At 37.8% G+C, this 72,089-nt stretch overlaps 2 protein-coding genes across 39 annotated transcripts; one reads left to right on the top strand and one right to left on the bottom strand.

Moving 5' to 3' along the window:
* Positions 1-31,512: 31,512 nt before the first annotated feature.
* Positions 31,513-63,686, top strand: LOC107820550 (ATP phosphoribosyltransferase 2, chloroplastic-like). 36 transcript variants are annotated; one of them, XR_012706780.1, is made up of 20 exons: positions 31,580-31,992; positions 32,829-32,896; positions 45,971-46,128; positions 48,651-48,927; positions 49,042-49,132; positions 50,452-50,576; positions 50,660-50,738; positions 51,669-51,798; positions 51,897-52,054; positions 52,176-52,299; positions 53,191-53,562; positions 54,276-54,365; positions 54,455-55,324; positions 56,541-56,637; positions 56,836-56,899; positions 57,574-57,763; positions 57,867-57,933; positions 59,339-59,452; positions 61,122-61,192; positions 63,257-63,686. XR_012706780.1 is itself a non-coding variant. In XM_075248310.1 (6 exons), the coding sequence occupies exons 2-6, from the start codon at positions 31,856-31,858 to the stop codon at positions 57,700-57,702; spliced, it is 495 nt and encodes a 164-aa protein (XP_075104411.1). In that variant the 5' UTR covers positions 31,527-31,573; positions 31,759-31,855; the 3' UTR covers positions 57,703-63,686. The 36 variants fall into 36 exon arrangements, 1 of the variants encoding a protein (XP_075104411.1); XR_012706772.1 differs by lacking the exons at positions 56,541-56,637; positions 56,836-56,899; positions 57,574-57,763; ... (2 more) ...; positions 61,122-61,192; positions 63,257-63,686 and adding an exon at positions 31,513-31,573 and having other exon boundaries at positions 31,759-31,992; positions 48,651-48,694; positions 48,795-48,927; positions 54,455-54,588; XR_012706774.1 differs by lacking the exons at positions 56,541-56,637; positions 56,836-56,899; positions 57,574-57,763; ... (2 more) ...; positions 61,122-61,192; positions 63,257-63,686 and adding an exon at positions 46,446-46,540 and having other exon boundaries at positions 48,651-48,694; positions 48,795-48,927; positions 54,455-54,588.
* On the bottom strand, positions 61,896-70,076 carry LOC107772664 (uncharacterized). Of its 3 annotated transcripts, none has more exons than XM_075248309.1 (7): positions 69,842-70,076; positions 69,541-69,734; positions 69,315-69,367; positions 66,052-66,198; positions 65,861-65,920; positions 65,081-65,280; positions 61,896-64,094 (listed from the first exon to the last, which is right to left on the bottom strand). In XM_075248309.1, the coding sequence occupies exons 2-6, from the start codon at positions 69,716-69,718 to the stop codon at positions 65,098-65,100; spliced, it is 621 nt and encodes a 206-aa protein (XP_075104410.1). In that variant the 5' UTR covers positions 69,719-69,734; positions 69,842-70,076; the 3' UTR covers positions 61,896-64,094; positions 65,081-65,097. The 3 variants fall into 3 exon arrangements, with proteins under 3 accessions (XP_075104410.1, XP_075104408.1, XP_075104409.1); XM_075248307.1 differs by having other exon boundaries at positions 69,315-69,454; positions 69,842-70,058; XM_075248308.1 differs by having other exon boundaries at positions 65,081-65,274; positions 69,315-69,454; positions 69,842-70,051.
* Between the last annotated feature and the right edge of the window lie 2,013 nt (positions 70,077-72,089).

Genomic DNA, 72,089 nt, shown 5'->3' with positions numbered 1-72,089 from the left:
ATAAATATTTTTATGTATAAAATATTTTAAAACTTGTATACATATAATGTCGGGTTAGTTTGATTTCGCTTTGAATATTTTTAGTTAAAACCAAACTAAACCAGTTATGGTTGGATTATTTTTTCCAACGTCAAACCAAACTATAGTCAAGTTTTTTTTTCGATTTAACTCAAATTATCGGTTTGATGGAATTTATCGATTTCTTATGTACACCCCTACTTCTCCCCAATCAACTACTTTCTTATTCTGCCTTTCTAATGAAACTAGGCTCTTGCTATCCGGAATAGAAAGGTCGTGGGTTCGAGTCACATTGGAGGAAAAGTATGAAAACACTATAAATTCTCCTAATGTGGAGGGGTTTAAAAAAGAAAAAGAAAAAAAAATCTTTGCAAGTATCCAGTAAGATTTGGTTTCAAACAATTTATTTACAATAATAATAAATATATTAAAGAAATTACAACAGATCATAATAAGAGGATAAATGTAAATAAAATATAACAATTGAGAAGCTTCATTTGTCATGCAATCTAAGCAACTAATTTTTTGTCATGCATCTTACTTATCAGTTTTCTTTTTTATCCCTGTATATATTATTACAAGCTTGATGTGCAACCAATAAGGGTTGTGAATTTGTAGTAGAGTGGTAAGTAAACATTTATCCTTAGTTAGAGGTCTTAGATTTGAATTTTGGATATGGAGTCATTTTTTGTCCGGAAAAGTTTTACCGCTAATATAAGACTTTTTGGTACGAAAATGAGTTTAGTTGTGTTTTAATGTATACCTAACACCGGTTAGTTTGGTATGCTAGTTTGGTATAATTTATTTGGAAAACATTTAGAAACTACCATAATTTAGTAGCTATTTGCCAAACACAACTAGTGTATTAATAATTATTACTATTCGTAGCAACAGTTATGTTGCTAGGCGCTTGTTTTAATTTTGCATATCACTTTTCGTTGCATCAAACACATACAGTCGAACTCAAATTTAGCTAGCTGCATTCGTTCGCGCATAATAGTTATATCAATTAATATGATTTTGATGAAAAGCTATATGAATTGTATTTATTCGCACTAATGATTGTATCAATGAATGCAGTTTTAATAATAAACGTTATATCAATTGTATTTGTTCACGTACACTTTGTATACACTCGAATTTTATTCTGAAATTTATCCAAAACTACATCAAATTTGCATCAAATCATCATAAATTTGAGATATAAGCTCCCCAAGATATTTTCGAACTTTTAGAACCACACCCGGTCCAAAAAATTTAACATAATGGTTGTATCAGTAAATACAGTTTTGATAGAAAAGTTGTATCAACTGTATTCCTTAACATACACTTTACATACATCAAATTTGCAGCAAATCCTCCTATATTTGAGATATAAGTTCCCCAAGATTTTCTCAAACTTTTGGAACCACATCCAGTCCGAAATTATTTTAATTTCTCAAATCCAAGTTCAACTTTGAACCTTCAAAACTTCATCAATGTGGAATTGGAGATTGAATTGATTCAAGAAAAAACAAAATTCAAGGCTGAGGAAGAGGACATGAGTTTGGATGAGTTGATGGAGGAGTGGTGGAGAAGATTGAAGGCTGAGGAGAAGGAGGCAAAGAAATTGAAGGCAGAGGAGAACACACTGGAATTGTGTTTCTACTATAAAATACAAAGATCTGCTATAAAATATAATTATTTTAAAGTGCGTATTTATAAGTTAGTTACACCATAGAAGTTTTTCAACTTTTTAGTGCAAATAGTATGAGCTGACCAGTTTTGTAGTTGAAAAATAACCTTGTGTTTGTAAAATTATTGAAAAGTAGGCACTAGTTAATGTGAAGATAAAATTTAGACAAAAATAGCCATTATTGACTATTTTTACAACTATGGTTAATTTTTATTTTACAGTTGTAGATCAGGCTATTTCTGATTTTTTCCTTTTTATTATAAATATTATAGAACTTATACAATGTAATTTTTATTTGATTATTAATAAACTTGTAACTTATAAATAAATAAAAATCTATAGAATAGATTACTAAACACTTAAAGTCTTAAATAAAAATTTAAATTTAAATTTTAAACATAAAAGAAAGTAAGAGCTATTAAGACAGATATCAGGGGGAAAAAAACTTCAAAAGCTTAAGAGCCTTAAATTTCATTAGATAGTACCTTAAACTTGAAGATTTTTAATACAGTTTGCAAGTTCTATTTTTAATTCTTAAAATTGTCAAATATAAAGTATACAACAACTAATAGCCTGTTTGGCCAAGCTGCAAAAATCGACTTATTTTGAGAAGTGTTTTTCTCAAAAATACTTTCGATGAAAAATAATTTGTGTTTGGCTAATTAATTTGAAAATCACTTCTGAACAACAATTAGTGTTTGGCCAAACTTTTAAAAACTGTTTCTAAGTGTATTTTTCTCAAAAGTGCTTTCAAAAAAGCGCCTTTGGAGGAGAAGCTACTTTTTTCTGCTTTTTCAAAACTGCTTCTACTTCTCCCCAAACGAACTTATTTTTCTTCCAAAAGCTTGGTCAAACACCTCAACTTTGAAAAAAAAATATTTTTTTGAAAAAAAGTACTTCTAGGATTGGAGAATGTTTACCCGAAAAAACGGATAGAGTTAAATTTGTACGTAGTTCTAAAGATATGTGGTATAGCTTAATATAAATCTTAGTGATAAATAGAAATATCAAATACGGATTGCAATGAATGCAAAGTAAACAAAGTTGGAAAGAAGATGATTTTTAGGACCAAGCAAGATGAATCAATGTATGAAACTTAGAGAAATAATTCTTCAATATAGGAGTGTATGATGTCTTTGTTACAGTGTGAGCATGAAAAACTTGACTCTACGAAAATGTAACCATGCCCTTTATAGTGGAAGATCCTACTCTAAATATAATTAAAAATACATAGTGGAGAACTCATGATAAATTAGCTTTTCCTTAATTTTCGCCCAAATTCTCTCTCTTAGTGCGTTTGTAACGGCTTTTGTCTGTAAGCTCGAGCCTGATCGGACTTGGTGTTGGTCGATGTTGTTTTTAAGAGCTCGATGTGGACTTAAGCTCGATACCAACTCGGGATCTGGTAATGACTCGAGCTCAGTATCGGTCGCCCTCTGCCCCTTAAACTCGATTCCATAACATCTAATCATAGTTCGATTCAGACCCGAGCTCGATAATGACTTCGAACTCGATGTTTGACCTATACCTACAATCTAAAGTTCATTCGTACCATCTTCGGAGCCCGTCTCGATATCGTATAAAGGCCGAAATCAATTTCGACCGTATACAGATAGTCCCCTCGTTTCTCGAGAAGGATGTGGTGAGAAACGATATGATTTTTCAATGGCTCGATTGGGCATGCATTGACGTTTGCATCGAGCTTGACCATGACGTACGTGATAGTTGTCCTGTCGGTTTAGCTTATCGAGGCATTTAATGCGTGTCAGGCGGTGGTCGGCCACCGCTGATATTGAACCACCATTGCTTTAACCGATAAATAGCCCCCTTTTTTTTACAAATTATCATTTTTCCATCTTCAATCCTCCAAATTTTTTAAGTTCCTTTCCGCTTCATCTGAGTTCATTCGCAGATTTGTGATTCTTTTCTGCAGTATCCTTCTTATAAACCACCAAATCTTCGTTACTTTCTTTAAATCCAACAATGGTGAAGACATCAAAAACCGTTCTTCAAAAAGAAAATTCTTCTTCTTCCCAATCTGTCGCCGATAAAATACTGGTGGATCCACGGCCTGAGGAGTGCGTTCCGGCGGCGTGTGTTCTTACCTCCGATTTCAAACTCGACAAAGGTTCGTCGGTTTCCGGCCGATTCGAGCAAGTATCAAGATATATTTGTTCGATGAGGTATATCGAGCAGATAAAAAGGATTGTAACTGGGGAAACAAAGAAGTGGTAGTACCGTCTCTCGAAGAGGATATTACCACTCACGTGAAAGGATATTTAAGTGTGTGCACTTACCCTTTTCACGTTAGGTCCCCTCGATCGTGTTATCATAGATTTTTGTTGTAAATACCTAATAACCCTAGGTCAGATCCACCCTTCTATTTGGCGGATCATTATTTTGATCCGATACTTTATAAACAAAATCGAGGGGATGTTTTTTACCCTCGATCATCTCATCCGATTGTACCGTCCTCGCCTTTTTCGAGGAGGTTTAATAAAGCTTCAGCGTCGAGCTACCAAGGCTTTGTTCTCGAGCATAGACGTGGACAGGGATCGAGGTTGGATGGGCAGATTCGTTCGAGTAAGGACTTCGGACCTGATTCCGTCCGAGAAGATGCATTTCCCCGAGGAGTGGAACATGAAGCGTAAGTGTAATTCTGATGTTATCTCTTATTATTTTGCCTTTTCGTTTCTTTTCTTACAGATATCCCCCCTTTTGTGATGCAGCGGTTCCCTGGATGCCCGACACAATTCCCGATCTCAAAAGCTGGGTACGAGATCTAGTTTCGACCTCCACATAGGCCGAGCACTCATGGTGTGACTTGTCGAAGGGCCGATGGGAGGCAAAAAATCACGGTAAGCCCCTTCCTCGTATTTTTTGGTAGTTCGAACATATACTTTAATAAATTTTCTCGTATGTAGGTGTGGCAAGGATGCGATTTTGAGATCCCCGTCCGTCGAGGAAGAGGCCTCTGTTCCAAAGCAGATGAAGGAGCATAAGAGAAAAAGGGCCTTCGTTCCTGAAGATCCAAAACCAAAGAAGAGGACGGCTCATAAGCCGCAGAATACCATTCCTTTGACTATAAAATCAGTTCTGCGACAAAAGGGAGAAGACGGCGAAGAAGAGGAAGAAAACGACGGGTCTGCGCTGGTGGCCCGAATGAAGAGAAGCGATGGTGTCCCGAAGATGGCTGAATCGATGATGATTCATAAGGCTCTGTCTCGGACTGAGGATAGATCGGATGGAGGTTCAGGCAAAGTCCCCTAGTCATTAGAGGTCGAGGGTGCTTCCTACCGAAGTCAACAAACGGTGGGTACCTCGGAAGGGGCCGGTCCTGAAGCTCTCCGAACCGAGGAAAACGCCCCGAGCGAGTCGCCTGGGCAATAGTAACCGGAGATTCACCCACTCTCCCTGCCTTTTCCGAAGGGGCTATTCGGGAAGCCCAAGCTTTGGGGGCCCTCGAGATGATCCGGTCTCATGAAGGGGAGGATCATTTTCGTGATCTATTTACGGGGGTCGAGGACGTTGTTGGCCCTAGTGATGTGTCAGGCTTTCTCTGTGAAGTGCAGCTAGCTCTGAATCGGGTAAGCTTTTGACTCTCTTTGTTTATATTACTTATGTTTTGCAATTCTTTCCTAACTTCGATTTCTTTCTTCGCAGACCATGACGGTTCATCGAGAGGTAAGTTCTGGGTCTCGAGCTGAGCTGCATCGGTTCGAGACCGATCTTCAACGAGTCACGGAGGAGAGGAACTCTCTTAAACTCCTCTTAGGGCAAAGGGGAGAGGAAATCAAAGATCTTCAAGCTAAGTTGGCCAAAGCTCACCGAGATCAAACCGATCTGTCTCAGCAGGTAATGACACTTTTAAAAGCCTATGGGCTTGATATCGGAACAACGACTAATATTTCGGTATCTCAGTTGCAGCAAAAATTAAAATGATCGGAAAACTCCGTGAGGAGGTTGATGTGATACAAGCGGAGTCCTTGAAGTGGATAGAAGGTATGGATCGCTTCGTTGCAGAGAAAGAGACTGCTCGAGCTCAATTATCATCCCCTGAGAGCCAGCTTCAAAGTATGAAGGAAAAAGGCTATGTTCAAGTAAGAATAATAGAGGAGCTCGAGGCTCGGTTGGCCTCTGAACTTGCCAAGGCTGAATCTGACGGCGAAAAGGCGAAGGCCGATACAGATGCAATTGTGGCCGTTTATTGGGCTGATGCTGAAGCTACCCAGATACAGACAAGAGAGGTAGCCGAGACCGCCGATACTCGAGCACACTAGGTTGCTGATATTGCCAAGTATCGATCTCGGAGGGAGACCCTCGAGGAGATCCATGCCCGAGGTATTGACCTCACTGAAAAGATAAAAAGGGCTAAAGAGCTCAAAGTCGATGTTGAAGCTTTGGCTTCCGATGATGACGATGATGATAATGGGAGCAAGAGCGGGTCCGAGAGCAGGGAGGAGCCTGATGGAGAAGAGACCGCCCCCGGGGATAACCAAAAAACTTAGTCCCTTAGTGATAGAATATAAGGGTCCACCAAACTCTATAGAGAACCAGGTTCTCTATCAGTTCCACTAGAACACACGCACACAATAGTAAGTAGATGACAAGAGGATTTTACGTGAAAAATTCCCATCTCAATGGGATTAAAAATCACGACCTACCCTTGTAGGATTTCAACTTCACTACTGAGCAACTTTAGATTACAACCTATTGTAACCTAGGAATTAACCTTTTAATCCCTCACTAACTTGTAACACTCTATTACAAGCCAATTTATAATAACTCTATTATGAAGACTTTACAACTCGACTAACTCTAGCCAAGACACAAACACAAGGGTTTATGATTTACAAAGATTTCCTACACAATGCTTCTAACTAAGCTAAGTAGGAATTACAAGTAGAGTGTTTTAACAAAGGTACAACATAACTAAGGACATGTAATAACTTTAATACATGGAACTGGTCCTTGGTTATGTTGTTCTTCGTTCTTGATGCTTTTGAGGGTCACTTGCAGGATAGACACAAACTTGAGAGAATGCTTGATGAGTTCTTGAATGTGCAAGTGATTTGTTTTTCCTTTGCTTGATGTTAATATTTCATTTGTGACATCACTTGGATGATACAAGCAAGCTAGGTAAAGGGAATTCCCTATAAAGTTGACTGCTGCATTGTTTCTGTACTGTAGCGTGTGCATGCAGCAACTTTACAACTGTGAAGTTGACTTTGTACACTCACCTCGGGAGCTGGTAGCTACCTGTTCCCTCTGCTGTTCCTTTGACTCTTAAGAGTTGAATAGTGTTCCTAACTGGAGAATTGTTGATCTTGAGTTCTTGAGGATGTGTAACCGGTTCCTTATCTGGTTCTTAATAGTAAGTTTGTTAGATCATCAAAACATAATAGGGATACACATATAACCTATCAATTCTCCCCTTTTTGATGATGACAAACTTATAATTCAAGTTCCCCTTGAGAACCAGAATGACATTCGCATTTCCTGTATTCACCCTGAATCTGTTCCCCATCTTGTTCCCCCTCAATTATTTTCCCCTTTTTGGCATCATAAAAAGATTAGTAACAAGCATTAAGCAAAACGAAGTCCAGCTTGGTTAACTCATGCCACATGTGTACATACAAACATGACTAAAAATAGAACATAAGAGCAATGCATACACAACAAAATGAGGCGACTCTCATTAATATTTGGATTTTTAAGCAAGGAGCAGGTCCATTATTTCCAAACACATCCACAAAATAAAAACAGCACAAACAAAAGTACCAGTCATAAAACATCATCAGAACTAGAAGACAGACACTAGGAACTTGACACTTAGGAAAGAGACACTGTTTAGGGAGCACTGGAAAGGAAAGGCCCAGATGAGGAAGCAAGGGTTCGAAGAAGGATGTCTATTCAAGCATTGGCTGACACCTGCTCGTTGAGCAGTCTATCCTTCAGGTTCTTTTATGATTTGACAAAACATGGTTCTCCCTGAGGTCGGCATTTTCTCTTGTCAGACGGGCAACCTTTGTGCTTTGAGAGTTGCTGGAACCAGGTGCCTCCTGAACCGGACTGAGTTGACCTTTGAGAATTCCATTCCTTGCCTCTAGCTTCCTTATGTACGTCCCCACAGTAACTTTTGGTTTTTCAATTTTTCCCTGCCAGCGTCCTTGGAATCACCAACCTTGGTCTTTTTAGAGGAACCAGGTTCCTCACTGGCATCAGCCTTCCTTTTTACTGATTTTCTTACACTCTTGCCTTTCTCTGCAGATTTCCTAGAGATCTTCTCAGCAGACTCCTCAACCACTTTTTCACAGGACTCCTCAACCATTTTCTCATCCTCTTTCTCACCAGATTTTTCACCCTCAACCTTCCTCAACTCTTTTTCACTCACAGATGACTCTCTCTTGGACTTTGGAACAGTAAGTTTCTTTTAGGACTTACGAACCAAGAGACCATGTTCCTCTTCGACCTCGTCATCCACATTCACAACTAGTGCAGGAGCCACTACCTTCTCATTCACAGCCTTTCCATCTTTCACCAATCTCCTCTCTTTCTTTTTTACTTTTCTTTAAGACGGACTCAAGATCTTCCTTCTTTTGCAACCTCGTGATGGGTCTCTTAGACGTTGATCCCTGGAGAGGTGCCTTTATACTCCTAGCACTAATAAAGCTCGCCAGAGTCACATTATCATAATCTTCTTCTTCACTATCCTCCTTCTCCTCCTCAGACAAAGATCGCATCTCAGGAACCACAATTGTTAATGGCTCAGCATAGAAATAAGGAGAGGGAGCAGGATCAGTACTGGCCTGGGTTCTTGTGGAGAACCAAGGGTTTTATCCCAAGTGGAATCATAGGGATCCTCTTGGGTGGAGGGATCATGTCCCTCAATTGGTTCCCCAGTAGTACTGTCAGGTGCCAAAGTTTTGACAGGCACCAATTCCCTACCCTCGACCTCTGCACCATTTTCTTCCCCCTGAGAGTCATACACAGCCTCATAACCTCTAACCAGAGTTCCCTTAGCAGCTATTGACAGCATATGTTCTTTAGCTACATGTTCTTGTAACTCCAAACTAACTTCAGAAGGCATACGAGAAGCTTTACCTGTAAAAACAAGGCATGGGGTTGTCATTGTTGATTCATCACTGGTATGAACCACACCCTGTCCTTTCTCAGATCCTTCTCTACTGGTTGGCTAGAAACTTCTTGATTTTCTACTTTTTCCACTGTAACTTCTTCGAGCATTGTTTTTTCGGCGAGGCAGAAGGAGAGGTCGCAACCACAAATTTCTTGGGAGTCGAAGTTTTACGACTTCGGTGAGAAATTGTACTCGACTGAGTTGGAGAGGAAGCAAAGGGTGGTTGTGACTTTGGGTTAGGGTTTGGACTAGTCAAAGTGGGGAGTGTGGGCTCTATCATTGGTGTTTCAATAGATGAAGACACAGTGGGGATGGCGCTTGGAGTATTCTGGGTTTCTTGATAGTCAGACATGTTAGAAGAGGAGAGTGTTTGGTTAGAAGAATGAAAAGAGGAATTTTGGATTTTTTGATGTGAACAGTTATGAGAGTGACTGTGAGAGGAGTTATTTAATAGGGATGAGGGACCGGTTAGGAATGGGTATCAATTTTGGGTAGTCGGGTCGCTTCAGGTGAGACGTTTGGGTTGAAAATCGGGAAAGAGAGAAACTGACAATTTAATGGCGTGGCACCGTTTCAGCCATTTAAAAATTGTGCATGAGAGTACAAAGGAACTACTAACCTGTGTCAAGGGAACCAGGTTCCCTGACAGATTTTGCAAATGTAAGCCTCATCCTTTGACCAATGTGCAATACATTAACTACTTGTTTGCTCTATAATCGTCATGTGTGTCTACCTGTAACGGTATAGAGATGAGTTAGACTTTGCCAGAAAACACTTTTTAGCTATTTTACCTATACATTTCTTCCGTAGCCAATCATCGGGGGACCAGGTCCTCAACTTGATTTCATCAACCCTAGTGCCAAGCGATTCTTTTCAAAATGCTCTCTGCTCAGTGCTTTGGTGAAGATATATGCAATTTCATCTTTTGTGCTGCAGAACTTCATGCATATGTGCCCTCTCTCAACATTGCCTCTGAGAAAGTGATGTCGCACATCAATATGCTTTGTTCTCTTGTGTTGAGCCAGAAAATGTGTCATGCCAGAAGTGCTTTTCCTAACCACCAGATACCCAGCATAGGCAACATCATCATATCCTATTAAGTCAAGGTTATCTCCTGAGGAAAGTAGAGAACCAGGTCCTACATCCCTTTGAGATAGCTTAGGATTCTCTTGGCAGCTTGATGATGAGATTCCTTTGGATTGGATTGAATCCCGACACAAAGACCCACACTAAAAACAATATCTGGTCTGCTACAGAAGTGACCCTATGATACCTTTATACATGGTCTGATTTACAGGGTAACCAGGTCATCCATGTCTAGACGAGTAGCTGTGGCGATGGGAGTGTCAATGATTTTTGATGTCTCCATGTTAAATCTCTTCAGCAGCTTCTTGATGTACTTCTGTTGACTTATCATTGTCCCCTTGGGAGTTTTCTTCACTTGTAAATCTAAGAAGAAATTTAGTTCCCCCATCATACTCATTTCTAACTCACTTCCCATGAGTTTTGCAAATTCTTTATATTGAGAGTCAATTGTTGCTCCAAAGATGATGTCATCAACATAGATCTGCACAATGAGCAGGTTCCTTCCTCGTTTCTTCAAAAAAAGAGCGTTGTCGATTTTCCCTCTTGTAAAGCCATTTTCTAGAAGGAATTTTGACAACCTTTCATACCAAGCATGGGGAGCCTGCTTTAACCCAAACAAATCCTTATCGAGTTTAAAAAAACATGCTTCCATACTCATCAAGTTTGTTTCTGAATACCTACCTGGTTCCTATAACAGTTCTGTCAGCAGGTCGTGGAACCAGGTTCCACACATAGTTCCTCTCAAACTGATGGAGCTCTTCTTGCATAGATGCAATCCAGTCTGCATCTTTCAATGCTTCCTTGATATTCTTGGGCTCTATTTGAGAGAGATAGGCTGAGAAGGCAAGTGAGTTTCTTGTCTTTGAACTGGTTTGAATTTCTGAATCAAGATAAGTGATTATGTTTTGAAGAGGGTGTGAGCTCTTGTGCTTTCAGTTAGACACCTGAATCTTATTAAGAGAGGATCCAATTCTTTTGGATTTGATCCATGTGTCATGTTCCTCACCTCAGCAGCTGGAGTTCCATGTACAACATCCACAACTCTATTTTCTGTTTCAGTTATTGTGATTGAGGGACCAGGTTCTTCTATGTCGGCTGGAGTCTAATATTTAGTTTTACTTTTTGAGCTTGAAAGAGGATCTGACTTACTTTCCCTTTACACATGCATCACACACCCTGTGATCCTTGAAGCTTGACTTGGGCAGACCACGAACCAGGTCCTTCCTGACCAATTTGTTCAGCAACGTGAAACTTGCATGACCCATCCTTTTGTGCCATAGTTCAGCATCATCATCAACAGCACTCAGACAACTTGTTGCCTTTGTCGCAGATCCAAGAGACACTCAACAAGCTGTACTTCAATCCATTCACGTAAAACACATTCTCGATTGAGTGAGTGAGAGACTTTCCAATTCTTCCTACTCCCAGAATGTATCCCTTTTTGTCATTTCCAAAGGATACACTCCCTCCCTGCAGGGCCTTCAGTGAAAGGAAATCATTTGTACATCCAGTCATGTGCTTCGAGCAGCCGCTATCCATGTATCACTGTTGACTGCTCCCTTTCACTGTTTCCTGCACAAGGAAATCAAGGGTTAGACTTAGGAACCCAAACAAGTTTGGTTCCCTTTTAATGAGGAAAAGGGTGAATGAGGGTTATTTTGGTCCAAACAGGCATTATACGTTTTTATGTGAAGGACCAGGTTCCCTAGCAGAAGTTACTTTTTCAGCAAAAACCTTGTTTTTCTGTTGAGACCGAATTATGGCCTTACAGTTTTCTTTAAAGTGCCCAGTGTTGCCACAGTGAGTGCAAAGCCAATTGTCAGGTACAGTAACGTACTTGCTATGAGGGTTGTAGGGAGTCTTTTCCCTTTGGAACCCGATTCCCTGCATGTTTCCCTCATTATTTATGTACAATGCAGTGATAGCATCAGAGGACCAGATCCACTTAAGTAATTTTTCAAGATCACTCTTCCTAGTTCTACCTGAAGTTGTTTGTTTTTCTCAAGCTCGGCACACAAACTAGATTTCATTGATCTTAACTCATTTTCAAGCTTAAGGTGTGCCTCACTTGCAACTTCCTTTCCCTTTTTGGTGTTCACATGCCTATTTTCCCTTCTTAGTTCCTCAATTGTTTCCTTTAGCTCTACAACTACTACCAATAGGTCATCTCTCTCGTGCTCTATGTTTGCAATTCTCTCAGTCAAGGTATATTTTTACCTTTTTAAACTCCCAATGGTCTCTCTTAGATCACCTGCAACCACCACTAGATCATCTCTCTCGTGTTCTATTTCTCCTAGTTCCGTGGTTAGCGCATTTCTATCATTAATTAGACTGTGATAAGCATCGATTAAAATATTTGCCAAAGATATAAGCTTCTTTTGAGAATAGGATTTCAAATTTCTTTGAACATCGAGAAGGTTTACCTCATCATCATCGTGGTCATCTCCATCATCATCAGACTGCACCATCAGGGAAAAAATAGAGTCATACTCAGCTGCTTCACTTTCCACTGCCATCATAGAGTTGTCACCTTGCCCATCATCTTCTCCGAATTCGCTGGAAGAGTCCCCCCATGCAGCAAGAGCCTGTTTCACAATATTGTCAGCATCGTCTTTTCTTTTGAATCTTTTGTCAGGAACCTGGTTCCCCTTGGCTGCTTTGTTAGTGTTGTGTTTGTATTGATATTGCTTGAGAAGAGGGAAATCCTTGATGAAGTGTCCTGTCTTGCTGCACTTATGACATAGGTCATAACCTTTTGGCTTGCTGGAGCTGCCCCCTTTTGGAATGCCTCCATTTCTGCGAACCATTTTTTGAAACCTTTTTGTCAGGTAGGCCATATCAGCATCCTCACCACCTGAGTCATTGTTATCCGTCTTGGGAACCAGGTTCTTCTCCCTTTTCGGCTCTCTTCTCTCATTGTCCTTCTTCTTCTTCATTTCATAAGTCTTCAGATTTCCAACAAGTTCGTCCATGGTCAGCTTCTGCAGATCTTTTGCTTTTATGATAGCATTTACCTTACTTTCCCAAGAGTTGGGCAGCACGCTGAGGATATTTCTCACAAGCTTGTTTCTGGGAATGATTTCACCAAGAGAGTGCATCTCATTGATAATGGAAGTGAATCGAGTATGCATATCTTGAATGGATTCATCGTCCTTCATTATGAAAAGCCTATATTCAGTGGTGAGCATGTCAATCTTGGATTGCTTCACTTGAGTGGTTCCCTCATGAGCAGTCTGTAGAGCTTCCTATATTTCTTTTGCAGATTGACAGGCAGATATCCTATTGTATTCATCAGGACCTATTCCACAAACCAGAAGTTTCTTAGCACGAAATTTTTTCTCAATGGCTTTTCGATCAGCATCATTGACCTCCTTTCTTGTCTTTGGAACTTCCACAGCTCGATCTCCAACCTTCTTTGTAGGTACAAAGGGACCGTCACAGATAACGTCCCACAGCTCGGAGTCTTCAGCCATGATGAAGTCGTGCATCCTTGTCTTCCACCACCCATAATATTGACCATTGAACCTAGGTGGCCTGTAAGTAAACTGACCGTCTTCGAAGTTTTGTGGAGCAGCCATGAGGATCCTTTCTAGGTGTTAGCCTGATAGAAAGAACCTACTCTGATACCAATTGATAGAATATAAGGGTCCACAAAACTCTATAGAGAACCAGGTTCTCTATCAGTTCCACTAGAACACACGCACACAACAGTAAGTAGATGACAAGAGGAATTTTATGTGAAAAATTCCTGGCTCAATGGGATTAAAAACCACGACCTACCCTTGTAGGATTTCAACTTCACTACTAAGCAATTTTAGATTACAACTTATTGTAACCTAGGAATTAACCTCTTAATCCCTCACTAACTTGTAACAATCTATTACAAGCCACTTTGTAATAACTCTATTACAAAGACTTTACAACTAGACTAACTCTAGCCAAGACACAAACACATGGGTTTATGATTTACAAAGATTTCCTACACAATACTTCTAACTAAGCTAAGTAGGAATTACAAGTAAAGTGGTACAACACAACTAAGGACATGTAATAACTTCAATACATGGAATTGGTCCTTGGTTATGTTGTTTTCCTTCTTGATGCCCTTAAGGATCACTTGCAGGATTGACACAGACTTGAGAGAATGCTTGATGAGTTCTTGAATGTGCAAGTGATTTGTTTTTCCTTTGCTTGATGTTAATATTTCATTTGTGATATCACTTGGATGATTCAAGCAAGTTAGGTAAAGGGCATTCCCTATAAAGTTGATTGTTGCACTGTTTTAGTACTGTAGCGTGTGCAGGCAGCAACTTTACATCTGTGAAGTTGACTTTGTACAGTCACCTCGGGAGCTGGTAGCGACCTGTTCCCTCTATTGTTCCTTTGACTCTCAAGAGTTGAATAGTGTTCCCAACTGGAGACTTGTTGATCTTGAGTTTTTGAGGATGTGTAATAGGTTCCTTATCTGGTTCTTAACAGTAAGTTTGTTAGATCATCAAAACATAACAGGGATACACATATAACCTATCACTTAGTTTCTATTTCGGATGTTGCCAACAATCTTGTAAATATATACAAATATCTTTTCTTTTCCTATCTTGCCTCTATTTTATTCTCTGTCTTGTGAAGATTTCGTTTTATTTATGCCTTAAGAATGTTTTCATAAGGTTTTTAGGAAATTTGAGCGAATTCGGCCTTTGTAGCCTTTATGTTTGAGTGAGCATTTTTGAACTTGAAGTAATGTAGCCCGTAGGCTTAACAGTCGAGTGAGTGATTTCGAACTCGAAGTGATGTAGCCCATAGGCTTAATAGTCGAGTAAGTGATTTTGAACTCAAAGTAATGTAGCCTGTAGGCTTAATAGTCGAGTGGGTGATTTCGAACTCGAAGTAATGTAGCCCGTAGACTTAATAGTCAAGTGAGTGATTTCGAACTCGAATAAATGTATCCCGTAGGCTTAATAGTTGAGTGAGTGCTTTCGAACTCGAATTAATGTAGCCCGTAGGCTTAATAGTCGAGTGAGTGATTTCGAACTCGAATTAATGTAGCCCGTAGGCTTAATAGTCGAGTGAGTGATTTCAAACTCGAATTAATGTGGTTCGTAGGCTTAATAGTTGAGTGAGTGATTTCAAACTCGAATTAATGTGGCTCGTAGGCTTAATATTCGAGTGAGTGATTGCTCAGACTCGTTGATTTACCTTAATCCTGTTTGCATAATAAATCTCGCGATAGAGGAATGTTTCTTAGATATAAGATATTTAGTAAAGAAGAAAACTTTCTTTGCAGGTCATTATACATGTGTTCATGTTTTGTGTCAGGGCTCGGGCTGACTATATGAGCATGAATCATTTTGACTATTTGGCTCTTACAATTCTTCCTATCGAAATTGTGTTGCTATGAAGTAACTTTCTTGCAATCAGAACGGCCCGGGCCGACTATATGAGCATGGATCGTTTTGACCATTTAGCTCTTACAATTCTTCCTATCGAAACTGTGTTGTTATGAAGTAACTTTCTTGCAATCAGAACTTGATATTTGAGAGCTAATGTCCCCCCAGTATTCGAGGTCAATTGTAAAGGGGCCTCGGATACTGCCGAACTGTTTCCATGTTGTCACGACCCAAAATCCATTAAAGGTCGTGATGGCGCCGAACACCGCTGTCAGGCAAGCCAACAATACATACTTAGCTTAATTACCCATTTTAATGGATTCAAAATCAAAATTTCTTCAATGAAATAATAAAAATAAAACTCATAGAGTAAATGATAAATATTTTTAGCAACTAAATTTCTAAACAACTCACAACCATTCTCAAAACCCGGTGTCACAAGTGCATGAGCATTTACTAGGGAATTAAAATTTAAAATACAGCATCTGTCCAGAATATAAATTAGACAGAAAAATATAATATCTCTGAAGGAAACTCTATTGGCTGCGGATTGTAATATAGAATGCACCTCACCTAAGTCCCCACATTTGTAACCACACCTCTGCGCCCACAAGGTCGTTAGACATATATGTACTTGCACAATAAATATGCAGCAAGTGCAGCATGAGTGCGAAAAATAACGTGTACCTAGTAAGTATCAAGCCTAATCTCGAATAGGTAGAGACGAGATGGCCGACTCTGACACTCACTAAGAGTCAATAATAATAAATGAAATAAAAATAGCAATATCTAGATCAACATGATTTATAGAATTTACAATGATTTTCTTTAACCAGCAAAAATAATTAAATTCCTTCAATTCCAATAAATTTCTAATTTATCAATTATCCTCATTTACAGAAATAACAATAATTTCCTTAACAAATAGAGATAAATAAATTCTTTAAATTTCAATTATTTCCAAATTTCAATTAGCTTCACAAGCTAAAATAAACTATCAAAGTATTGTGTAATTATTATTATTATGCACGATTTCTGCCGAGGTCGTTCGACCCGATCCAGAGTGTTGTGTACACTGCCGAGGGACGTGCGTCATGATCCATAGATGCATCTATCCTGCCGAGGCGTTCGGCCCGCTCCATAAGAAAGGAGGACATTTTCTTATGTACCTCCGGAATGAGAGTATATTTATTATAAGATAAATTCAGGAGGAAGAATAATTTCTCTTAACAATTAATTAATTTAAACATAAATTCAAGCATATGAGATTTTCATCCTTTAATATCTTTATCTAATAATTCACAACATATATATAAATATATCAAATAATTTTATTAAGTAAATACTACCATTTACACAAGTAATTCATGCTTTTGAGTCCTAAACTACCCGAACTTTAGCATTAATAGTAGCTACGCACGGACTCTCATCACCTCGTGCGTACGTAGCCCCCACAATTAGTAATAATTATTTAATTTAATTACCTATGGGGTAATTTCCCTCTCACAAGATTAGACAAGCGACCTACCTCGTCTTGCTCCAATTTAATCCATTAGTAAGACTTTTCCTCGATTATCCAACTTCAATTGGCTCGAATCTAACCAAAATAATTCGATGCAATCACTAAATTTATAGGAATCAATTCTATAAGGAAATACTACATTTTCAATAAAAATCCCGAAATTAATTAAAATTTTGTTAGTGGGGCCCACATCTCGGAATCCGGCAAAAGTTATGAAATCCGACAACCCATTCAATTACGAGTCCAACCATACCAGTTTCACTCAAATCCGACTCTGAATCGATACTGAAATCTCAAAAATTCGTTTCTATGAGATTTCTAAAATTTTCCCAAATTTAAACCTCAAAACACTAATTTATGGTGAAAACAATAATATACTTGTATATGCAGACCAAATACGAGTTAGAATCACTTACCCCAATATTTTTCCTTTGAAAATCTGTCAAAAGTCGCCTCTGCTCAAGCTCAAGTTCGTCAAAAATGGCAAATGAAACGAATGTCCTCTTTTATAAACTGCCCAGGTAGCCTTCGGAATTGGGCCTCGATCGTGGCCCTCGAGCATGGGACTCGGTCATGGTCTCGAGCTTGGGACTCGGTCATGGCCTTGATCATGGCATCGAGCTTGGGACTTCGATCGTGACCCTCGATCTTGGGTCTTGATCTTGGCCCTCGAGCCTTGCCTTCGATCATGGCCCTAGAGCTGGACCTTCAATCGTGGCTTCGATACTGAGCCTTGTCCCTGGCTTCGACTCAGGCCGTCAACCCTGGGCTCGATATCTGGGCTCGATCACAGCCTAGAATATCCAGCAGAAGAAACATTGCAGCAGCTTTTTAAGTCCAACTTTTGATCCGTTAACCATCCGAAACTCACCTGAGGCCCTCGGGACCTCAACCAAATATGCCAACAAGTCCTAAAACATCATACGAACTTATTTGAAACCTCAAATCACCTAAAACGATGCTAAAACCACGAATTATGCTCCAATTCAAGCTTAATGAAACTTAGAATTTTCAACTTCTACCTTCGATGTCGAAACCTATCAAATCAACTCTGATTGACCTTAAATTTTGCAAACAAGTCATAAATGATATAACGGAGCTATGAAAATTTTCATAACTGGATTCCGACTCCGATATCAAAAAGTCAACTCCCCGGTCAAACTTCCAAATTTAAATTCCTATTTTAGCCATTTCAAGCCTAATTTAACTACGGACTTCCAAATAAAATTTCGAACACGCTTCTAAGTCAAAATTCACCATACGAAGTTGTTGGAATCGTCGGATTTCTATTTCGGGATTGTTTTCTCAAAATATTGACCGAAGTCAAACTTGGCCTTTTAAAGCCAACTTAAGGAACCAAGTGTTCCTATTTGAGCCCAAACACTTCCAAATCCCGAACCAACCATCCTCGTAAGTCATAATTTCTTATAAGCACATTTAGGGAGTTTTATTTAGGGGAACAGGGTTATAAAAGTTAAAATGACTGGTTGGGTCGTTACACATGTTAGCACGATCAATGGTTGCCTCATTAAAAACCTTGCCGAAAAACCCATTTGGGATAAGATCGGTCTAAGGGAAAAATAGTGCAACACGTGCTTTCAAATATGGGGCTTCGTGTTCGAAGGATCCATCATTGCTCCTGATCGGGCTCCTTCCAGGGTTAGTTTCAAAATATAAATAAATATGGGAGGGTCGTACCTTGGCAGTAGTATCGGTTTAGGTGTAACACATTCCAATTGTTCGATAGTTGTTTTCTATTTATAATACTGAGCTTGTAGGATTCTTTTCCGACATTTTCGAGAACCTGATACGGTCCTTCCCAGTTTGGACCCAGTTTTCCTTCGTTTAAATTCCGGGTACTTAGGGTGACTTTCCTTAGCACTAAGTCCCCGGATTTAAAATGACGAAGCTTGGTTCTTCGATTATAGTATCTATCGATTCGTTACTTTTGAGCGGCCATTTGGACGAGAGCAGCTTCTCGTTTTTCATCCGATAATTCGAGGCTAGTATTCATAGCCTCGTTATTTGACTCTTCGGTTGTATATCTAAACCTGGCGCTGGATTCCCCGACTTTGACTGGAATCAAGGCTTCAGATCCATATACTAAGGAGAACGGGGTTTCCCCCGTACTGGACTTCGATGTTGTTCGATATGCCCGAAGGACTTCGGGCATAATTTCTCTCCATTTCCCTTTATCCTCGTTCAACCTTTTCTTCAGGTTTTGAATGATAGTTTTGTTCGTTGATTCGGCCTGTCCGTTCCCACTAGGGTGATACGGTGTTGATAATATCCTTTTTATTTTGTGGTCTTTGAGGAATTTCGTCACTCTGCCACCGATAAACTGTTTCCCATTGTCACACACTATTTCGGCGAGTACTCCGAATCGATATATGATATGATCCCAGATAAAATATATAACCTCTTTCTCTCTTACTTTCACGAGCGCATGTGCTTCCACCCATTTAGAGAAATAGTCAGTCATAAATAAAATGAACTTAGCTTTACCTGGGGCCGATGGCAGAGGGGCTACGATATCCATTCCCCATTTCAGGAATGGCCATGGGGATAGGATCGAGTGAAGTTGCTCACCGGGCTAATGGATCATTGGTGCGAACCTTTGACATTTATCACATTTTCGAGCAAACTCCTTTGCATCTTTGTCCATATCGATCCAATAATACCCTGCCCTGATTATTTTTCGGACTAATGAAATGGCACTGGAGTGGTTTCCACAAGTACCCTCGTGAATCTCACGTAGGATGTAGTCGGTGTCTCCCGGACCCAAGCATACTGCCAATGGTCCATCGAATGTTCTACGGTATAATGTTCTATCTATAGCCAATGTGAATCGAGCAGCTTTGGTTCGTAGGGCCCTCGAATTTTTAGGATCCGACGACAACTTTCCATTCTCCAAGTATTCAATGTACTTATTCCTCCAGTCCCAAGTTAAGCTTGTAGAATTTATCTCGGCATGACCTTCTTCGATCACAGATCTTGAGAGTTGAACGACAATCCCCGAGCTTATCTCGTCGTCCTTGACCGATGATCCCAAATTCGCAAGTGCATCGGCCTCACTGTTTTGTTCTCGTGGTACATGCTGTAAAGTCCATTCTTTAAAATGGTGCAAAGTGACCTGTAGTTTGTCCAAATACCTTTGCATTCTTTCCTCTCGTACTTCGAAGGTTTTGTTTACCTGATTACCACCAGTAAAGAGTCGCATTTGGCTTCAATGACTTCTGCTCCCAAGCTCATAGCTAGCTCGAGAACTGCAATCATGGCCTTATACTCGGCCTCATTGTTAGTCAATCTAGTATATTTTATAGATTGCCTGATGGTATCACCCATAGGCAGCCTTAAAACAATGCCTAGCCCGAACCCCTTTCACGTTCGAAGCCCCGTCCGTGAAAAGGATCCATACCCCCGAGGATTTACCCGATTTCGACAAGAGTTCTTTTTCGACTTCGGGTATAAGGGTTGGCGTGAAATCGGCCACAAAATTCGCTAAAATTTGAGATTTGATGGTCGTACGGGGTTGATATTCGATATCGTACCCACTGAGTTCGACGGCCCATTTGGCTAATCAGCCCGATAGTTCGGGTTTGTGCAAAATATTACGAAGTGGGTAAGTGGTTAATACACACATGGGGTGACATTGAAAGTATGGTTTTAACTTTCTAGAGGCGCTTATCTATGCAAGCGCTAATTTCTCTTAGTGTGGATATCTAGTTTCTGCTTCCCCTAAGGTTCGACTTACATAATAAATGGAAAATTGAGTACCTTGCTCTTCTCGAACTAGGATACCACTTACCGCGATTTCTGATACCGCCAAGTACAAGTAAAGTTGTTCGTTTATATTTGGAGTATGAAGTAACGGTGGGCTCGATAAGTATCGCTTCAATTCTTCCAGTTCCTGCTGGCATTCCGGTGTCCAAGCAAAATCACTCTTATTTCTGAGTAGAGAGAAAAATATATGACTTCGATCTGACGACCTCGAAATATATCGGCCCAAGGCAGCAATCCGTCTCGTTAGCCTCTGCACGGCGTTTACACTGTCCACGATGGCAATGTCTTCGATGGCCTTGATTTTATCGGGGTTTGATCTCGATCCCCCGATTTGATACCATGAAGCCGAGGAACTTGCCAGAACGGACCCCGAAAACACACTTCTCGGGGTTGAGCTTCATGTTGTATTTCCTCAAAATCTCGAATGTTTCCTGCAAATGAGCCAAATGGTCCTCTGCGCGCAGGGACTTGACTAGCATGTCATCAATATAAACTTCCATTGATTTACCTATTTGTTCCTCGAACATTTTATTTACTAGGCGTTGGTAAGTAGCTCCTGCATTTTTTAGCCCGAAGGGCATCACATTATAACAATATGTTCCATACTTGGTGACAAATGAAGTCTTTTCCTGGTCTTCCGGGTTCATTTAGATTTGATTATACCCGGAATAGGCATCGAAAAAAGTGAGGATCTCATAGCCGGCCGTGGCATCGATCATGCACTCGATATTTGGCAATCTCGGGCATACAGAATTTTTTCGGAATTGGTTTTGGGGCTGCACTCGAGGGAAAAGGCTTCTGCATAATTTTTTTTGGAATCCAACCCTTTTATCATTGGTGGTGCCCCCGGGATCTGATCGACTCTGGAGTTATATGTTTATACTTTTTTGTCGTTTTCTTCAATCCGCTTTGTGAGCTCATCGAGTATCTTAGCAATTTTGGGAGTAGTCCCCGATTCTTGCTCGTTTGATCTTACTACGGCTGGCTCCTTTCAGTTGGCAATTTCCCTAGGTGGATTGGGCTTTGGCCTGCTTGGAGTCTGGGTTTGGATATGCAACTGATCTATCGCTACCTGTTGGGCTTGCAGCATTTCAAAAATCACACGCAAGCTAACTCCATTTTCCTCAACGTTATGGGTGTCTCGAGCCGCAGATCGAGTACCGCGATGAACGCTGTTTTTAGGTTCAGAACATTGGTTCGCCTCAAGGGCCATATGTGAATTAACGTCTAGAGGTACTCCGATTCGATCTTCAGGTGCTCCGACTCGAGCTTCCATGGTATCTATAAGCGGCCTTCCGGCCCTGGGCGTCAAGTTGTTAGTTTCGTCTTGAAGGTCGGCTTCGTTTTCGATAGGTAAAGCCATTAATTGAGGGTTTGCCATTGCTAATCTGAAGCCAAAGACACTTGCAAAAGACAGGTGCAAAATGGCGTGTGTTTTGCAAATTCGTATCAAATAACCACTATTATCCTCGGCCCCACTGTGGGCGCCAAACTGTTCACCCGAAAAAATGGATAGAGTTAAATCTGTACGTAGTTCTAAGGATATATAGTATAGCTTAATATAAATCTTAGTGATAAATAGAAATATCAAATACAGATTGCAATGAATGCAAAGTAAACAAAGTTGGAAAAAGATGATTTTTAGGACTAAGCAAGATGAATCAATGTATGAAACTTAGAGGAATAATTCTTCAATATAGGAGTGTATGATGTCTTTGTTACAGTGTGAGCATGAAAAACTTGACTCTACAGAAATGTAACCATGCCCTTTATAGTGGGAAGATCCTACTCTAAATATAATTAAAAATACATAGTGGGGAACCCATGATAAATAAGTTTTTCCTTAATTCCCGCCAAGATTCTCTCTCTTAGTGCATTTGTAACGGCTCTTGTCTGTAAGCTCGAGCCTGATCGGACTTGGTGCTGGTCGGTGTTGCTTTTAAGAGATCGATGTGGACTTGAGCTCGATACCAACTCGGGATCTGGTAATGACTCGAGCTCGGTATCGGTTGGCCTCTGCCCTTTAAGCTCGATTCCATAACATCTTGTCATAGTTCAATTCTGACCCGAGCTCGATAATGACTTCGAACTCGATATTTGACCTATACCTGCAATCTGAAGCTCCTTCTACCATCTTCGGAGCCCGTCTCGATATCGTATGAAGACCGAAATCAATTTCGACCGCATACAGAGAAGCTTGGCCAAACAGGCTATAAATAAAACTTCAATTGATAACATCACAAATTCATTCAAAGCTTACAAACACAAATTTTCTATTTTAATAAACTTAAAAAGGGGAAATTCAAATATAATCTTTAGATGATCTTATGTTCTTTCTTTGTCTTCTCATTCTTATCCAATTCCATCTCTGACCTTCTACTTCTAGCTTCCTTCAGCTTCATTTCTCACATGTGAGTGACAATGAAACAAATGTCTAACTAGAGTATCCATCCTCCCTCAATTACTCAAGCTCATGCTTAAATGATTGAGTACAAATTTTACATTAAATTCTTGCTTAATTTTGGGCATAGACAAACGAATAGGACTATAATTATGCAAACAGATTTTTAATAGCATTTTAAGAGAAAATATGTTTGATTGATACACTTTAAATATGCTATAAGTGTTTAATCGGTTCAAGGCCTAGTTCAAATGTCTAAATAAAAAGTCATGACAACTTTAAGTGTTTGTGTGAACAATGTCCTTTGATTCCTTTCAATGCCCTTTAACCTTGCTTTGTTCTTTAATGATGACTAGCAAACCACATCCAAAGATGGGCACTGATCATCAGGGCAGATTTAGGGGGGCGGGTGGGGGTTCACCCAAACCCCTTTTGCCAAAAGTTTACGTTGTACGTATAAGGCAAAACCTGTTTTGTGATCTGTATATTATATTTCGAATTCTCTTGCCACAACCCAAAAGTATAGTTTAGAGATGTAATGACTCGGCCGGTCGTTTTGAGTATTACAACCCCGTTTCTCCATTTAATGCTCAATTTATGCTTTACAATTGTTATGTGACTTGCCGGGGTGATTGGTTCGGGTCCGGTGAGGTTTTGGAATGAATTGGAACACTTAGATCCAAGGTTTAAAACTTAAGTTAAAATAGTGACTGGATATCAACTTATGTGTAAACGACCCCAAAATAGAGTTTTGATGATTCCAATAGCTCTGCATGGTAATTTTGGACTTAGAAATGTGTCCAGAAAAATTATTTGGAAGCCCGTAACTAAATTAGGCTTGAAATGGCTAAAATAAAAATTTAAGTTGAAATTTTGATCGGGGAGTTGACTTTTTGATATCGGGATCGGAATCCAATTCTGGAAATTGGAATAACTTCGTTATCTCATTTATGACTTGTGTGCAAAATTTGAGGTCAATCGGACTTGATTTGATAGGTTTCGGTATTGAATGTAGAAGTTGAAAATTGTTAATTTTCATTAGGCTTGAATCAGAGTGCAATTTATATTTTTGATGTTGTTTGATGTAATTTGAGGGCTCGACTAAGTTCGTATCATGTTTTAGGACTTGTTGGTACATTCAGACGGGGTCCCGAGTGGCTCGAATGAGTTCCGTGGTGAGTTTTGAGCGAGTCCGGGCATTTCGGCGCTCTGACGATGTTATAGAACAGTTGAAGTGCGGAGGGAACATTTTAGAGTGCAAAAGTGCGGCCGCAAACCCCCGAAATGCTGTAGCATTAGGAATTGTGCGGTCCACAGAATTCTTCTCGCGGCCGCAGAAAGGTGATTTCGCTGGTCCGACTTTGGAGATTTATATATTTTAATCTACAAGTCATTTGGAGATGATTCAAACACAAAAGTTGTAGTACTTTGAATCTAGTTTCCAGAAAAGTATAACATTAATCATTTGGACATTTGTACAGAAATTTATGGACATTTTACTGAATCCTAGTAGAGAAGTCACTGTGAAGTGCGGCCGCACAATTTGGATTGCGGCCGCAGAGCTTGGAAATGTGCGGACAACACTTGAAAATGTGCGGACCGCACATTGAGAGATCATACGTGGTACTATATAACCGAGGGTTAAGGTATTATTTTACATTTGGACGTTGGGAGTTCGGTTTGTGACGATTTTTCGTGGATTTTTCAAGAAATCCATCGGGGTAAGTGATTCTAACTCAGATTTGGTTAATATGCATGAATATATCATTGTTTTCATCATTCAATTAGTAGTTTGAGATGGAAATTTGGGGGAAATTGTATAAATTTCATAAAATAAATTTTTGGGATTTGAATGTCGATTCGAAGACGGATTTGAGTGAAACTAGTATGGTTGGGCTCGTAATTGAATGGGTTGTCGGATTTTGTGAGTTTCGTCGGATTCCAAGACATGGCCCCCACGAGTGACTTTTGGGTGCAATTTCGAATTTTTATTGGAAAATTAGTATTTTCATATGGAATTAATACATGTAATTTGTATTGACTGAAATAAATTATTTATGATTAGATTCGAGGCATTCAAATGCCGATTTGCGAGGCAAACGCATAGCAGAGTAAAGAATTTCATGGTTTGAGGTAAGTAACATCTCTAATCTTGGAGCTGGGGGTATGAACCCTGATTATACATGTTATGTGAATTGTTTGGAGGTGACGCACATGTTAGGTGACGGGCGTGTGAGCGTTCACCGTATGAATTGTAACTCTATTACTTATGTGGTACTGTGTAATTACCTGATCTTATTTGTAACCATGAAATCTCGATGTACTAGAGCTATTGAGCTACGATCCATATTAGAAACCATGTTTAGACGACATGCCTATTCAGTTGAGACCCACTGAGGTCATTTCTGCTATTGAGTTATATGCTTACATTGCATTTACATACTCAGTCATACGCATTCATATGCATATCATATCTCAGTCTTTGTTACCATTTATTGATACATCACATCATTATTTTTGGGCTGATTCTTTTCATGACACTGAGAACCCGAGAGACTGGAGAGATTGATGACTGAGTGAGGCTGAGTATTTATGGGATCGGGCTGCACGCCGCAGCATGGTTGGCTGATTTATGCCATGATTGGCTTGTTATAGCGCTTGGGCTGAAGGAGCCCCTCCGAAGTCTGTACACACCCCCAGTGAGCGCATGTACCTACTGAGTGTGAGTGCCGAGCGATTGGGAGGATTGAGTAACTGTGAGAACTGAGTGACTGGGAGGACTGAGTGAAATTATACTCTAAGAGTATGCATATGGTTTTATTTCTGAGTGCATCGCATTGGCATGCACACTTGACATACAGGCATAGAGATACATTTTTCCTTATGATGTATGATGTTGCGTCATTCATGACTTCTCACACATATTGGCATATGGGCATAGTGATGCATTTTCCACTGGCTATCTGGAAGGAAATGAAAATTCTTATTTATTGTTGAAAGGATTTTTGGGGAAATTACTGTTTTCAAACTTACTCATATTTTTGGAAACTTCGGTAAACGACTTCAGTTTTCACTGATACACTTTAAAGACAGAACTATTTTCAGAAACCATGATTAAGTTGAGCATTTTATCTCTGAGTTACTTTTTTTTTACTTGCTTTACTTTGTTATGGACTGTTGTTGGCTATTGGTGTTGGACCCGACCTTTGTTCTAGCTCGTCACTACTTTCAACCTATAGTTAGGTTTGTTACTTATTGAGTATATGGGGTCGGTTGTACTCATACTACACTTCTGCACCTTGCGTGCAGATATTGAATGTTGATGTTGCTGTGATCGACGGGAGCTGGATTCGAAGACGTACCTGCATTCTGGTTGTAACTGCCTCTTGTTCATGGTAGCCTTAGATTTATAAAAATCTATTTATGTACATTTCGAACAGATGGTGTATTTATTTTCATACCAGCTTTGTAATTTCTAATTTTAGAAACTCATGATTTGTACTACCAGTCCTTGAGGAGTGAATTAGAATTAGTTAAATATTAATTGAATCAGATTATTGTTATTCGGCTTACCTAGTGGGTGATGTTAGGTGTCATCACGACTAGTTGGATTTTGGGTCGTGACAAGAGATCAAGAGGGTTCAAAAACCTTTATGAAGTTGTTGCTTCAATTTGCACTGACTACAGTCCCTTCTAATTTTTTTAACTTTTTCTTTTTTAAGCCCCTTAGCGGATCCTGCATCTGCCACTGCCGAGCATAGTGAGATTTATAAAATTTATTGTAATTAGAATTCAGGCCAATTAATAATAAACTTCTAACTACATATACAAAAAAAAAAAGAAGTGCTAAACTAGTAGTTATTATAAAGTCCTACATTGAAATAAAGAAAAATTTAATAACTAAAATTTTACTACAATAAATATTCTAAAGCAAGTAAGTGGGACCCATGAATGATACATAAAATAAATGCCTTACTTAAATTAGAAGAATGGTTTGGTACATGAATCGCCTTAATTCGTCCTTTTTTGATCACATGGGATTTCCGCATTAATTTATTTGATTCCTTGGGTACGTCAATTAATACTACAGCTTTTCTAGTACCTATTTAACTCTATTTCCCAGAATCACAGACTATTCTCGTCTTCCTTATATTATATTGTGTACAACTCTTCTTACTTACAACATTATATTCACTCTTTTTCTTATTTGTCCATTAGTTTTGCAATGGAAAATCCACGTTTTTATTCTCTTATTGAGGGTAAGAGATGCCCAATGTGCACTAAACCTTTCCGCATATCACCATACACATCAAACATTGATGATAATTGCGAACAAATTGCCTTTCCAATTGACTGTTTTGCACACCCAGTTCATAGCGACTGCCTCTTTCACTATCGTCATACTATAATGAAGGTTAAAAATATTACTGACCTGAATTGCTTGACGTGCAAGCGCCGATTAGTTGATGATATTGGTTTTATTTATTTCAACAGCATGTATCCGCCTCCATCTGGTTGTGAACCGCCTAATCCGCAGTTGCCATTGGCACCTGTTATTCCTTTAGGGCAAAACTATGAGTTGCTTTTGAATTTCCGTTCTGGTTGTTGTGATTATCCACATTTTCGCGGTGAGTTGTTTATTGTTGCTGCGCCTTGTGGACATTCAATGCATACGAGGTGCTATTTGGATCTGTTGTTGGGAGATTTGTCTTGGATTAACACGCCTGAACGTAATCCCACTGGTCCAGTTCATTGCCCTACTTGTCAAGTTCAGATCGAATATGTTTCTTCAAGTTTTGCCAAAACTTTTCCTGGTGTTTAGGTTCATTTTTGTCTAATTATTGGTCTGTTTAATTTGCTCAGTAGTAAGTTTATGTGAGAGGAAGTTACGGAATATGCTTAATTGGTTCAATTCTTAGGGCTGCGTATGGTTTGAAGACAAGTTATGCTAGTATAAGTTATATTGGTTGTTTATGTTGGGATTAGTTATTCTGGTATTATTTTTTACTGATTGTTTGGTATGTTGTATTAATACTGAGATTGTCAATTTTGATGTTTTACCTTGGGATTACTGTTCCACCATCTGGAAGGTATAAGTTATCTCGTACTATTTTTAATCCTGAGATAACTTATCCCATGATTAGTAAACAAACAAAGAATAAGTCAGTACTATATTTTTATCCTAATATTATTTTTGCTTATTCATCATGCCAAACTTGGGAACAAGTTATCCCAAGATTGTTATTTCACCTTACCACATGGATATAAATAACACTATATACTACCCAAAAAAAAAATGAATTAGCCTCGGAACAATTTTGTCGCTAAACTACCTAATTTTAAACTACCTAATTTTGTCGCTAAACTACCTAATTTTGTTGCTAAACAGGTTTTCCCTCACTAATTGCTAAATTCTATCATTATTCCATCGGTAAAATCGTTGTCGCTAACACTATCCGTCGCAAAATCCGATGCTAAAACTAGATTTTTTAGTAGTTACAATCTCGGGATAACTAATCCGGAGATTCGTTATACCGCAATTTTATCTCAATCAAACGTGGAATAAACTCATCTCAAATTTAATCTCGAAATTAATTATCCATTATCCATCGTACCAAACGAGCCCTTAAGAGTCCAAAAATTAATTGGTGCTTTACTTGATTTATTCCTACTGATTATTGTGAGAATTGTTAAGTGACTCAAAAGTGCTAATCATTAATGTTCTCAAATTAATGACTAAAAAGTGTTAATCAATCAATGTTCTTGATTTATCATACTATGAAACGTTCATAAAGTGAATATGTATATATATAGTTGTGTGCAATAAACAAAATGCCAACTTCGACGGCACAAAATCCCTGTTGATCTTTTCAATTATGTGTGACCAGTAAGTACTAGGTCAAGACTCGTTAACATATTTAGGAAAAGAGTTTAACTAACATCCACCATAGTCGAGTAGGTAACTTTAAAGCATACTAAGGTTAGTTTTAATTTATTTTTACTTTTTTTAATATTCCCCGTATTTCAATTTATGTGACACATTTCGCTCATCGAGAGTTAATTTGACTAAACTTTAAAATTAAATTGGATTAGTTTAACTTAGTATTTTTTTAAAAAAAATTAGATATTTAAAACTACATAAATAATACTGTAAGTTACAATTTTTCTTATGTCCATATAATAAAAAAAAATATTTTAAAATATTAGTCAAACTTCACGTCGTTTGACTCTTGTTCTTTGACCGTAATTTCTTTATATGTCTTTTAAATATTTTAAATTATTGGTTATTGTGAGTATAGTATAACTTACAAATATGTAATTTTATTTTGAAAAATTTAAAGATTTTATGCTCAAATACTCAATCAAATTTAATAAGTTTGAATCTCGAAAAAAAAGTGTGGCGTAAATCAGGACAGAAGGAGTATAATAAATAAGGAACATTGTTGAAGAAGACAACTTGATACCCCCATTCTTTTAGGATTATGACATAAAATAAATTTTCTGTCTGCAGCCTTCTATAATCACCTGAGATTCTTTTCCTTTTTTATCATCATATGAAACTCTCAAAATTAATTTGTATGATTCCTCGAGTCGGTTTAATACTGCAGCGTTTTTCTTGCGGCTATTTAAGTAATCTTCCCGGGCTATTCTCTTCTTTCTTTTGTAATAGTAGTCTAAGGTTGTCCAACGTCTCGTCCCATTTAATTTTAAACGGTTTAATTTTAAACGGGATGAGTCCATATTAAACGGCATACGGGATGGGACGGAATGGCCATTTCATCCCGTTTCGTCCCGTCCCATCCCGTCTGTCCTGTCCCGTCCCGCCTGTTCTGCGTCCTTTTTTTTTTTTGAATTCTAGCCGTTGGGCAACGACTCCAATTGCTTACTAAATTTTAGAAAATTTTTATTATGCTACAGAATAATTTTCTGGTATATATTATCCTACTGTTACACAAATATTATGGTATATTTGTAGAATTTCTATTGTATTTGGTAAGTATAAAACTAATCCAACTAATGCACCGGCCATTAATGAAATGATTACAAAGTTTAAAAAGTTTTTTTTCCCTATTCCCCAAGTTTATTTAATTTCTACTATACTTAGCCCATCTTTAAAATTAAGAGGTACAAAGGGACTTGTTCGTAAAATTTATGAGAATTTAGCAATTCAAGGAAATGAACAACCATCTCTCGAAAACTGTCAAGCTAACATATACTCTTATGTTAGATCAATGTTTGATAAATATAAATCTATGAAAACAACAGGTGGTGAAACTACTCCTTCTACTTCTAAGTCTGGAGTAGAAGTTCTATGGGAAGATATGGATGATATAACAGGTTTTGATTCATCTATTGATTCTTAACTTGATTCTTATCTTAATCAAGGGTTGGAAAGTATTAAAGACGAAGAAGGCAACGAACAACTTTTGACAGGGTGGAGGGAGTGTGGCAAGACTTTTCAAACACTTTCAATAATGGCCTAAGATATCCTTTTTATTCAAGCATCATCAGTAGCATCGGATAGTGCTTTTAGCGCGGCAAGATTTCAAATCGGAGATCATAAACATTCATTAGCGGAGGACAACCTAAAGATTTTCGTATTATTCAGAGATTGGATTAATTCGGAAAGAAGAAATCTTGGTTTTGAAAAATTAACCACTAGGGAAGAAGAACAATACAATGAGATACTTAGCACTAGCAGCGATTACGGCCTGGAACTCATGGAACATCAATTAACATTGCCAATTTCAGAAAAATGTTCGAGAGAAATTATAGATAAGTTACAACGAAGTTCTATACGAGCGTACAAATATTAGTATGATAATTTGTAATTGGCTACTAAGAGGTCTAGTTCAAACAGAACCCTTCCTAGAAGGTGGCTGCGTAGATTAGGTGCTGTTCAAAAGAATTATATTTGTATGTGAGATTTGAAAGTTCTATTAATAAAATAAAAGGCTCTACGCGTTGAATTTTTTTTATGAATTGTCTTACACTCTTACTTAGTTACTTAATGGCTTGAAATTATATTAAATAAATTATAACTCTATTATAAATTTATAATTACTAGAATATTTCATTACAAGTCTTTTGTTTTAATATTTTATAATTCTTTACTTAGTTTTCTAATTTCCGTTTAATTTTTAAGTTTATTAAATAAGTCAAAAAAATTAGCTGTTGCAAACTTTAAAAACTTAGTCATTGTCAAAAGAATAGTCGTTGCCAAATTCAATACTTAAATAATTTTTTTTTTAAAACGACACTTAAGGCCCGCGAACCCGTCCCATCCCGTTTGATAGCGTGACGGGATAGGCCTACCGTCCGTCCCATCTCGTCCTGTCCCATCCCGTTTATTAGCAGGACGGGATAAGCCTATCATTTCATCCCGTTTGTCCCGTCCCGCCACCGTATCGGTTAAATGTCGTTCCGTCCCGTTAATTTTGTCCTATCCCGTCCCGTTGGATAGCCATAACTAGTACTAGTACTAGTATTCTCTTACTGCTCGATGCTCGATAGTCTCTTCCTTCCTAGAAATAGGATCCACATTTCTACTCTCTTGTTGAGGGTAAACTCTGCCCTATTTGCTATCAAACCTTCCACATTCCTTCCTCTTATATATTTCTATTTCTACTTATTTAGAAGCGGGAGTTGGACTCTTTGTCGTCCTGCTTCCGATTTACAATTAGGTCCCTTTTTTGGATCAAAAGTCGGGTTATTTTTGTGACTCTGCTCATTTTGTACTTTCTGCAGCGTCTTCTCCCTTCGCACGCTCTTCGATACGCCCCTTTTCCATCGACGTGGAAGACAAACCGGCTCTTTCTTCTGCTGCTGTCAGCTGTTTCTCCAGATGTGTAACACCTGCATTTGGATGGATATCCGATTAGGGGTGACCGCCAAAAATATCTGCAACAGCTTCTATTCCGCTTGGGTTTTCCGGTTTACTACTCTGTTCTTTTTGGTCTCTCTACTTGCTGGCTGGAACAAGTGAGTACTTCTTGCTTCCTTCTCTATCTCCTCCTTTAGATTTCTGTGTGGTCCAACACAGTGTAGTGGCATCGACAATACGACTCTACTTGAAGTTGTACCAATTTTTTGAACTAATTTTTTTTTCAGTTCTTGTCAGTTTTACTCTGTTCTTGCTTTTTTAACTGAACCATGTTATTTCTCTGAAATCTTGGTGGGTGTCCGGCAGCTTCTCTATTTGTTCGGATATTTCAGTTGTGAATTTTCACACGCGTGTCAACCTTTGCACACTGATACATTGTAGGTGTTTGTTAAAGTAAATTAGTGAATCATGAGTTCTCCAACTGTAAGAAGAAAGCTCTGTTTTTGAGAGAATGAATATAACATCAACTGAAGATAATGAATTTAGGAAAAATTCTTTATTTTGTCAGTTAATGTGCCAGAATGATATTTTTAGCGATTAGTATCTATTAGAACACAAACAAAGAAGGGGAAGAAAGGGGAAACAATTTGCTTTCACCCTACGGAGATGAATTGAACCATAATTGTTTTTTAATGTTTGCTATGATAAAAGACTGTTACCAAACTCTGTAAGAAATTCTCTTTTTTTTAAATCATGAAAGGCTCTCCCATGAAAATTGGTGAATTGCGTGTTATTTTGATCAGTTATTTAGTCCACGGCATAAACTAATGGAATAACCCAGTAGCACACACCAACAGCCTTTTTTCTTCCTTGTACCATTATATTTGAGACAGTGACGGTACAATTTCCGTAGAGAATTATTTCTAAGAGTATTTTCGATGCCCAACATGTTTCACATGTTGACCATGGCTGAAATTGTTTTTTGGCTTTGTAGAATTGTTGACGTTTCTCCTACGTTAAGTACAACCAACATACTTGCAGAAGAAGTTCAGCACTGTAAAGGTAACCAACTATCTTACTTTCGTATATTTGTACACGTTGGGTCATATTAATGCGTTCATTCTTGGACATCCCTGTCGTTCTGCTAATGGCTGCTGTTGTCCACCTTTTTCTTTTGTACAATTATTTTGTTTATTTTTTGTTTGTAAACCGATTTATGTGTGTAACAAAAACTTTGGCTTGACATATTCGCTCTTTAGTTTTTGGTGTCGTGTCACGGTGTCCATTTTCTTTTATTTCACTTCGGGTCATGTTTTAGTTAGATTTTTCCGCTTAGTAAGCGAAGCTTTACCTTTGGAAAAGTACCTTTGCGCGGATGTTATACTACGGAGAAAAAAACCTTAAAAATTATCCTAATTGTTCCCCCTATAGGTACAAAAATTGATCAAAAAGTCCAGAGGTATTTCACTTCATTCCAATGTTACTTGTGCGAAAACTAATAGTCAAAACGTACTTTTTTTTGGAAAACATATCATGACATTATGAATCGCCTCCCATAATGTCTTCCTTGGGATAACTATATCTGTTCAAAGATAGCCTCAATTTTGTCACTTCCTGCCGTGTGATATGCATCTCGGTGATAAAAATTAATACAATCCTAAAAGGCTATGACAGTTTGCGCAGTATCATTTAAGAGTAGATACTACGGTTCTGATGGATCATACAAAAAAAAAACAAGCGGCCTCTATCAGAAATGGATAGGAATGTCAACCGACGTGAAAAATACAAAGCGATGTCCGCAGAGAAAAAGCAAAAGTTGTTACTACAACGTCGACTTAAATACCAAGAGTCAAAGATACGTACACCTCCTGAGAATATAATTGTGGATCGCTTGACTGGAATAATGGATCCACCTGAATGCTCTACGAACACTTCTTACATTCTGCATCCAGGTTAGAAGATACGATTCTCCGTACAATATCGCTTTCACCTTGTCTCGCAGAGTTATCTCTCATTTTAATTAGTCAACTTCCTCTACACTTTCTCTTCGATGTAGCTTTTAATACGTCTAAGGATCATCCTCTGCCTTGTGCTTTGGGTAATGAAAGAGATGTACTGCATCCACTTTCTATGTACGAAAAAGGTGAGTATGCCGCCTTCTACGCTTACTTTTATACTACTTGCCATCATTTTGTGCCATCTAAGGACCACCTAACTTGGTCTTAGGTTCAACGTCAGCAGTACCCGGTGAACTACGTAACAAAGACTCAGAAATAGTTACGCGTAGAGGTTCGTTTGGTTTTCTGTCTGCCGAAACAATAATTGTTTCCTCTCGTTCACCTTAATTTTAACGGTCTTTTTCCAATATATAGGTCGTACACCAACTACAAAGTTTGCTCCAATTATCGGTCAAATGCGTTCAAACTATGCTCTGCTGAAGAAAGTTCCAATCTGCAAATTTTCCTCAGTAAAGAGATTTGAATATGAACCGCCTGCATTTTGCTGTGGTAGTGGGATAATAAAGTTAACTTCTCACCAAATGCCTACCAAACTACGTAATTTATTTCTTGGAAATAATGTGGAGTCTAAACACTTCCGAACATACATTAGAACGTATAATAATCTTTTTGCGTTCACATCACTTGGTGTAAAGTATGACAAAGATTTAACAAAAAGAAACTTTGGTATCTACACCTTTAGAGTTCAAGGAAGATGTACCACTGGATAAATAATTTGCACCCTACAGATGACAAACCAAGAAATATTCAGCTATACTTTTATGATAATTGCAATGAGCTGGCACACAAGATGGCATGTTCCGATAGAATCCACGAATCAGTAGTGAAAGAATTGATGGATATATTATCAATAAACCATACTCTGTGTTTTTACGATCTTTGATACATATATCGAACCTTCAAGATTTCCACATAGCCCTCAAATGCGATTTAAATTTGGACCAGAGAGTATATAATTTGCCGACTTCATCTGAAATTGCAGCAATATGGACAGAGGAAAATGATGGCGCAGCCTTTAATGCACCACATATTCAAATTTACCCTCGCACTGATCGAACACAAATAGTGAATTACTATTATGGCTGTTATGATGCATTGCAATATCCGCTATTGTTTCCGCTAGGGCAAAGTGGATGGCATTGTGGAATTAAGAAGCTCCCAGCAAATTGTCCTGCGTACTTGAGAACAACGCATCACGAAGAGGTACCAAGTATAAGAAATGTTACGTCACTTGACGGATATCTTGAAATGGGAGCTGAAATTCTTAAAAAAGGACAGCGACGAAAAGATACAGTTTCTGTTCGTGAGTATTATTGTTACAAATTACAAATGAGAAATGATGATGAAGATGAAATATTGCATACTGGAAGAATATTTCAGCAGTATTCAGTTGATGAATACATTAAACTCAAAACATAAAGGTTAGATTTCGCAGTGTTCAATCAAGATTTATTTAGGATGGCTATGCTACAAGGACTTCTTGACATCTTGCGAGTAGGTGAACGCGATGCTTCTAATACCGGGAAACAAAATTTCCTTCCAAGCTCTTTTATTGGAGGGCCCCGGGATATGCGACAACGGTACATGGATGCTATTGCGCTCGTCCAACATTTCGGTAAACCTGATTTATTTATAACTATGACATGTAATCACTCTTGGATGGAAATAAAGGAACATTTAATCTCAACTGATGAGTCACATAATATGCCTGATTTGATCAGCCGAGTATTAGAGCGAAAATAGAAGAATTCAAAAAGGATATACTTAAGCGAAATATCTTTGGAAAGGTAGTAGCTTTTATGTATACTGTAGTGTTCTAAAAGCGAGGTTTACCACACGCTCATTTTCTTATAATATTAACTAATGAATACAAGTTACTTACCCCAGAGGCTTACGATAGTATTATTAGTGTTGAAATACCTGATGAAAATGCAGAACCAGATTTATATTCGCTTGTTCTTAAACACATGATGCATGGTCCATGCGGTAATCTAAACCCAACAAATTCTTGTATGAAGAAAAAAGGTTACTGTAAATTCAAGTATCTAAAAAGCTTTGCGGACCAGACATCAAAAGGAATAGAATCTTACCCAATTTATAGAAGACGCAATACAGGGGTGGTGGTAAAAATAAGAGAACAGTACTTGGATAACTCATGGGTTGTTCCATATAATCCTTTTTTGCTCGGCAAATTTGACTGCCATCTGAATGTTGAGATATGCTCTGATATTAAAGTCGTTAAGTATCTTTATAAGTATATATGTAAAGGACATGGCAAGATTGCATTTTCGGTACATAATAATGACACAAACGCAGAAGTAGATGAAATAAAGGAATATCAGTCTACTAGATGGGTATCGCCTCCCGAAGCTATGTGGTGCTTGTACGGTTTCTCCATTAGTGAAATGTCTCCGACTGTATGCCCTTTTCAACTTCATCTTAAAGGACAACAATTTGTTTCATTCAGAAGTAGCGCAAATGTAGATACACTTGTAACTAATCCGCTGATTAAGCATACGATGTTAACACAATTTTTCGAAATGAATAGAACAAATGCAGAGGCTATGGAGCTCAATCTATTATACCGGGAATTCCCTGAACATTTTGTTTGGTCTTTGTTAGTTTATAGATATGTATAGTGTAGTCTTGTCCCACATTGGAAGAGGAGTAATATTTTCTTGTAGTGTATAGCTATAAATAGGGACCTCTTGTATTGTATTTATCATCAAATATCAATATTATATTTTCTCCTGTGCTTTCTCACATGGTATCAGAGCATTAGTGAGAAAAGATCGTTGTGCGTCATTCCAGCGTTAACCGGGAAGAAAGAACTTAGTCATCGTGTAATTTTTCCGGTGACCTAAGGCTTGTCTAAGTGAAAGTCACTTTCTGTCGGTGTTGTGCTAAAACCAACACCACCACAAGGTAGATCACCCTCCGACTACCAACCCTTGAAATTTTATCCGGCAGAAAAGCCGCCACGCTCCTCCACGCGCCGGCAACAACTTTTCCAGCGAGGGTTCCGGCCATTTTTTCGCGAAGCTTCTTCAGGACAGTGTGCTCTCCTCAAAATTCCGAGTCTACCCATCTAATTCAAATCAAATTCCGGCCACTTTTATATTTTCCCGGCGTGAACAGTGACCTTTCTGGCCATTTTTTGAAAATATTTCTTCAGGACAGCTTGCTCGCAAAGGAATTCCGAGTCTATCCATCCTGGTTACAACAAATTCCGAAAACTTTGGAATTTTCCGGCGAGCTACAGTGTTTCCGGCCAGAACAGTGTTCTGTTTTCCTGCTGTAAACAGTGTTTTTCAAGCTATTTCTTCAGTTTTCTCACAGGAGTTACTTATTTCCACTATTTCAAGTTAACCATACTACTACAAATTGTAGCGACATGGGAACCGATGCTTTGAATAGTCAGATGGTTTCTTTAGCAGAGTATATTGAGTTCCTTCAGTATAAAGCATGTAAGCAGACATCTTCTGAGATAGCTTCTGTTGTTCAAACAGGTAATAGCGTGACTTGTTTCTCCCAATCTTCATCCTCTGAGTCTTGGGTCATTGATTCAGGTGCATCGGATCATATTTCTGGTAACAAATCTCTTTTCACTACTATTTCGTATTCTCAATCACTTCCAAAAGTCACAATGGCCAATGGGTCTCAAACCATGGCAACTGCAATAGGTCAAGCAAACCCACTTCCTTCCTTACCTTTAGATTCAGTCCTTTATGTTCCCAATAGTCCTTTTAATCTCATAGCTGTTAGTCGCTTAGCCAAATCACTTAAATGCGCTGTTTTATTTCTTGATGACCATGTTTTTATACAGGAACGCAGTACAGGGCGGATCATTGGTACCGGGCGTGAATCAAACGAACTTTATTACCTTATCCTTGCTAAATCACATGGACTCACATCTTGTCTTCCTTCTACAACTTGTCCTGTTACTGATTCACCAGATTTATTACATAAACGGTTGGGACATCCCAGTTTGTCAAAACTTCAGAAAATGGTATCTGGTTTATCTCACTTGTCATCTCTAGAGTGTGAGTCATGTCAGCTCGGTAAGCATACCCGCTCCCATTTCCCTCGGCGTCTTGATAATCGAGCAGAGTCACCTTTTTCTTTAGTCCATTCAGATGTTTGGGGTCCTAGTCGGGTCAGTTCCACCTTAGGATTCCGCTACTTTGTCAGTTTCATTGATGATTATTCCAAGTGCACTTGGATATTTTTGATAAAAAATCGATCTGAGCTGTTTTCTATTTTTCAGACCTTCCACGCTGAAATTCAAAATCAATTTGGGGTTTCTATTCGCACATTTCGTAGTGATAATGCCCGAGAGTATTTGTCTTCCCCATTTCAGCAGTTTATGAAATCTCATGGGATTATTCATTAAACATCTTGTCCGTACACATCTCAACAAAATGGGGTAGCTGAAAGAAAGAATAGACATCTAATTGAAACTGCTCGTACCCTACTCATACAATCTCATGCTCCGTTGCATTTTTTGGGGAGATGCCGTTCTTACATCTTGCTATCTTATTAATCGTATGCCATCTTCAGCTATCCAGAACCAAGTTCCATTCTCTGTCATGTTTCCCCATTTACCTTTGTTCTCTCTTCCACCCCGTATCTTTGGAAGCACTTGTTTTGTCCATAACCTTACTCCAGGAACAGATAAGTTAACTCCTCGTGCTCTTAAGTGCGTATTTCTAGGTTTTTCGAGAACACAAAAGGGGTATCGATGCTACTCTCCTGACCTCCAGCGGTACCTTATGTCCGCTGATGTTACCTTCTTTGAAACCCAATCATACTTCACAGGTTCGGGTCATCACTTAGATATTTCTGAGGTACTACCAGTTTCATCTTTTGGAGATTCAGTCACTCCAGCTCCACCACCTACAGCTCCAGTTGTAGCTCCACCTCCTATAGCTCCGGTTGTAGCTCTACCACCTATAGCTCCAGTTCCACCACCTACAGCTCCGGTTGTAGCTCCACCACCTATAGCTCAAGTTCCTCCACATAATCCAGTTCAACCTTCTGCAGCTCCACCACTCTTGACCTATCATCGTCGTCCACATCCAGCATCAGGCCCAGGTGATTCACGCCCCGCATCAGATTCTGCACTTACTGCGGACTTGTCTCCTCTTAGTCAACCAATTGCACTCCGCAAAGGTGTACGATCTACACTTAATCCTAATTCCCACTATGTCGGTTTAAGTTATCATCGTCTGTCGTCACCACATTATGCTTTTATATCTTCTTTGTCCACCGTTTCTATCCCTAAGTCTGCAGGTGAGGCACTATCTCATCTAGGATGGCGACATGCTATGATTGACGAGATGTCTGCTTTACATGCGAGTGACACTTGAGAGCTTGTTCCTCTTCCTGCAAGTAAGTCTACTGTTGGTTGTCGTTGGGTTTATGCAGTCAAAGCCGGCCCGGATGGCCAGGTTGATCGGCTTAAGGCTCGTCTTGTTGCAAAAGGATATACTCAGCTTTTTGGGCTTGATTATAGTGATACTTTCTCTCCCGTGGCTAAAGTAGCATCTGTTCGTCTCTTTTTGTCCATGGCTGTTGTACGTCATTGGCCTCTTTATCAGTTAGACATTAAGAATGCTTTTCTCCACGGTGATCTTGAGGAAGAAGTTTATATGGAGCAACCACCTGGTTTTGTTGCTCAGGGGGAGTTTAATGGTTGTGTGTGCAGATTGCGCATGTCACTATATGGTTTGAAACAGTCCCCTCGAGCTTGGTTTGGTAAGTTCAGCACAATTATTCAGGAGTTCGGCATGACTCGCAGTGAGGCTGATCACTCTGTGTTTTATCGGTATTCTGCTCCTAATCTGTGTATTTATCTAGTGGTTTATGTTGATGATATTGTTATGTCACGACCCAAAATCCCACTAGTCGTGATGGCACCTAACCCAACCTGTTAGGTAAGCCAATTTCCAACTATCCAATTCCAATGAAATTAATTAAAAGAAAATATCTAAAACCGATACATCTCCCCAAGAACTGGTAGTACAAATCATGAGCTTCTAAGAATAGAGTATACAAAGCGGAAATGAAATAAATACATAGTCTGTTTGAATATTACATAAACAGAGCTTTTATAAATCTAAGGCTACCCTGAACAAGAGGCAGCTACAACAGGAACGCAGGTACATCTTCAAGTCCCGCAACCATCGAGCACAGCAACAACAGCCAACATCTGCACGCAATGTGCAGAAGTGTAGTATCAGTACAACCGACCCCATGTACTGAGTAAGTAACAAACCTAGCCGTAGGTTGAAAGTAGTGACGAGCTTCTACCAAGGTCGGGTCCACAACCGATAGTACACAACAATCCATAACAACATAAAGCAAATAATACCAGAAATAACTCAGGGATAAAATACTCAGCCAAATAATGATTTCAAAAATTATAGTTCTTCCTTCCAAATATCTCAGTGAAAACCCAAATCTTTTGCCGAAGTTTCCAATAATATAAATAGTTTGAAAATAATAAATTTCTCCCAAAATTTTGTCAATAATAAATAAGATATTTCATTTTCCTTTCCGGATAACCCGTGTAAAACAAATGCATCACTATACCCATCTGTCAACAATGTGTGAAAACTCATGAATGATGTGATGTTGTACAGCATGAGGAAAAAAAATACATCTCTATGCCTGTATGTCATGTGTACATGCCAATGCAATGCAACTCAATGATAAAAATCATAAACAGCCCCTCGGGCAGAACATCACTCATATACAGCCCCTCGGGCAAACCTCACAGTCACTCATGCCACTCGGGAAAACCTCACAGTCACTCTTGCCACTCGGGCATACCTCACAATCACTCTTGCCACTCGGGCATACCTCACAATCACTCTTGCCTCCCAGTCACTCGTCACTCGGCACTCGCACTTAGTAGGTACCTGCGCTCACTGGGGGTGTGTACAGACTCCGGAGGGGATCCTTCATCCCAAGCGCTATATCAAGCCAAATCATGGCATAAATCACTCAGTTATGCTGCAGGCGGGCAGCCCCGATCCACACTCATTCTCACAAATCAGGCCCTCGGCCGATATCAAACATGCGGCGGCGTGCAGCCCGATCCCATGAATATGCAACATGCTGCGGCGTGCAACCCGATCCCATAAATATGCAACATGCTGCGGCGTGCAGCCCGATCCCATAAATATGCAATATAAAATCAGGCCCTCGGCCTCACTCAGTCATAAACCTCTCAAGCCACTCGGGCATCTCAGTAAAACAGGGCATTCGGCCCAAAACATTTATATGCATCAAAATAGAGTCATAAAACTGAGTTATGATATGCAATGAAATGAATATGACTGAGTATAAATTTTCGATTTAACACAATAATTCACAGCAATATGACCTCTGTGGGTCCCAATAATACTGGCACATAGCCTCAACATGATTTGTAATATGCTTTTCAGCTCAATGTCTTTAACACATAAAACCGCATGGAAAATACCAAGGTTATTTAACTATAACATTCCACATAAATAATTATGTCACAATTTCTATACTGCACGCCCACACGCCCGTCACCTAGCATGTGCGTCATCTCCCAACAATTCACAAAATACATATGTTCAGGGTTCATACCCTCAACTCCAAGATTAGAAGAGTTACTTACCTCAATCCAAGCAAATTCTTTATTCCAATAAACCTTCTCCTCGTGATTCGGCCTCCGAACGCCTCGAATCTTAGTCAAAATAATTCGATACAATCAACACGAGGTATAGGAATCAATTCCATATGAAAATGCTAATTTTTCATAAAAATTTGAAATTTGGTTCAAAAATTACCCGTGGGGCCCACGTCTCGGAACCCGACAAAAGTTACAAAATCTGAACACCCGTTCCGATACGAGTCCAACCATACAAAAATTATCAAATTCCGACATCGGATTGACCTTCAAATCTTCATTTTACATTTTTGGAAGATTTTACAAAAATCTGATTTTTCTTTCATAAATTCATGGATTCATGATGTAAATGAGCATGGAATCATGAAATATAATCAATATAGGATAAGGAACATTTACCCCAATGTTTTTCCATGAAAATCGCCCAAAATTCGCCTAAACCGAGCTCCATAAACTCAAAAATGAGTAAAAATGGCAAGAACCCCGTTTTATAGACCCTCAGTTGTTTCGGGCGTCACAGGTAGCGTGAGGCGCTGCCTGTGGCGCAGTTTCCAGTACCCAAAAATTCCCACCGCCAGGGCTAGCGCCCCACGCTACCCTGGGCGCTCGCGGCGACGGAAAAATCATTCCAGACACAAAAATAGGCATAACTCTCTCATACGATGTCTGAATTCAATGATTCTTTTTGCTATGGCTCCGTAATTTCAATACGGATCTAATACTTCAATAAAAACTGAATTTGGAGCTCATTTGCTTAATGTGATACCACATATTCTTGAATAATCGACATCGAAACATAGAAAATCAATCCGGAATGAACTCAAATTTTGTGTACAAGTCATAATACCTCGTAGGAAGTTATTCAAGACTTCAAATAGTTGAAAGGAGAGTAATTACTCAAAATGACAAGTCGGGTCGTTACATGTTATTACTGGTAATGATCAGGATGGTATTACTAATCTGAAGCAACATCTCTTTCAGCACTTCCAGACTAAGGATCTGGGCAGATTGAAGTATTTTCTAGGTATTGAGGTCGCTCAGTCTAGCTCAGGTATTGTTATTTCACAGCGGAAGTATGCCTTAGACATTCTTGAGGAGACTGGAATGATGGATTGCAGACCTATTGACTCTCTTATGGATCCGAATGCTAAGCTTCTGCTTGGACAAGGGGAGCCTCTTAGAGACCCTACGAGGATATAAGAGGTTGGTTGGCAAATTGAATTACCTCACAGTGACTAGACCTGACATTTCTTTTCCGGTCAGTGTTGTAAGTCAGTTTAGGGATTCTCCCTGTGATAGTCACTGGGATGCAGTTGTTCGCATTCTTCGGTATATAAAGTCAGCTCCAGGCAAAGGATTACTATTCGAGGATTGAGGCCACGAACAGATTGTTGGGTACACAGATGCTGATTGGGCAGGATCACCTTTTGATAGACGTTCTACGTCTGGATATTGTGTTCTAGTAGGAGGTAATTTGGTCTCGTGGAAGAGCAAGAAACAGAATGTAGTTGCTCGATCTAGCGCCGAAGCCGAATATCGGGCCATGGCTATGGCGACGTGTGAATTAGTTTGGGTCAAGCAGTTGCTCAAGGAGTTAAAGTTCGGAGAAATCAGCAAGATGGAACGAACTAGTGTGTGATAACCAAGCTGCTCTTCATATTGCGTCAAATTCGGTGTTCCATGAGAGGACTAAACACATTGAGATCGACTGTCACTTTGTCAGAGAAAAAATACTTTCAGGAGATATTGTTACAAAGTTTGTAAAGTCGAATGATCAACTAGCAGATATTTTCACTAAGTCTCTTACTGGTTCTCGTATTAGTTACATGTGTAACAAGCTCGGTACATATGATGTGTATGCACCGGCTTGAGGGGGAGTGTTAGTTTATAGATATGTATAGTGTAGTCTTGTCCCACATTGGAAGAGGAGTAATATCTCCTTGTAGTGTATAGCTATAAATAGGGACCTCTTGTATTGTATTTATCATCCAATATCAATAACATATTTTCTCCCGTGCCTTCTCACATGGTCAACAGAGAAGATGTGGACACCTCACAAACAACGACATGCTATTGGTCGTGTTTTAACGTGTCATCCAACGGAAGGTGAGTGATATTATCTCAGAATGCTATTAATGAATATTAGAGGATCAAAATCATATAAGGATTTACTAACTGTTAATGGACAACGTTGCAGCACCTTTAGAGAATCAATGGAAAAACGGGGATTGCTACAAAGTGACAATAGTTTGCTCGAATGCATGTCAGAAGCAACAAGTTACCAGATGCCATACAGTTTGAGACGTTTATTTGCTACATTACTGATTTACTGTAATCCTACTAATCCAAGACAACTCTGGGAACAATTTGAAGAGCATATGTCCGAGGATTATACGTTGGTATCCAATATTAACAAAAAAAGATATTCGATACCAAGTTTTAAACCATATTAACGACATATTACACTCTATGGGTGGTGACATAAATGAATATCAACTCATTCCTGAAACAATAAGGCCTTCTGTAGCGGCAAAAGATGCAAAGGAGGTACGCTTTGAAAGGACCATCACGGTTACTAATAAGAATATACTATTACACAAAAAGTTGAATAAAGATCAGCTTAGAGCATACAATATAATTATAGAGAGAATTTTTTCAAACAAAGCTGGGGCATTCTTCATTGACAGACCTGGACGAATAGGGAAAACCTTTTTATATCGTGCATTGTTGGCAACTGTACGATCTAAAGGGTATATAGCATTGGCAACTGCCACTTCTGGTGTAGCTGCATCTATACTTCCTGGTGGACGAACTGCACAGTCACGTTTTCAAATTCCAATAAATACTGATGACAATGTGACCTGCAACATCAGCAAACAAAGCTCACTTGCCTGTATGATTCAGGATACAAAATTAATTATATGGGATGAAGTATCTATGGCGAAAAAGAGAATGATCGAACTGCTTGATTTACTTTTAAAGGACTTAATGGATTCAACGATACTATTTGGTGGAAAGTTGTAATTTTCGGAGGTGACTTCAGACAGACATTGCCGGTAGTTCGGAACAGAAAAAAGGAAGATTTCATTAATGAAAGTTTACTATATTCTCATATTTGGGAAGAACTTGAAAGGCTGCGGTTATTCGAAAATATGAGAGCGAAAGATGATCCTTCATTTTGTAATTATTTGTTGCGAATAGGAAACGGAGAAGAAAAAGTAAACTCAACAAACAAGATTGAAATTCCTACTTCTTTGATCATTCCTTATGCAACCGAAAAGGAATCTTTGGATAAATTATTCGCGATAACTTATCCAGACATGCATATATTTTTTAACAATTAAGAATGATTTCGTCGATGATATCAACGACATGCTTGTTGCTCGCTTCCCAGAAGAATCAAAAACTTTTATTGGTACTGATGAAACTATTGAATCTCATGATCAATTACAATTTGAGGATCTGTTGCACAATTTAAATCCACCTGGTCTGCCTCCTTACAAATTGACATTGAAACAAAACTGCCCAATTCTATTATTACGAAATATAAATCCGTGTGATGGTTTATGCAATGGAACACGTTTGACTTGCTGTGATTTTAAATCGCATGTCATTAGCGCCAATATTTCAGTTGGTCACTTTAAGAATACACATGTGTTTATCCCTAGAATACCACTATTATCATCCCAAGATGAAAAAATGCCTATTCTGTTTAAAAGGACACAATTTCCCGTAAGACTGCGCTTTGCAATGACTATAAATAAAGCGCAAGGTCAGACATTAGATTTTGTTAGAGTTTATTTGCGAGAACCTGTGTTTTCACACGGTCAACTTTATGTCGCTTTGTCCAGAGCAAAGAGTTCGAACTGTGTGAAAGTGCTAATCCGACACACTATACCAGGTAGCGAGGACGATCACTACACGGATAACATTGTTTACAAAGAAATCATCCAAAAAGCTACTTTATAGGGATATTGCGACAAGAACAAATAGTATCCTAACTAAAAAAAATGAAATAACTGACGAAGGATATTGATGATGTGCAATCCGATTGGTAGCAATCAGCTTGTATTCGCTCAAGCGATGAAAACTACAGCTGATGCTCTTTTCGCACATGACTGCTCCAACAAAGATGAATCAATAGGAGGCTGTGGCATTGGCTAAGATGGTCGTGGAGAGGCATTTTTGCATGAAAATTTAGTACAAGAAAAAGAAAAAACAATTTGTTAGATCTTACAGTCATTAGGTATACAGGGACAAGCCAATTAGCCATGAATGATCTTTTTAACTAATAATGCCAACTTCTTGTGCTAATTGTCACTGCATATAATTTATTAAATGGAAAATTTTTAATCCGTCTAATCAGGTCATCCATTTTATTATCTGTGTCTACCTATTTTTTTTATCTTGCGGTATATATTGATGATGTCTTCTTTTTTCCCCCCAATGTAGAGTCTGCATAATACATGGAGCACAGATTAACCATTGATAGGATCGCTCCACAAACAAAAGAGTGGACGTCAAAGGTACAACTCATTGAGAAACCTCGGCCAAGGCAAAGTAAAGATGGAAAGACGCGATTCCAGATTGCTGTTGTCCGAGACGAAAGAGTAATTTTCTAACTACCGTGTCGCTTCTTATTCTACTGATTCAAATATAATTGCATTCGCCACTATTCTTTAATTGAAAGAAAAGAAAGAGATCCATCAACTTAGGTAATCACAAATTTAATCGTTTCTCTCAATACTGGTTATGTGAGGAACTAAATGTTTGACATGCTCTATGAAAGTAGATATTCCGCATTTACAATTTATGTCTGTCTGATATGAGTTTCTTTACATAAAAATTGTGGTACCAAACTTTGGAATTTCTTCTTTGGATTACTTACTTCTGCCTTAATAGTACTTTATTTGTGATATATTTGCAGTACACTTTGCAGTCGCTGTGTTTGAAATTTGCTTAAACTTCTTACATCTTGTGAAATTAAAGGGCAAGAATTTAGAAGGCAGGACCAATTTGATGGTAATTATTTCAATCATTAAATGTTCTTTCTCCACGGCCACACTCTGATAAAACAGATATCCATAAATTATTGATGATGATAAGCTTATCATTAAGTACCTCTAATTATTTTTAGCTTAAAATTTATCTTCCGAAATATGATTATGAGATCTGTTACTTTATAAATTCTAGGAAGCTGCTATTTGTATCTTACGAAGCCTTTTGAAAATCCAAATTATGCATTACAATAAACAACATAAAATCACGTTAAAATCAGATTACATATACTATTTCAAACAATAGAGTAAATGAAAGCATTCTTAATTGCTAGACATCTGATAGATCGTGTATTTGTTGAACACACACCCACAATGCTAATAATACCAGAAACAGTTCATTAAAGTACTTCAGCTCACAAATTACTTACATAATGCAAATTACATATTAGGTACTATTATGTCAACAATATTGACAAGATTGGGTTGCTCTAGTGGTGAGCACCCTCCACTTCCAACCAAGAGGTTGTGAGTTCGAGTCACCCCAAGAGCAAGGTGGGGAGTTCTTGGAGGGAGAGAGCCGAGGGTCTATCGGAAACAACCTCTCTACCCTAGGGTAGGGGTAAGGTCTGCGTATTAAAGTACTTCAGCTCACAAATTACTTACATAATGCAAATTACATATTAGGCATTATTATGCTAACAATATGAGTTTATTTTCTTGCAAATACCTGGGCATAGACATAGGAATATGTTTCCTTTTAATTTAAAGTGCCCTCTTATTTGAAAGACTCTCCGCGACCGATTTTCATTCGTTAAGTCTGCACTTTAGACCTTTTCTTCAACTGTAGGAGTGTCATTTCATAGTTATCCTTCCACGACTGACAGATTATTGAGACCATATTATTTTCCTTGTGTTAACTGATCAGATATACTTTTATTTAGTAAGCTGAAGGATTAAATGTAGACGTTTCCTCTAACGTAGTAAACTTACACTTTCATAATTGACAGATTATTGAAATCATGTTGTTGTCCTTGAAACATTTTATGTAGTTGGCTGATAATAATACGAGTAGCTAATACGTCAATGTCCTTTGGCAGTCATACATCGTATCAAGTTATTATTCATCCTGCTAATTTGCGATCCTTTGAAGTTAATTTTATTTACTACCTTGCTGCAAACCTTTTGACTGCTAGACTATGCATTTTCCATGTAATACCAATTCTCAGTTAACTAATGTATACATCATTTTAATTTTTCTTTTTGCCAAGAGCATTTTTTACTTTCTTGCCGCCTGGAATACGAACCACACTTGGTAACAGGTCTATTTGGTCTCATCCATAGGGAACTGTTAACTTGCTTTCTTTACCATTACTACTGGACTATTGGTGAGAATAAGCACGAAATATCGTCAATCTCATCCAAAGTTGTTTCGAACAGTAACAAGGTTCCTCAAACAACTTTGTTTACGCCATTATTCTTCCATAGTTCTGTCCAAATTTTCATGTTCTCAATAGCCTGTGCATTTAGTTTTCCCTTGCTCCCTAAATTCCAATTGAGAAGTAGAAAAGAAAAAACAGCTGGTGGAATCTTGAGATGGTGGCCTCGTAACAAAAGTAGCTAAAAGTGGTGGAAGCTTCGGATTGGCCTCATAATAGAAGTAGCTAAAACTTACAGATTTTTTGGGGTTGTCACAAAAAGTTTCCCGAGTCAGTTTCTTCTCTCATTTTAACGTTTTAGACATATATAATTATTTTCCAGATTTTGTGATGCAATACAGTGGATTCTGTTTAGTTTTGCTGGATGAGATCTACATTTGAGAGAGGGGAGTTCAACTACACATTCTTTAGTTCAAAGAGTCATACTGACTTTAGGTCAATGGTATGAAACAATTTTAGTTATGCATTATGACTGACTAATATTCTTCCTCGGGCCCTTTTTTTGGTAGCGCTCTACAAATTGCAATTCCTGTATAGATTAGTTATCAATTGTGTTTCATGAGTTTGAGGCTGCTCATACTGTACTTGTTTACTATTTTAATATTTCAATATTTTGCATTTGTATGTCTCCATGTGTTTATATGGATACACTTCCGCACGGGTAGTTGAGTAAGTCATCATTCTATGAAAATGCAGGAAGAGCAAGTAGTCGCTGTTCTGTACGGGGAAGACATAGAAAAGTATGCAGACAAGCTCACCCCGTTTTCCACTTACTTGATATCTACTGCAAAAGTGAGGGTTCCTTTACCCTACGGAGTACTTATCAACCGTTTTGAATAGGTTATCGACAAATTTACTGTCGTCGAAGAGGTCAAAGATGATAACATACAGGACCCACTGCTCCCACCGCCGACGAGGTTGAATACTGTACCCTTTGCATATTTGCACGAGCAACAGCGAAATACGGAATTTGGTAACCATTATTTTACGCGTAGTACTCTCTGACAATTAAATTTATTCGTATCCTTACATTCTGAGACTGTACATTGGTCTAAATTATAAGCCGCTTGCAATGTCCATTAAACAGACATAATTGCCATTGTGGTGAAATGTGGCTCGATAAAGTATGCTGGCACTAACAGTAACAAATGTCGTGAAATCATCGTAATGGATACCAAGTAAGTCTGCTGGCACTCTATTTAGTTTATTACTTTTGCTACAGCTTGCAAAAAAAACTGGCTATAAATATATAGCCAGATACTGTACGACGATGTCGTCTTATTCAGTTGATTACTTTGGTCAGATACCTTCGATTAAGAAGTTATAATGTCATGAGATTATAATCTCAGCCATCTCCTCATAAGTGTCACCTTCTTCGACTAAAGCTGCCAGGAAGAAATTTCTCCAGACTCATTTATTGCACCTTGAGCTTGATCTATGCCACTTGCCTTACCGTTTTGTTCAACAAATTTTATCTTTCTATGAATAGAACAAGGCATAAGATCTCCAAAAAGAAATTGTATACGCTTTCGGACGTAATCCAGCTTTCTCTTTGTCTTGACATTTTGAACTACAACATTTCAGTGATCACCATGGTTTAGTACAAATTTTTATTTTGTATATTGGCCTAGGTAAAATCCAATACTGCTCACAAGAAAAGAAATGCAAAGAAGTCTGAAATGTGTCTATCACTGTTTTTTTAATGTGTCCATTACTGCCTTTTTTAATGTAACATTGGTTGCTACCATCTGACACATCTTAGTCAAGAAGACTTCATTAGTCAGTGGGAAATCAAAACTCCTCATTTTCTATTGTCCATGTCATTTTTGTAGCTAAAACGTGATTCATATATAATATGAGTTAAGAAAGTTTGTTACTCATTTTAGAAGATCATCCATTAGATAAGATTTTAATGTGCAGCTAACTCTAATATATTAGATAGACGTGTCTTATTTCTCCAAATACTCCCCTATTTCCTCTTCTACGTCAGTTACAACTTTTTGTAGAAATATTTTTGGTTGACAAAAAAAACTTAACAAAGAATGATAAAGTGCAATATATTAACATATGAAAAACTATTTAGATAAGTTCTTAAGTTCCTATATAGGCAGAAAAATTCTCTTCTCAATCCTTATACCCGGCAATCTATCAGGTAATTTATTTGTTATCTTTTTTGGGCCCTAAAATATATATTTTTACTATGTATTCGCTGCGTAAATTTTAGAAAATACAGTGACAGTTGCAAACTATTTAGGTTATGCTGCATTTGTATGCTTAGACACGCAAGATGCATCATTTAAAAAACCTTTCTGCCAACCTCCACTCTCCTGCGCGAACATGTTACTTACTTCTTAGAGCATTGTTTGAATTACGGTCTTACGGAATTGTCTCTGCTATATATTTACATCCTCTTCTTTACTACTCTTGCTAACATTGTAAGACTTCTATTTTTTATTTATTAGGTAATGTCACTTATTGTCCATTTCTTTTACTGTAGTATGAGGCCTACTATCCTTACGCTGTGGGAAGACCTCGCCGACGCTGATGGAAGCATCCTCGCTGCACAGGTTGCTGAATATCCAATAATTGTAGCAAAACGAATTACGTGAACCAACTATGTTGGTATGGAAAACATTACGCTTTTGTTTTTTGGGTATTGCAAGAGGTCTGTTGTGAATTCTTTACTAACATAATGTGTCATATAGGATTATCATTGTCGACAAGGTACAACTCGGTCATACTAATAAATCTACCATATCCTCAAGTTGGAAGACTTCTGAACTGGTATGGAACAAATATTGATATAATCGAATTTTATATTTCGTTAATTAGTTATATGCAAACTAAACATGTGCGGGTAAAACTAGATGGTCCAGCATATGCAATTCCCTATTGTACTACCGTGTTTCCCTTCTTCCCAAGAAAAAGGGACATGCTTAGCATGCTATAAGTTCAAAAATTTTCTTTCAGTTAATTACAAGTTTATAACAACTTGGTATATGTGTATCTTTATTGAAATGGTTTTGAACTACATTGCATCTCATTTTACAACATAACTTTATGAGTTTAAGATCTTAGAGCTTATATGCAAATTTTCTCACCAAAATAATTTACTGAACAGTTCTTGGGGATGTGTGACTTTGCCCTTATATTCGGTGAGTATTTTGGTATGGTATATGTAACATTGGTAAGAACAACCAGTACTTCTATGAGCTTCCAATATGTACTGTTATTCCTTTGATCAGCTATGAAATAGCACTGCACCGTGTTGCTTGTTGGGGATAGTTGCTCTACAATCTGACAAATAAGGTGATATCGTTGTTCAATGTTGACTAAATTTCTGCAAAATTAACTTATTCTTCCAACAGGAACTGCTGCAGTTACTGAAGCTAATAACCAGAGTTTCTTATTTGTATTCTTAGAACGTGTCTACACTCTATGTCCACATACCATATATGTACTATATGTTGGAGCTCTAGCCAACTGAAATATTATGTTATATGCATTATAACTGTGGTCAACTAAAAGATGTATTTTTTTTTGGTACTTTCTGTTAATTTTCCGTGTTATTGGTGTAATCTGCGCAATAATTTGTCACTGAAACAACCTATTCCTACTTTTTCCTACGTTTTTAAAGTTTGTCACAACCTTTTTGTGTCATTTTAAATCTACCTCACATTTTGTTGCCATTGAAATGCCTCTATACACGTACAGGGTCAGAGACAACCGACCAAGATTGATGAGATACAGTCAGCAAAATTTTTCGGCGGTTGATTCGTCTCTGGTGCTTGCGGCAGAACACAATGATACTGTCCCAATTGCTGATATCCAGTCACAACCTCATGTATGTGTATTTCATGCATGCTAATATGTGTACATATAGACTACTTTAGTATTTTTATCCCAACTCAATAAATCTACTTCTATTCCCCTCTTTCGCAGATACAACTCTTTTACGTGGAAGGTAAATTATCATTGCCGACTGGTGACCAAGATTTCTATGAATTACTGTGTTCCCACTGCGGGCAGCAGTACAGAACTCATTTGCCGAAAATTATTCATTGTGCAAGCTGCAAGCAACGTGCGATGTTAACACCCAGGTTATTGCAGCTTAGAGTCCGAGCTTAATAAAATATGTTTGTTCGACATCTTCAAACAAAAAAAGTTTCTTCTGTCATTGGCTTTATGAAAATTAAATAACGTAAATTAATTGCATATTAGGGCCTGCTTTGAGGTTGTAATGACAGATGACAATGGATCAGCTGTTGCGACATTAATAGGCGAATTAGGAGAGAAATTTCTTGACATGACCGCCGCAGATATCTGTGAAATAATCTCAGTTAAGGTACGTTGTTGATGGCAACAGGAGAAACTTTTTTAAAACTATGATATCGTGAAAACAAGTTTACTCTCAATTTTTCCAATTCTGTCTTCCTTGATGTTTGCCTTTGTAGGAGATAACTGATATCTCGATTAATTTGTTGACCTGCACGCAAATTGGACCATACACCAACACTAAAAAAACAGAACTGCAAATCATCCAATACTTACTCAAGTGTAATTAGAACAAACCATTCTTCTCAAATGTCGTTATTCTTCCTTCTAAAAATTCAAGAAAGTGTCTTGAAAGGACATTAACATTAACCCCTTGAAAATTCTTGGATTGAATCTCACTGGTAACTGAAAATTAGAACCTAAAGTTGAGTTCTTGATTATTTCTTTGAAGATGAAAAAGGAGAGAAAAAACAAAGAGTGAGAGACAAGAAGAGCATCAAAACGAGGAAAAAACGAGATTTTGTTTGCCTGTAGTAGGCAAAATGATGTTGACTTATTTTACCTTACACAACTACGTACTTTTTTGTTCCCAGCAATGCATTTTTGTTAATTGATTAATTCTAAGTTGTTACCTGACTATTCAATGTTGCTTTGTTGGTTCATCATCTGACTTGTACTGCTCGGCAATGTTAGTTACTGCCGATGCAGAGAGCTTGTCAACAATTTTCTTGCTAAAGTACTGATTATGTCTGTTTATACCTCCATTTCCACATGCCTGTTGATAACTAAAACATCTCTTTTAGGTCGCTTAAATATTACAATTGGCTTAATTAAACGCTATAGAAGCTTGTAGCCTCTGCATCCCAAGTACTTCATAGGCTTAAAACATCCAATTTAATTCAGAGTATATTACTTTTGACCACTATCTTGATGTGTTAATTCATTTTTTTCTCTCCTGCAGGAAAAACCATTACCTCTTGAACATGTTCGACAGTGTCTTCCTCATAAACTCTTCAAGATATAACTGAGAAAAACATTTTCTAGAACTTCTGATACGCGGTTGTTCATTGTGTCCTACTATGTGAAGGAAGATTTGTTTCAATTGCCCGCACCAGTAGCCTCTGAAGAAATTGGAGAGAGCAGTAACACTAAATTGGAAAATGTTGAACTCAAGAAAGAGATAGAAAACGAAGACAACATTCAGTCGAATGTGGAACAAGTTACACCCAGAGAAGAGCTGAAGAACGAGTTAACTACTAAAGGTGGCTCTTCTACCAAGAGGCAACAAAGAGGCAACAAACTAAACTGGAGACTCCCCCAAGAAAAAATGAAGGTTAATAAACTTTATCTCTACTTTTTCATTACTTTTTTCCATACTTAAAGGTGATAAACTTTTAGGACCTTGTTATTCATATTCAAGAATAACTTCTTTGACTTCTGATGTAGGAGTATCAAAAGAAACTTCAAATAAAAAAAAAGGCTATTGCATATTCCATTCCATTCTATATTCATTCATAAGCTCTAATTCGCTCACATTCATCCTCTCCAAAGAACGCCCTCCAGCAGCCAATCCAAAAATAACAGACAGAGAAAGCAATAGTTTCATTCGACTCCTAATTTGCCTGGTCATTAGCAAACATTATTGTGTTGATAATGTTGACAATCCATTGTTAGCTAAATTTCAAGTGCACTATCTTTCATTAAACATCAGTAATATTCCATTGTTCATGTCTAGAAAAGAATTCTCTAAGTTCCTATGATAATATATTACATAACTGCTGCATTGACTGATTATTGTTACACTTCTTATTCCTGATAAAAAATTACTTATAAAGTAGTATTACTGTATATGTACAAGTTTTCTAAGACATTCTTGTGCTTGAATTGATTTATACTTTCTACCTTGCACTTTTATTTCCCTTGTATTGGTATAACTGACTAGGATTATGCAACATATTTTTCAATATAAATTGTGGTTCACTGATAAAAATTTTTGGTTGACGAAAAAAGGCATCATTATAGATCTTACGTATGTTTTGTTCGCAGGGTGTTATAACTCTGTAAAAAATGCCTGTATATACGTCTTCTCCTGATATGTACATACGTGTTTGAAGATCGCTAGCATGTGTTTGACAGGTAATGCAAAGAATAACATCTACTTTTTTCAGCTACCAAATACGTTGTCACTTGCCGTTACTGACGTCCTTTTGTTTTCAATATTGCAGAAAATATGGACAATGCAGTTCGCTTTGTGTAACTTACTGGCATTTTTTTGTTAGTCAGTAAAATATATTAGTGTTGTAACTGATGTAAATAGTGGGTTGAAAGACTAGCAGTAAATATGACCTCTTTTTTGGCTTGAGTTTTTTTTTTTTTTTGCTCTGCATTGTCCATATTTTCTGCAATATTGAAAACAAAAGGACGTCAGTAACGGCAAGTGACAACGTATTTGGTAGCTGAAAAAAGTAGATGTTATTCTTTGCATTACCTGTCAAACACATGCTAGCGATCTTCAAACACGTATGTACATATCAGGAGAAGACGTATATCCAACTTTCTAAGACTAAATCGAAAGAAACTTACTGTCATCCAAGGAATAATTTAGAGTGATCACGACGCTCTTCGTCTCAGACTCACAGAGACCATAATGTTTAACAAATCAATTCATATTTGTTCCCTATAGAATGTAATTTATTTTCTTTATAAATTAATATAAGTTGCTATTTTTATGAAGTTTGGGCCCGGGCCATTCCCACTAAGTATATTTTATTAAGGGATAGTTTGAGGAGCTTGGCGTCGTAAGGTCTTATTAAGGGACAGTTTGAGGAGCTTGGGGTCGTAAGGGCATTTTGGGAAAACTGCAAATATTTTAGCCTAAGCCACGTGCTAACCTTACTTTAGTTTTGACACGCGCTTTAGTTTTGGCCTTTACACCGCTCAAACGAATGCTCGGCTTCAATACTCTGCTTCCTCCGGATTTGCAGAGTCTCTACACTGGTCTTCGTCACAGTTGCTCAACTCTCTTCCAATTTCCTTTGTCTGTTTGAGTCTTCTCTTCGTGGACAGTTTATTCCAGCTGGTTGTACAATTATAAGGTGAGTTTTGATTTCTTATTTTCCTGATTTTTGGAATAGCTGCTGTGTTGTAATTGTTTAAATTGTTGGTCCATCATTTTCTGTCGGTCGTCCAGAAAAAACTGGGACAAATAATAGATTGAACCTTAAATGAAAAGCTGGGACAAAAACCTGATTACAGAAGATAGTTACAAAATTTCCAATCTTCTGTTGACATGTCAACGTACTCAACACTACAGTCTTCAAACATGATCTGTTAGGGTGGGTTGTGCCGGATGAGGGAAGAATTAGATATGCGTGGTTTCCCCAATTCTGACGTGTATATCCCTAAAATTTGAGTTGCTGCTGTATTCTCCCTCAGGCAGTTCTAATCCTTACTACCGTCTCTTCTATGCTCTTTTTTACTATCATTCCAGGGTAATTCCAGACAGGTTGAAACTCAAAAATTCGCACAAATTTTTCGGTTCCTCAAATTCCTTTTCTCATCTCTTTTTCTGTTCTCTGGCACTATTACGTTTAGCTGTGTTTTCTGTGGATCTACTATCCGGTGAGTTCTGTTTTGTGTTCCTCTTCTTTTCTTGTGTTTTCTCGCCTTCTGCGTATATCTGCTATTTGTAAGTTCCTTTTCGCACCACAAGTTCTATTCGATATTCAAGTTGAACAAAACCAAGAGAAGCATCAAACTAATTCCAAGTGAGATGTTTTATTGATTTAACATTTTTAGATGGACTGATATTTGAAAGTAAACTCCTTTTTTCCCCTTCTAGAATGTTAGGCAAGAAGGCAATTTTTCTAAAAATGAAACACAGGTGGCTTCAATTATACTGGTTATATCTGTGTGTCGATTACTGTTCATGAATCGTATTTCCAGTAAGAGTCTGTTTTGCTACGACTATAAATAAAGCATAGGATCAAACATTAGATTTTGTAGGGATTTATTTTGGGGGAACCTATATTTTCACATGGTCAACTTTATGTTGCATTATCGAGAACAAAAAATTCGAATAGCGTAACATTGCTGATTCAGCCACCTACGCCGACAAGCGATGATGATCATTCTGCATATAACATTGATTATGATGAAATCATTCGAAAGGCAGCCGATTTATGTTTTCGACATAAGATGATTCCGTAGATCTTCTGTTCTTTCCATGCTTTATTATTTTGTATACACATATTTCCATATCTTACTTTTAATAAAGTATTTTGTGTAACCTTTTTTTCTTTCTTATTCCAGTTGTAGTGGTAGACTATAACGAACATGTTAGTGGCGGCTCTTTTGCTGGCGTTTGTGACTCAGAAATAGTACTACAAAATGCTACTCTTCCAAACAGGTTCATATTTAATTTGCTACTGATGGTTTACATTACATGCTTCTGCTTTTCAGTATAATAAAAAATATTTATAAGCGAAGTAGTATTGTGGCCAAAGTGAGCTGAATGGTTACAGATAATTCGTATAGCTCACTCTAATTTGTTTTAGATTGAAGCTTAACTGATTGTTTTTATATTGCGTTTTTTAACATATTGAAGGAGAAAACATCTCATAGGAAGTTCGAGCACCCAAGCCAAAGCTCTTTGGGCATTCTACCCAGAAGTAAGCTTCTATAAATGTGGGATAAACTATGTTATATTAACGATAAAACCCACACACATGGAGTTCTCTTGGCATGCTTTTTTACAGAAACATTTATGTTCAATTCTGATTAAGATTCTTTATAAAAACTCATGGTTTTATGTTAAACTGGTTGTTTTGGTTTTACAAATAAACCCTTAATTACAATGTTGTGTTTAGGTGGATAAGTTGACGAAGCTGCACAAAAATTAGATAAATGATCCTGATATTGCATTTGTGGCATTGGAAGTAATTTCTAGAGTAAATCACTGTTTAAAATTTATTTTAAGGCTTTTCCTATTGATGTCCTTCTGGACTATTTTAAGTTCAGATTACCTCTACCAATATATTGGATAGTAACTGAGGTATTCTTCCACTTTAAAGGGAAGTGACATCGCATTTCTGCTGGTGGTAACATTGTTATCTATAAGTCTCTAGAGCAAGATATGGTGAATATCTTGACTGTTGTACTTCACACTCAGTTTGATATTATGGCAGACTGTATTATTGAATATTTGGCATTTTCATACTTATTGAAAGCTCTCATTTAAGCTTTGCATCTTTTGGGTTATCTCTTTGGAAATCTAGAGCTTATTATTCAGGAGAACACATGATTTACTTTAGTTACACGACTTCTTTTTCTTTGTGGGTTGCAGATATCCAATCTGGAAGTTTCGTTTCAACAGCCAAAATACATTGTTCGGAAGTTGGTATCAGGAGATTTAGACGTTGGTATCGTTGGTCTCGACACACTCAAACAAGAGTCAATTATGGTCCAAACTTAAACTAATTCTATTAGTTGCTAGGGTATTTATACAAGCAAAATCCTTGGAATGGATGCTCAGTGTAAGACTTTTTCTTTGGCATGTATATTCTCTCTCAGACCTATTTGCGAAACACTCTGTTAATGCACAGGTCCGTTGTTAAAAGATCACAATAACTATTGAAGGAAACATAAGCTGAGGAGCATCTCTCCTGATAAAGGCAAGGATGTAGAACAGACTGAAGACACATAGGTAAGTACATTGAGAACAGAACCTCACGAAATTGGCTCAGCCATCCTGATAGAGATGACGAAAGACTAGAGAAGTGTTCTGCTAAAGAGAGCTCATTTAATTTTGCTATTGGTTCATTGAAAATATTTCAGGCTTAGGTTTGAGCATCAAAGCAGTTAGTAATAGATTAATCTAAGAGGAAAATAAAGTATAACACCCATAAAAAAGATGCATTCCGCTTGGTGAAGAATGTGCCATCCAGCAACTCCTACTGGCAAATGGACAACTCCTTGTTAATTCTTTTTAATCAGTTTAATGGAAAGAACAACCTTGCTTCACCTCATGTTACATGTACCTGCTTCTAGGACTTGGGATATTCTCATTTTGTCTCCCGAAGATACATCTGAAATAGTACGAATGTTTTGACGCTTTTTTATTGTATCATGTTAAATTTATTATTTGTTGTCTGTCACGATGAACAGGAAAGAAAAAAGGGAATTCTTCAAACTGAATCTTAATATTAACATTTAAACAGTAATCCTTATAAAAAATTTAACATTTATTTAAACAATAATATCCAAAGTGATACCATAATTAGCTTATTGATAGTTCTCCTTGACCAAGTTGTTGAACAGCTCAGTACTTCCTTGCTTGCGGCAATAAAAGTTACTTTTGAAGGAGATAGCAGACACAGATCATAGCACTATTTTCCTGTTTTAACTAAATTTCCAGAAAGTTAAGTTTTAGCAATGGTGCCTATGCTTTTGATGGAGTAGTGCAGCAGAGAAATAAGTTAATGCATCTACCATGTTTAGTTGATATCTTTTACTTTGTATTGAGTCATGTAGTATGAAACGGTGAAGTCATTGAGGCCAATAGTTAGATTTGTTCTTCTTACGTATGATAATGTGAAAAGTAGAATTAAATCAATTAATGCTATTTTATTTGGTGTCTTCTCATAGGTTAAGATTTGGCATAATTGAAGCTTTCAGCCTATCTGCAGTAGCAGATGATATATCTAATATATATGTTATATTGGGTGCAGTGTAGGAGTTCTTTTTTTTTCAAATGAATTTTCTTGGTATACATAGGTGTTAATTTTTCCAATATTTAACCTTACTCTATCTCATAACTTTGTTCTAATGGAACTTTCCACGATAAATTCAGCATTAGCTCGCAACAATGCTAGCTTCGGTTGTGGCATAGTTGGGGAAACCTATAAGGAAATACTAACAATTGCCTTTGCTTATAACATTCCTGTAGTAGCTCCGTAGTCTTCTATTTCTCTCCCACACAAGCAAGCTCATTCTTTGCCGACATTGTCATTATAACTTTACTTACAGCAGATAGCTTTGTTCATGTTGGCCCGGGCTTTACTCGGGCAACCCTTACTACTGCTATTATTCCTCTTACTAATAAAGGACAGTTGAGGAGCTTGGGGTCGTCAAGGACATTTTGGGAAAACTGCAACTTTTTTTAACAGACGTGGAATCCGTAGTTTCCCCGGTTCTGACGTGCGCCTCTACTGCTCTTTATCCAGGTTTTCCGATATACTCAATTGCTCTCCAACTTTCCTGTCTTTTGAATCTTCTCTTGTTGGCTGTGTTAGTTATAAGGTGACTTTTCGTTTTTTCTTTCTTTTGTTCAAATTGGGTAAACGGTTGGTTGCGACTGTTTGTGAAATTACACAGTTTCATCTTCATGGCGTTAGTATATCATCTCTATTGTAAAAAACTTATGGGATTTAGTTAGTTAAATTAAACAAAAGAAAAACTCTACTCCCCCCTCTCTTAATTTGATAATAATGGCAATTCCCCTGCTGTAAAATTTGAGAGGGAGGGTCGTAGGCTATTTAATCAGGGTCTTTTCCTTCATCTCTATTGTAAAAAGCTTATGGGATTTTGCGTACTCCAATTTGCCATCTTTATATGAAAAGTTTTAAGCTTTTTGTACATTAGTTTTGAATTTTTGGTACAGATTGTTTTCTTAATTATTTTTTATGTTGGATTTCTGCGGAATTATGATACATGTGTTTTCATTGTAGTGGCTAAAAAATGGTGAAACATAAAGTAATCTGTTGCTTAAGCGTTGTTTTCAGCAGTATGTTGCCATATTGTGCAATTTTTCTCCAATATCAACTTTTTAGGTGATGATTTATTTGGTTGAACTGATAACTGCAAAGATATCTTTCATGAGTTTAAGAACATTGTTGGGCAAGAGTTTAACACTCGAGTCCCGACTTAGTCATCTATATCATCGTGTGGGTGCTCTTTTCTTAGTATAATTTCACATTTGATGTTCAATTATGCAAGTTGTATTGGAACTTTTTGGGGGGGGGGGGAACAAGCTGTTGCAACACTAAATTTTTGTTGCTCCAATGCGCCTACTTTTCGTTCTGCTATGCGGACTTGGTTTCCTTGCAGTTCTTAGATGTTGAAAGCTGATGAATTTTGCTTGTTTAGTCAGAGTTTTTTTCCTCATCAATAGTCTCTTTTTTGATCTGCTATTTTGTAGAAAGGTGACATTTTTAAAAAGAGTGGAGTTTTTGAATATAGCTTTGTGTTGCTAAATGGTTTAGAGTATTACAATCTGTGAATCTCTTCATTATTCTTTGTTCTATAAATGATGCTTCTACTAATTTTGCCTCCAATCGTTTGTCCTTTGTTCTGATTGTACTTCTGATTTGGTTGCTTCCGTGGTTCCGTCTACTGTCTGCTCTTACCCGTGAGTTTAGTTTGAATCTTTTGCTCCTCTTGCTTGGTGTGTTGGCAAATGTCAATATGTCATGCTTGCATTCATCTGTAGTCGAGGATCTTTTTGTCAAATTCATAAATTTCTCAATTCGAGTTCTATATTTTTCTGGTGTGTGCTTAATTTTGTTTATGTGCTTAATTTTTCTGCTATATGCTTAATCTTGTCCAGTTAAGCTTTTCTATACTCAGCCTTTTTTTTAACGCACCCTGTTATTGCCAACAGAATTTTGGTGGATATCTGGTAGCTTTTTTGTTCTTTTGGACATTATCTTGCTAGATTTCCCATACATGTTAGAAATCATATCAGGTTTGCCCTCTGATGGACCTAGGGTGTTTGAGAATATACCTAACCAACTGATTGTTCTTACTTTTCTCATTCGTTCGCGTTTTCTTAGAGTTTTGTTTTTAATTTCTCTTTTCAATTACACATTGACAGTAAATATGATAAATCTGTAGGCCAGCACTGGAATTTTGAGTGCTTTTCTGCTAATATCAAAACCTCTGCAAGATTATCTCCAAAATACCCGGTAATTGAGATTACTTTTGGTGGTTTTAGCTATAACTCATAAACATTATGCAGTCAGAATTTCTTCGCCGAAAAGTTATTTTCTAATTGTAATCTTTTACATATTCTTCCTTACGTATTTTATGCAAGATGAGGTTCATTTAAAACACCTTGAGCACTACCGCACCGTGCACGTTTAAGGTGTTTGATTATATGCGTGAAACCACTAATAATATTTTGTTGTATTTTTTTTTCAACAGATTTTTTGCAACATTCAAATCTATCATTCAACAACTTAAAAGGCACATAATTTACTTCTATTTGACTTTACAATTTGGTCCTCTACATAAGATTCTGTTGTCCTATTTATAGAATAAACATATTATGTGCATGAATAGCTGGTCTTAAGAGTTGCTTAAGTCCTTCTCCATTTCCCCTTCATGTCTTGATCACCCTGCTTCGTAACGACTTACTGATCGCTGCACTTTGCGTGTCAATATTCAAAGATTGCTTTTTTCGTTTTACTAAAAAAAGTAGTAAGCATGGATTATAGCAATGATATGAGTTATGTCACCCGTGTATGGGATCTGACCAATTTCTTCCGTATAACCTCGGATTGGGCCATGATGGAAGAGTACTTTTTATGATAGTCATATTAACAGCTGTGAAGCTGAGACATCGATGCCCACACAAATATGACAGATGTGGCTGTTGATCCTAAACGCTGAAAAATAAGGACTTGCCTTTTAGTGGAAACATATCCATGTAATTTCAAGTTGAATTCTTACTTATCAAAAAAATTCAACTTGAAGTCTTTAAATTTTCAAAGCAGGATGACTGAGATAAACAATGGGGATGGATCTGACTTATGAAAAAACTCAACACTGGGTATCTAAAAGATAAATTATATGTATATATATTTTATTACTGGATGAGAAATAAACAAGTAGATTCTGTTAGTATGTTCAATAAGTATTTAATGAGGTAATTCTGTTCAATTAGCAATGGAAAGAACAAGTGAGAGAGAAATTGATATAAACAAAATCAAAGTAATGGAAGTGCATAGAAAACAGTTCTTAGTGAAAAAGTTGAGTTCAGTTCGTTCTTCTTCTTCATTCCCTTTTCCCTTTCTTAAGAAAAATAAGTGCAGCATGTTTCTATTTGATTATGGAGATCTACCATTGTTGTATATGTAGACATATATTGTTAATGCCATAAGAAAATGCAATGTGTAGTTTGTTGTTGCTTTGTTAGCTGAAGTTCATACTCATATATAATTGTGAAGGAGCTTATCCCTTAAACTAGAAATTGTTGTCTCGACACACAACTAGAGTTCTTTTGCTGTTGATAAGTCACATAAATTACCGTAATTTATAGATGAATTTGACCGCACCACCAAATAATCCTTAAAAGAGTTCGAAACATTCTCTTTCAGTAAACTAAGGGTCCTATAATTGACACCTATATTTTTTTATTAAAAAAAATTGAGTCCTCTGACTGAACATGTTGATTGACATGCTTATGGATAGGCTTCTCATCTTCGTGGAGTTATCCTGTTAATATATGCTCTTTATGCACCGAATTCTTCTGAGATACAACTACATGTTTTCTTTTAGGAGGAAACACAAATTACATGCAAGGTGTTTAAAAATAGGTACAGAAAGTGTAGTTGAAAACTCTATGCCTTACATTTAAATGTGCAGAGACTTAAAAAACCAGATACAGAAGATGTTAGAAGGTCAAAGTATCTTTGTGACCACAACTTAGGTGAGTTATTAGTCAAATAGATATTTCAACGTTGTACTTGGGTCTCCAACTCCTTATTTGAGACTGCACTTTTCCTTACGAATCTTGTGAACAGGAGGGCTATCAAGATTGGCAATTCGTCCCGACTTGCTACTCTTCTTGAATTTTTTTGTTGCTTCAACATTAACTGCTGCCTTGAAAAATCTCTCTTCGGTTTTTCTTGTTTTTACATTTAAAATCTGAAATTTTTTGCTGTAATAATGCCAATCCAATATAGTGGAAGATCTCACGCTCGAAAACTCTGCATTCCATATTTGTGACATTTTTTTGTTGCTTGCAGATATTTGGGAACATTATTTTCATTACTAACATCCTTTGTTAGAGAGTGTTTTTCTCTCCTCACCAGTATTCATTCTCGCGACAAATAATCAGTGGCATACCTTTGAAGATGGAGTTTGACGCTTGCGTATCTATACAGTAGCTTTGTCATTGAAGATGAAGTTTGACACTTGTGGCATACCTTTGAAGATGGAGTTTGATGCATACTTTGTCAGAAATATAAATACTGCTTCAATGTAACTACTCGTGTGGATGTCTCTATATCTACAAAATCAAACATTCTCCTACATTTTGGTTTTGCTGTGATTAGTGCAATTAGATTGTCTTTCCTGTTAGCTGCATGAAGTGTTCTTCTATATCTGCTATGAACTTGATTTGCCATTCCTTTTGACCGTCAAGTAAACATAGATTTTTAAAGTATCCTCATAAGCAATTTCTTATGTATTTGAATTTGGCTACGATGATTGGGCTCGGGCTGACGCACACTAGTATCACCATACACAACAGAAGTTCCAAGTCGCAAAAGCCAACGAATTGTCTTTCCAATGGAATGTTTTGCACATCCAGTCCATGTGGAGTGCCTCTTTTACTAACGTGACGTTAAATTTATTACTGACCTGAAGTACTTTTACATGCAAGCGTCCGTTAGAGGATAAAACCAGTTTTATTTATTTCAACAGCATGTATCCGCCTTCAACTTGCTTAGAACCACCAAATCCGCAGTTGCCATTGGCACCTGTTATCCCTCTAGGGCACAACGACGAGATGCTTCTGAATTTCCGTTCTGGTTGCTGTGAGTATCCACACTTTCGCCGTAAGTGGTTTATTATTGCTGAGCCCTGCGGACATTCAATGCATACAAGGTGTTATTTGAATATGTTGTTGGGAGATTTGTCCTGGATTAACACGCCTGAACGTAATCCTACAACTTCGGTTCACTGCCCTACTTGTCAAGTTTTGATTGAAAATGTTTCTTCTGGTATAGTACAAAAATTTCCTGATGTTCGTCCTGCTCGATTCGAGGGTATGTGAAGTAGCAGTATTTCTGTTTTGTTCTGGTGTTTGTCCAAGTATTTAGTCTATTTAGATGTTTAGTTAGTCTTTAAATTATTGTTTTTTTATTTCACCTGCCTCTAAGTTATTTAGGTGAGAGGGATAATGTTATTCAACTCTTTGAATAAGTTCTTTCAATTGTATATATACATACACACACATACATAATTAGTTTAAATGTCATTTTTCTTGAATGTTATGATTGACCCAGATGATGAGTTTAGGACGTACGCCTTTTCAATTTCAGATTGACGCTAATTAACTAATAGTTCCAGGAAATTAAATGCAATAACATAAAGGGAATATGGATGTTATATAATTTTGTGGAGTACTAATCGTCACTATTTTCTTAATATGGAAACCTGCATAGTGACATAAATCTACGAACTTCTGATGAGAGTTAAAGCTTAGAGCTTTAAGATTAAATCTTACAGAAAAGTAATGCTCATGAGTAGTTTGAAACACACACACTGACACAGCATTGCAATTGCAATTGAACATCAAACGCATCAACTCAACTACCTTGTTACTGTTCTCTAAAACATTCTTAAAAGGAAAAGCCAACTTCGATAGCAAAAAAATCCTGTCGATCTTTTCAATTATATGTGACCAGTAAGTGTATTCAAGTCAGTGAATATAACTTCAAAATTATCAACTTTTAGCTCACGAAGACAGCAAAATTACTGTCGAAGAGAAGAAGGGCATCCGTTACGAAAACCAAGTCTATTAAGTTCCTCCAAGAGCATAAAAGGAGTTCGACTATGAGACGTACCTTGGGAACAACTCTATTTACATAAGACAACCCACATAATGAGCTCGAGGATATTTCTCTTTCAATTGTGGCCATTGGACGAATAACTGATCAACCATGTGTAGCTTGTAAAGAAGCAAACCACTCAAAGAAAGTTTCCTGACTCTTGCAATGCTCTCCACATAGAAAACAGATGACCACCTTATTCCCAAGACCTGAAGCTATAAAGTTTCATTAGCGTCTCAAATTGTCAGCTAAGTAAAACAAAAATGCAAGTAGCTTTACCGAATCCTACTGTAATGGAAATGATTGATTAACCCCTCACCGAGCTATCAAGGTCAATGATTCAAGCTGACTGAGGGATATCTCTAATCCATTGTTCAGTTTATTAACTGTTTCTCTCCCTTTTCATCTATTTGTTCTCGTTTATTTTTCTCTATTTATTATTTTTTTAATAGAGGAAGGGCCAATGGTTGTTGGAGTATGATAGGATTACAAAATAAGCTCGAAATTTGGTAAATAGAGTTCTCAATAACACCTACCATGGTGCCCCAAAAGAGAACATAGAAATGTTCTAACAACTAATATACTTTTAATGTTCTTTCTACGAATAAAAGTTAAGTGGATTCATGCTGAAACCAAGCTCTTAAGAGCCTGATATCCCAAATCAGGAATATAACAGATATAATCCATGTGCAACCTCAAACCTAATGGGATCAAGCGTTTAACAAGCAATTTTTTCATGCTGAAGCAAATCGAAATAAATCAAAAAACAGAAAAATCACTCTCTAACATACGAACCTTAAAAAAGAAGGCAATTACACATAGTGGAACACATGTTCCTGGGCCATTGCACAAGATCTGGGATATCAAAAAATATATAAATTAGTTAAGCAGGATCTTAAAAGGAAAGAAGAATCTGGAAATGCAGAAAGGTTGCATCGGGAAAGGGGGTTTCCGAAAAAGTAATATGAACTAAGTTTGTCTGGTACCACTTCGGATCTGATCTTGATCATCAACCACAACGCATGTGCCATAGCAATCAATGTCGTCCCAACAGAGGTAATATATGATTGACCAACTTCTCGACTCCGATATATCTGCATGAATTCAACTCTTCCTACTGCATCTCCTCCTGCCTAGAATAAGAGGTGAACCTGTTAATATACACGATATCAAGGATCAATCAACTATGCCTCAACCCAAAGCTAGTTGGGATCAGCTAGATGAATTCTCTGTACCCCTTTTGCTCTATTAAGGCTCAACATTCAGAGATTTACAGAGTTCACAATTTCTAAGCGGGCCGACAACCTACCGCAACCCTATTCCTTTATCTAAAATATAGCATCAGAAAATTAGAGGGGAAGAAGGATAGAGTAGTCGACCTACTAGGTTGCATATGTTGTGGTAGAAAGTAAGGTACTACTATAAGGAAACTAACTTTTCTCTTAACCTGGAATTGAAGATTCCAAAGTACATAAAAAAAGTAAGATCATTGATGAGCTCTAAGGACAAAAGCAGATACCATAGAGCAAAGCTGGGCAGACACTTGATAGCTAAATGTTTTCAGCATAAAAAGGGAACAAATTGTACAAATATGCAGATGTTTCTCTTTTTAGTCTCAAAATTATTGAGACAATAAGTGAAAGAAAATTTTCCTATAGATGAACCAGACATAAGTGAAAGAATTTGACAACTACTCTACCTTTTGAAAAGACATGTCTTTTATAACTAACATTTTCCATTAACACGCTACTTTCAAGTTTCAATAACCACTCTCAGTAATGAATAAACTCATTCTTGTATTAGATATATGCTGATAATACTAACAAAATTTCAAGAATGAATGCAGCTTTTTCAAAATACACCAATTATTACACAACTATTCATATGCTTGTTTACTCTTTGATGCACTATAAAGAAAAGGTTTTAGCTAACAAGCCCCAAGTGTTCTTCTTCTCGGAATATCAGTCAACAAAGTGTTATTTTCTAAATCTACCAACAAGATGTTGCAAGTCTACAAAAATTGAGAGAAACATCATGATGCTCGGAACCTCTTCAAGTTTTCCAACCAATCCTATAGAAATTATTATTAAGAAAGTTATGGTGACAGATAGACCAAGAAGGTCGCTAAGCAATATTTCTTTTGTGTAAGTCTTACTTAGTGTTCATTTTTGCAATATATTCCACAGAAGTTATTTTTAATTTTTTTTTAATAACCGTGGTTTCGGGGCCAGCTTGCGCGCACCTCGACTAATTCCAGGGGATACATGCCACCTCCCACCAACAACAGGTAGCAGGTAACTCTGTTCACTAACGATAAAACAATTGTTTTTAATTGTTTTTGGTCATCCATATACGAGATGATAGTAGTGAATTCCAACAAAGTATAGTAATGAATTGCTAGAAATGATAGTAATGAATTGCTAGAAATGATAGCTACAAGTTCCTAGCCATCATTACCAAGAATTCCAAGGAATGATAGCTAGGGATTCTTAGGGATGATAGCTAAGGATACCTAGTAATGATAGCCATAGATTCCTAGGAGTGATAGCCATGGATTCCCATGAATGATAGCTACGAATTTCTAGGAATGACAATACTAATTCCTAGAAATCATAGCTATGAATTTCTCGAAACGATAGTTACAAGTTTCTAGAAATGATAGCTACAGATTCCAAGAAATGGTCGCTATTAACTCCTACAAATGATAGCTAGCTATGAATTCCTAGAAATGATAGCTTGCTAGGAATTCCGAGAAATGATAGCTAGAATTGATAGAAATGATAGCTAGAATTGATAGAAATGATAGCTAGCTATGAATTCCTAAAATGAAGCTAGGTATGAAGTTATAAGGATAGCTAGCAAGGAATTCCTACCAATCCGTGGATATGATAGCTTGAACCGTAAGGATCCTCTCCGCTTCTCTTCTTTATGGAAATTCTAAGAGGAATTAAAGTCTGGACTTTGGTAGATACCTTCCATTTACTTTGAAACACATTTTTGAATTTTTAAGGTCGTAGGCACCTCTTGGTAGCTTCCAATGAATCTCCTGACCTCACACCTGCTAAGGAAATCCAATTTTGTCTGAAGAATAGTGCCACCAGTTCTGATTGGGGTTATTCTTCATCTTTCATTGTTGATAAAATAAATTCAGGCCGTACCAGATAAATCTCAGTAACCTCAGCAATACAGTCTTAGTGGTTGTGTTTTTTCCTGTGAGCAAATCCTTTTTCAACAAATCTCAAAATCCCGTTGGCAATGTGCTCCCATCGAGCATTTGTAAATATCTTCGGCAATATTAGAACAATTCTCATGTTTCTTTGTATGGCTACCATACTTACATATCTCCCATACTAATTGATCTTTTGGATATAGTAGTCTACGCCAGTTTTTGTGAGCTTTCGTTTCCTGTAGCTGTTGCCTTCAGCTTCCGATGCTTTGTTTAGTTGCAGACAGATCCATCCCAGAAGCTTCTGAATTTGTGGGGTTTTTCTGTAATATCTTAAGATTTGTTCCCAGCTACGAAGTAAATCTTACTTTCTGTGATGGATGTTAAAGTAGAGAAAAGGAGCTTATCTCTCTAGACTCAATTATATCTTAGTATCTTGCAGCCTCAAACAAACCAAGACATCAGTGAATTCATTTAATAATGTTTAAGTGAGCTTAAATAGCATGTATGGAGCTCATGAATTTTCGAAACCATGCAAGTACTGACCATTTTGAGGATGGCGAATGTACCTCAAGCAGTCATTATTTCCTAATTTACACCATAGGCAACAAAATTTGTTGACTATATCTGTTACACTGAACAAAAATTCAGTTAAGGGAGATATTTCGATTCATTAAAGTAAGCAAATTAATGTCTATCAAACTACTTCTCAAGAGGAAGTGCCTCCTAGTCATCTTCACTCTAATGTAAAAAATCTTTTAATTCCTCGGCCAGAGAAGCAAGTGAATATTCATTGTATTCCACTCGCATGTTGCCTTTTCATCTTAATAGGCTGTCATGATGGTATCCAGGGGTGGCACTAGGGGGCGCAAGCCGCAAAGGGTTCATCTGAATCCCCTTCCCCGGAAAATAACATTGTATATACAAGGTCAAAGTTTATCTTTTATGTATATACAGTATATGTTTAATACCCTTGGCTTCTTCATGTGTTTACTTCTTTATATTTTGAATCCCCAAATTGACCCAGCAAAAGAACACAAACGGAATATAACGACCAATTGAATTAAATACATCGTAACATACCTTATCAACCAAGGAATCCTCACACACGCGTGCCTTTTGGAGACTCATATTATCTGTAGCAGCAGCAACATAAAACCTTGGCTTAAACCTATCCATTTGAAGCACATTTAATAAATTTAGCATTTCTGCTGTGTGACCACCTATATTACAATCAAACTTTCAGAAAATTACAACAATGAGATGAACAAAAGATAACAAAACCTAAAAAGATAATTAAAAATCAGACCTGAACCCAAAACAATAAGAGTACTGAGAGGTAGTGGTGATTTTGGATTGAACGGTTTGCTTCTCCGATATACAATATAGACAATTCGAATCATAACTATTGTGACCACACCAATAGTTAAAAGAAGTACAGCATCTAACGGTGAGATGGCAGAGAGGCAATAGCTCTCCTTCTCCATTTCCGAACCTCAAACTCTGCAAAAGAACACATTTTTTTTTCATTTCACTATACTTAAAGAAAAAATCAAATATCAATTCATCAATATGAACACTAATGAGTAGATATAGAATTAAACTTATACCTCAATCTTTGATCTTTTTAATAGTAGAGTGATTTGTGAATTTTGAAGAACAAAAAAAGAATCGGGTTTTTTGATTCAATGGCAGAATGAGGAGAAAAGCCCAAGGGCAGGTGAATTTAGGGATTTAGTCGCTATCGAAAGGTGGTGCTCATCTATCAAAAACAACAACCTACTATAATATCACTAAGTGTGGAGAAGGGTACTGTGTACCCAAAGTTTATCCCTACCATGAGGTAAAGGCTGTTTTCAATACACACTCGGCATACCTCTTGGTTGGAAGTGGAGATCGCTTACCATCAAAATAACCCCTCTTGTCAAATATATAATAGTATATATAGGAGAGGCAAAATAAAGATAGGATGACAAGTGGCATAACATTAAGTTAGCGTTTGGCCATACATTCCTAAATTTATTCTAAAAAATCTGATTTTGGTGAAATTTGGTTTGAAAATGAAAATGTGTTTGGACTTCTCCGGCTCCTCCTTCGCTTCTGCGGGCTCGCACCTGCGGTTCCCACTCCGCAGGTGCGATTACACCAGTAACAGCAGCTTCAGCTGCAATTCCTCAACTCCCATCAAGCTGTTAACCACCTGAAATCACCCCGAGGCCTCCGGGACCTCAACCAATCATACCAACAAGTCATATAACCCCATGCAAACTTAGTCGAACCTTCGAATCACTTAAGACAACATCAAAACACCAATTACACCCGGATTCAAGCATAAAGAACTTCTAAACTTTTAAATTTTACAAACAACACCGAAACCTACCAAACCACGTCCGATTGACCTCAAATTTTACACACAAGTCAAAAATGACACCACGAACTTATTCCAACTTTCGGAAATCCAATCCGACCCCGATATCAAAATTTCCACTACAGGACAAAATCGTCAAAATTCCAACTTTTGCCAATTCAAGTCTAATTCTACTACGGACCTCCAAATCACATTCCGGACGCGCTCCTAAGTCCAAAATCACCTAACGGAGCTAACGGAACCATAAAAATTCAAATCTGAGGTCGTTTTCCCACAAGTCGACATCCGATCGACTTTTCCAACTTAAGCTTCCAATTAAGAGACTAAGTATCTCAATTCACTCTAAAACCACTCTGGACCCGAACTAACCAACCGGGTAAGACATAATACAGTTGTAAAGCACAAAAGAAGCAGAAATGGGAGAAACGGGGCTATAACTCTCTAAACGACCGGCCGGGTCGTTACATCCTCCCCCTCTTAAACACACGTTCGTCCTCGAACGGGTCTAGAAATATACTTGGAGTCTCAAATAGGTGTGGATATTTTCTCCGCATCTCCCGTTCGGTCTCCCAAGTGGTCTCCTCCACAGGCTGACCTCTCCAATGCACCTTCACTAAAGCTATATCCTTTGACCTCAACTTCCGAACCTGCCGCTCCAAAATGGCCACCAGCTCCACATCATAAGTCATATCACTATCCAACTGAACCGTGCTAAAATCCAAACACATGGCATGGATCGTCGATATACTTTCGGAGCATAGAAACATGAAATACTGGATGCACACTCGACAAGGTAGGTGGCAAGGCAAGCTTGTAAGCCACTTCTCTGATCCTCTGAAGTACCTCAAAAGGCCCAATGAACCGAGGGATCAACTTGTCCCTCTTCCCAAACCTCATAACACCCTTCATGGGTGATACCTTCAGCAGAACTTTCTCCCCGACCATGAAAGACACATCACTGACCTCACAATCACTCTTGCCACTCAGGCATACCTCACAATCACTCATGCCTCCCAGTCACTCAGCACTCGGCACTCACACTTAGTAGGTACATGCGTTCAGTGGAGGTGTGTACAGACTCCGGAGGGGCTCCTTCAGCCCAAGCGCTATAATCTGCACGGACAACTCACGTGTGATAATAATAAAGTATGTTGCAGGCGGGCAGCCCCGATCCACACTCATCCTCACAAATCAGGCCCTCGGCCTCACTCAGTCATAAACCTCTCAAGCCACTCGGGCATTTTAGTAAAACAGGGCATTCGGCCCAAAACATTTATATGCATCAAAATAGAGTCATAAAACAGAGTTATGCGGTAAACAAGTATAAACATGACTGAGTATATATTTTCAATCGAAAACAATGAGATGATGGTAAGAAACAATCCCTAAGGGTCCAAACAGCATTGGCGCAAGGCCCAAACATGGCATTCAGCCCAATTTACAGAAATTCTTTCTAAAACATATAAGTATCATATGGTTTCAACAAAGTA

This window comes from Nicotiana tabacum, chromosome 24 (genome assembly GCF_000715075.1).
Source record: "Nicotiana tabacum cultivar K326 chromosome 24, ASM71507v2, whole genome shotgun sequence".
Taxonomy (NCBI): Eukaryota; Viridiplantae; Streptophyta; class Magnoliopsida; order Solanales; family Solanaceae; genus Nicotiana; species Nicotiana tabacum.
This window is presented reverse-complemented; position numbering and strand designations above follow the sequence as displayed.

Excerpts from the sequence above, each read along its gene's own strand:
- LOC107772664 (XM_075248307.1), bottom strand. The coding sequence starts at position 69,718 with ATGGAGAAGGAGAGCTATTGCCTCTCTGCCATCTCACCGTTAGATGCT. Across the intron at positions 65,921-66,051 it reads TCAAGATCAGATCCGAAGTG|ATCTTGTGCAATGGCCCAGG; the intron begins GTACCAGACAAA and ends TTGATATCCCAG. Across the intron at positions 65,281-65,860 it reads TAATTGCCTTCTTTTTTAAG|CTTCAGGTCTTGGGAATAAG; the intron begins GTTCGTATGTTA and ends GAAACTTTATAG.
- LOC107820550 (XM_075248310.1), top strand. The coding sequence starts at position 31,856 with ATGTGTAACACCTGCATTTGGATGGATATCCGATTAGGGGTGACCGCC. Across the intron at positions 31,993-32,828 it reads CTACTTGCTGGCTGGAACAA|AATTGTTGACGTTTCTCCTA; the intron begins GTGAGTACTTCT and ends TTGGCTTTGTAG. Across the intron at positions 56,900-57,573 it reads TTTGGGCATTCTACCCAGAA|ATATCCAATCTGGAAGTTTC; the intron begins GTAAGCTTCTAT and ends TGTGGGTTGCAG.